Source organism: Aedes albopictus, chromosome 1, assembly GCF_035046485.1.
Source record: "Aedes albopictus strain Foshan chromosome 1, AalbF5, whole genome shotgun sequence".
In the NCBI taxonomy this organism is placed as follows: domain Eukaryota; kingdom Metazoa; phylum Arthropoda; class Insecta; order Diptera; family Culicidae; genus Aedes; species Aedes albopictus.
Window position 1 is genome coordinate 85,364,334 of NC_085136.1, and position 72,089 is coordinate 85,436,422.

The 72,089-nt window shown below is 43.2% G+C and overlaps 2 protein-coding genes and 3 long non-coding RNA genes across 6 annotated transcripts in view; 1 reads left to right on the forward strand and 4 right to left on the reverse strand.

Annotated features, from left to right (window-relative positions):
- Window positions 1–37,440: 37,440 nt before the first annotated feature.
- Window positions 37,441–47,878, reverse strand: LOC109427461 (mitochondrial-processing peptidase subunit beta). Of its 2 annotated transcripts, XM_062844921.1 has the most exons (5): window positions 47,737–47,878; window positions 47,540–47,644; window positions 46,405–47,271; window positions 37,918–38,265; window positions 37,441–37,850 (listed from the first exon to the last, which is right to left on the reverse strand). In XM_062844921.1, the coding sequence occupies exons 2-5, from the start codon at window positions 47,603–47,605 to the stop codon at window positions 37,710–37,712; spliced, it is 1,422 nt and encodes a 473-aa protein (XP_062700905.1). In that variant the 5' UTR covers window positions 47,606–47,644; window positions 47,737–47,878; the 3' UTR covers window positions 37,441–37,709. The 2 variants fall into 2 exon arrangements, with proteins under 2 accessions (XP_062700905.1, XP_029729550.2); XM_029873690.2 differs by lacking the exon at window positions 47,737–47,878 and having other exon boundaries at window positions 47,540–47,730.
- Window positions 47,879–55,094: 7,216 nt separating this feature from the next.
- Window positions 55,095–56,312, reverse strand: LOC115257028 (uncharacterized). Its single transcript, XR_003892913.2, has 2 exons — window positions 55,464–56,312; window positions 55,095–55,393 (listed from the first exon to the last, which is right to left on the reverse strand). It is a non-coding gene; the product is annotated as an uncharacterized LOC115257028 (long non-coding RNA).
- A 4,919-nt stretch (window positions 56,313–61,231) lies between these two features.
- On the reverse strand, window positions 61,232–63,002 carry LOC109427460 (2-(3-amino-3-carboxypropyl)histidine synthase subunit 2-like). The gene is made up of 3 exons (XM_019703013.4): window positions 62,688–63,002; window positions 62,271–62,628; window positions 61,232–62,168 (listed from the first exon to the last, which is right to left on the reverse strand). Exons 1-3 carry the CDS (start codon window positions 62,850–62,852, stop codon window positions 61,267–61,269), a joined length of 1,425 nt encoding a protein of 474 aa, XP_019558558.3. The 5' UTR covers window positions 62,853–63,002; the 3' UTR covers window positions 61,232–61,266.
- Window positions 63,003–65,915: 2,913 nt separating this feature from the next.
- On the forward strand, window positions 65,916–66,912 carry LOC134285032 (uncharacterized). Its single transcript, XR_009996094.1, has 2 exons — window positions 65,916–66,230; window positions 66,324–66,912. It is a non-coding gene; the product is annotated as an uncharacterized LOC134285032 (long non-coding RNA).
- LOC134285033 (uncharacterized) overlaps window positions 66,676–72,089 on the reverse strand; it is an 11,498-nt gene continuing 6,084 nt past the window's right edge. The window contains exon 2 of the long non-coding RNA XR_009996095.1: window positions 66,676–70,872. This is a non-coding gene — a long non-coding RNA (uncharacterized LOC134285033). The remainder of the gene's footprint in view (window positions 70,873–72,089) is intronic.

Sequence of the window (72,089 nt, forward strand, 5' to 3'; positions counted from 1 at the left end):
GTGGCGGTCCTTGGCATCGACTGTTAGTGTTCGTACTTCATTAAACTTGTTAGGACCAGAGCTATGATGGACACTCTTTCCACGTTGTCAACTCATCATTTTGTTGCAAAACACTATTCAAGTAAAAAACCCTAATTAATCCACCTAGCGGTGACGGCGCCTTTCTCGTGCCTTCGAAACCCCATTTCAATAAAACTCAAGCGAAATGTTGATGTATATCGCACTTTCATACAATTAACAGAAATCCATTTCATGATACCAGAAATCATATCCTTTATCTGGCTTTTAATGTTTGAGCCTCAAACTCTTAAGAAAAAGACGCTATCTTGAATTTGAAGCTGCCATTTAGGATTTAAGATTGCCATCTTGGATGTTCTGGTCGCCATTTTTGGCGTCCAGGCATCTTCCCTATGAAAAATATACTTCATCAAACAGCCGCCATCTTGATTTTGGACCAACATCTTGGATATTCAAGTCGCCATTTTTGGAATCCAGACATCATCCTCATACCAAATATACCAAAAATGCATTGTTTCAGGCCCTAAAACTCCATTAAAGAACCGCGATTTTAAATTCGGAGCCGCCATCTTAAATTTAAGATCGCCATCTTGGTTATCCTGATCGCCATTTTGGGCTCTGGTAGTCTTCCCCATACCAAATATACCAATATTGCATGGTTTTAGAGCCTTAAACTTTAAACAGAAGCCATCTTGAATTTGAAGCCACCATCTTGGATTTCAGACCGACATCTTGGATATTCTAGTTGCCATTTTAGGAGTCCAGACATCTTCCACATATCAAATATTCCCATATAGCATGCTTTAAGAACCTAAATCTTTATTAAACAGCCGCCATATTGAATTTTGAGCCGCCACATTGAACATTTTGCTGCCATCTTGAATTTTGGGCCGACATCGTGGAGCTTCTGGTCTCCAGTGTTGATTTCCGCATAAAACTAGCCAATCATGCTAAAGGTTACAAAAATCGCCGCAGTTTGATGTATCGCATGATGGGGCTAGTTCAGTTTTATATACGGCCAGTTCTACTGGTGCTGGTCCGGATCACTGAAATGGCCGTAACTCTGGAACGCCTTGGCCGATCTGGACCATTTTTGATAGCAAACAATTCCGGTTAGATTTAAGCTATAATCCGAAAAATCGGCCAATGGGAAGTGCCTTAAAAACGAGTGAACTTATTTTGCACACATACATACATACATACATACATACAGACATAATCCTAATTCGTTTAACTGAGTTGATTGGTATATGCAACTTGATCCTCCGAGCCTTTTTTTCTAAAAATCGTTTTTTGAGTGAACATATAGTTTTTTAGTACACTAAGTGTACGAGAAAGGGAAAACACTACTTTCGAGCTTTTTAGCTTTATTTATCTAACTAAACCAATAGATTTGAAGATCTTTTTGGTAGCAATTTTATTAATCTTTCAAATGCGATAAGTTTGACCATTTTCAAGTTATAGCCAGTTTGAGACAAGCAAAGTCAAAAACATGTTCAATTACTACGTAACGGTTGAGATTTGACCATATGCGCAAAACATTTTTTTCGCCGGTCTGAACCTGTTTGCTTGCTAACGTTCATTAGGTTATCAAAAATCCTAGCTTTGCTGTGTCGCATACATAGGTTCAGTTAAATTTTATATTTAACCGCTTTCGGAGGGACATCCGGAACTGGTTACGGCACTACCGGCTGTCCCTAATGTGGCCCAACTCTATTTCTTTGATAACCAGTCATCAGGTTATCAGAAAAGCCGGTATTTGTTGTATCGCATGCATGGATTTGGTACTCTTTTATATTTGGAGACATCCGTCGGGACCCCCGGAACCGGTTCCGGACAACTACCGGTTCAGACATTGTCTGATACTGTTTTCCTGCTAACCGTTCATAAGATTATCGAAAATGCCGTTGTTTGATGTGTCGATGCATCGGTTTGGTACTCATTTTGTATTTGGCCACTTCCGGTGGAACATCCGGAACCGGTTCCGGAGCACTACCGGTTCAGATATGGTCTGATACTGTTTTCCTGCTTACCGTTTCTCAGGTTATCGAAAATGCCGCTGTTTGATGTGTCGCATGCATGGGTTTGGTTCACTTTTATATTTGGCCATTTCCGGCGCGACACTCGGAACTGGTTCCGGAATACAACCGGCTGTCTCTAATGTGGTCCTAACCTATTTATTTGATAACCAGTCGTCAAGTTATCAGAAAAGCCGTTATTTGCTGTATCGCATGCATGGGTTAGGTACTCTTTTATATTTGGCCACTTCCGGCAGGACACCCAGAACCGGTTCCAGAACGCTACCGGTTCAGATATAGTTTGAGACTATTTTCCTGCTCAGCGTTCATCAGATAATCGTAAATGCCGTGGTTTGATGGGTCGCATGCATGGGTTTGGTGCATGTTCATGTTTGGCCTTTTCCAGGGGTACCGATCCGGAACACCCAAATGGCCATAACTCCGGAACGGCTGGACCGATCCGAACCATTTTCAATAGGAAACAATGGGACCAGATTCTGCGTCGAATGAGCCGTTGATCGTTAAAATCGGTTGATATTTACTATCTAAAAGTGAGGTGACCTTTTTTTGTACACATACACACACACATACATACACACACACACACATGCGCACACACAGACATCATCTCAACTCGTCGAGCTGAGTCGATTGGTATATGAAACTTGCCCCTCCGGGGGCTCTATCTAAATTTCATTTTTGGAGTGAACATATAGCTTTCCGGTACACCTTGGTGTACGAGAAAGGCAAAAACACACACTGTCCACGTCGGACGAGTTGTTCAACCAAAAATCAAAAGAGATTATGTATGTTCCTAGATGACCAACCTCTCTCCCCACTTTCCACAGCCTCCTCCACATCATCTCTCTACTCCACCACGCACCGGCGCGAGGGTTGGAGTTTTCCGCGGACTCGGCTCAGTCAGGTCTCATTAAATTATTCAATGCTTTTATTGAATTTAAATTTACACGCGCGTCGAAATTTATTGCGTGACATAAAACAGATTCACCATCCATTTCCCGGCCCATCGTGGTCCACTACTGTGCCCCCAATCATGATATGGTGAAAAATGTCCAAACAGACGCTGGCCGAGAGGATGGCCAATAATTGCTTTACCACTCAATCACGTGACAAAAGCAGCAGGCCCTCTCTCGCACATGGCCATCGACGACAATATGTGCGTGTTCGTGTAATTATTACCCTAGGCGATGCCCACCGACCGACCGACCGACCGACCGACCGATATTGCAACCACACCACAGTCTTCAGCCACCACCGATTCACAGAATTTCGCCATGCTGGCTGGCAACTACAGAGCAACAATGCAATACCGCGTCGCCGCCACCACTTTCGGTGACTCCTCAGTCAGCACGCATGGTGGTGGGTGGCGACAATCAGTTCAGAAATTTGACATCGTGGTCAAAACAAAAGGATATGGGAATAAAAATTGCATCCCCTAACCACGGGTTCCCAACCGGTGGTCCGCGGCCCCCTGGGGGGCCGTGAAGCCAGTCCAAGGGGGCCGCGATGCTACCAAAAACTAATCAAGATCTTTTTATTCTTTTTTGTGCAAATTATACCAATTTTTAATTTTGTATACCGCCACCCCCAAAAGCAACAATATTAGGAACAAAGTTTCAGTATAAAACGCCTTCCGAAGAAAAAAATTTCGGCTGCGCCGCTATTTTTCAGCTATAACTCAAATTGAATGTACATGACTACGAAATGTGAGTGTCGAATAAAAAAAACGTATCATTGATCGTCGAAAACCCCTCCCACAGTAAATTTCTGGCTACGTCACTGTACCTAAAAAAACTCGGTTTTGTTCATTTAATTCATTTTTTTTTTCAAAAAAATTCATTGGGCCCCAGATGTTTCAACAATTCTTGAAGGGGGCCGCCACCTCAAAAAGGTTGGGAACCCCTGCCCTAAACCATGCAATCGATCGGCAAGCTTACCTATCTGGAGCTGAAGCAGTTGATTGCAGCTGAAAGCGGTTGGCATTGTTACCATGGGAAAGAGACCTACATTACCCCTGTACTTCACTGGATTCTGAATTTCGAACTCCCATTTGGCAACTTCCTTGTTTGTTGGCAGGTTTACAGAGCTATAATTAAGTTTTGACTGTAGGGCACGGCACGGGTAATCAGCTGAAACACCATGCTGAGGATAACGGGTCGGTCCAGGAACATTTCGTAATGGAAAACTCCTTGATTTGCTTTGACTTCTTCGTGTCTGCCAGACGATGTATGCAAATGGTCATCGGCAAAAAAGCTCTCGGGTGATAACTGTGCCAGTGCTCATCGAACACTAACCTGAGAAATAGGCTTCGTCCCAGTTGGGGCGTTACTTATACTTGATGGGCTACAACTCGTAGCGGTTAGTCTACGCCCAATGAAGCATTCGCCTCCACTAGTCTCGGTCCTGGGCCAACCGCTTTCAGTCATCCTGAACGTTCAGAGCCCTTAGGTTCTCCTCAACCGCAAAAAGCCACCGTGTACGCGGCCTACCACGAAGCCGACGGCCCCTTCCTGGTTCTCTGCTGAATATGGTTTTAGCTTGTTGTTCCTCCGGCATACGAGCTACGTGCCCGGCCCGCCGCAGCCTGCCGTGTTTTATTCGCTTCGCTATATTCATTAGAGGGGGTGGAAGCATTGGCGGAGCCAGCATTTTCTTTTTTCTTACTCACTCTCCTAAACATACACGAGAAAGAAACAGATGGAAGAGGGGGCAGCTTGCCTCCTCTTTCATCTCGCTCACTCTCCTGCATGTTTAGGAGAGTGATTAAGAAAAAAGAAAAAGCTGGCTCCTCTAGTGGGTGGAAGCACAGGTAAAATATTATCTCCTGGGCGCCCATTAAAAACACCACCCCCGGCGAAGACTGGCGCTTGAGCCTAGCTATTTAGCACTGTAGTTGGAGGAAATGCCAATGCAGAACCCGTAGCTTTCGGGAAGGTAAGCCCAGCTCCCTGGGTTAGTGGGTTGGTGTCAGGCCCTGCGAGCCAGCCGTAAAAAAGCCTAGCACCGGAAAATCAACAAGAGAAGAATGCGAACCGATACCAATGGCGACGATCACAGCGACGAAAAGGGACTTGCGATTTGAAGCTCGGTACGTGGAACTGCAGATCTCTCAACTTCATCGGGAGCACTCGCATACTCGCCGATATACTGAAGGACCGCGGGTTCGGAATCGTAGCGCTGCAGGAGGTGTGTTGGACAGGATCTATGGTGCGAACGTTTAGAGGTAATCATACCACCTTCCAGAGTTGCGGCAACACACGTGAGCTGGGAACAGCTTCTATAGTGATGGGCGACATGTAGAGGCGCGTGATCGGTTGGTGGCCGATCGACGAAAGAAAATGCAGGTTGAGGATGAAGGGCCGATTCTTCAACATCAGCATAATAAACGTGCACAGCCCTCACTCCGGACAGGGCCCTACATTTTCAATTTCAATTGAAATTTTCAGGTGAAGTTTGTAAACAATGTTTTCAATCGTCAATGGAAGCAAGGCGCCGTCGTCGTCGCCCAGTCCTACTATCATCGTCACCGATGAACCGACGGTGCTGCGTCGTCGCAGATGCCGGTTTGTTTCACACTCACAAGCTCATGCACGCTCGTTCGACATCGAATGAATTTCTCTGTTATAACTCAATTAATGAGTGTAAAAACCGACAAATCCGTGTAATGTTGAGGTATTCTATGCACATTTTACTGAAATAGTCTATTACCCATAAAAAAATTAAGCAAACATACATTTTAGATAATTTGAAAATTTCAATTGAAGCCCAGTCGGTGTGAAAATGAGCCGCCGCCCGTCGTTGCGTCGAAGAAAGCGACAAGAAGGACGGATGAAGCGAAGCGCATGGATGTTGTTGTGAATGTTCCCGTCGTCGGTGTCCGTCCGATGCTGATGGGCGCTCGCTTTCAGCGTCATGTTTTGGTTTCGACGATGTAGGCCCGGAGGCACTGATGATGACAAAGACGCATTTTACGCGCAGCTCGAACGCGAGTACGACCGCTGCCCAAACCACGACGTCAAGATCAAGATCTAAACGCTCAGGTAGGCCAGGAGAAGGAATTCAGAGCGGCGTCGGTGGTGTAGTGGTAAGCGTGGTTGCCACTCACCCCAGTCGGTCTAGGTTCAATCCTAGTCGACGCCGTCGGTATTTCTGAGACAAAAATATCTGATCACGCCTTCCCTCGGATAGGAAGTAAAGCCGTAGGTCCCGGCCCTTGTGTTGATGGGTTCGATATGTAGGGTGTCAGGTGTGTGTGGATGTCTCCCTGACCGTCCGTGTTTAGGCTTAGTACCAGAAATAGGCGGACGTTAAACTAGAGCTGATGCCGAACGGTGTCGGCTCGCCAGAAATAAGAAGAAGAAGAAGAGGAATTCAGACCGACAATTGGAAAGTTCAGCGCCCACCAGCTGACGATCGAAAACGGCCTACGACTCATTGATTTCACCGCCTCCAAGAACATGGCCATTCGTAGCACCTTCTTCCAGCACAGCCTCCCGTATCGTTACACCTGGAGATCACCACAACAAACGAAATCGCAAATCGACCACATTCTGATTGATGGACGGCACTTCTCCGACATTATCGACGTCAGGACCTATCGTGGCGCTAATATCGACTCTGATCACTACTTGGTGATGGTTAAACTGCGCCCAAAACTCTCCGTTATTAACAATGTACAGTACCGGCGGCCGCACCGGTACGATTTAGAGCGACTGAAGCAACCGGATGTCGCCACCGCATACGCGCAGAATCTCGAGGCAGCGTTGCCGGACGAGGGTGTGCTCGATGTGGCCCCTCTAGAGGACTGCTGGAGTACAGTCTATCGGGTACGTAGAACGGAGTCGACGAAACGATTGGTTCGACGAGGAGTGCAGAGCGGTTCTGGAGGAGAAGGATGCAGCGCGGGCGGCAATGCTGCCGCATGGAACCCGACAGAATGTGGAGCGATACAGACAGAAGCGGAAGCAGCCGACCCGTCTCTTCCGGGAGATAAAGCGCCGCCTGGAAGAAGCAGTGTGTGAGGAAATGGAACTGCTGTGCCGTTCACAAGAATCACGTAAGTTCTACCAGAAGCTCAATGCATCCCGCAAAGGCTACGTGCCGCAAGCCAAAATCTGCAGGGATAAGGACGGGAGCCTCCTGACGGACAAACGTGAGGTGATCGAAAGGTGGAAGCAGCACCTGAATGGCGAAGAGAATGTAGGCACGGAGGACCAAGGCAGCGGAGGAAATGACTATGTTGGTGCAGCAGAGGACGGGAACGAACCAACTCCCACGCTGAGGGAAGTTAAGGATGCCATCCACCAGCTCAAAAACAACAAAGCGGCTGGTAAGGACGGTATCGCAGCAGAACTCATCAAGATGGGCCCGGAAAAGTTGGCCACCTGTCTGCACCAGTTAGTTGTCAAGATCTGGGAAACCGAACAGCTACCGGAGGAGTGGAAGGAAGGGATAATCTGTCCCATCCACAAGAAAGGCGACAAGTTAATGTGTGAGAACTTTCGAGCGATCACCATTTTCAATGCCGCCTACAAAGTGCTATCCTAGATCATCTTCCGTCGTCTTTCACCTAAAGTAAATGAGTTCGTGGGGATGTTACCAAGCCGGTTTCATCGACGGCCGGTCGACAACGAACCAGATCTTCACCGTACGGCAAATCCTCCAGAAATACCGTGAATACCAGGTCCCAACGCATCACCTGTTCATCGACTTAAAGACGGCATACGACAGTATCGACCGCACAGAGCTATGGAAAATCATGGACGAGAACAGCTTTCCCGGGAAGCTTACCAGACTGATAAGAGCAACGATGGACGGTGTGCAGAACAGCGTAAGGATTTCGGGTGAACTATCCAGTTCATTCGAATTTCGACGGGGACTACGACAAGGTGATGGACTTTCCTGCCTACCATTCAACATCGCCCTGGAAGGTGTTATGCGACGAGCCGGGCTCAACAGCCGGGGTACGATCTTCACGAAATCCGGCCAATTTGTCTTGAGCCGACGGGACCCCTCGTCGCAGCAACGCTGTCGAACGTGACGCTCCATCTGACAGCAACGCTCGATGATTCTGACGTTTGTGACGAATTGTCATGCCAATTGTCATCGGGGATTCGTAAAAACAACTTCGTCATCGTGAACATCGTTAGACTTTGAAGTGTTGTAAATCCAGCAAAATTATACTTATTTCTAATCCTTATTCCTAAAACCGTACGGTGAATTATTGAAATAATACGGTGAATTTCATATGTGCTTAGTAGTAAGTTGTATTGGCCCATAATTGTTTGAAACTTACATAAAGTTATTCTGTAGGCATACGTTTATCAGCGTGTTACCTGTGCGACCAACACCTTCCTTATTATATCGGTCAACCAAAAATGTAAGTCCTCATATGTCTGTTTTGCGGATGACGTGGATATTATTGCTAGAACATTAGGAACAGTGGAAGAACTGTACATCCGCCTGAAACGCGAAGCAGCAAAGGTCGGACTGGTGGTGAATGCGGCTAAGACAAAGTACATGCTGGTAGGTGGGACTGAGCGAGACAGGGCAAGCCTTGTTACGATAGACGGGGATACTTTCGAGGTGGTAGAAAAATTCGTCTACCTCGGTTCCTTGCTAACGGCTGACAATAACGTGAGCCGTGAAATACGAAGGCGCATCATCAGTGGAAGTCGTGCATACTATGGGCTCCAGAAGAAACTGCGGACAAAAAAGATTCACCCCGCACCAAATGTACCATGTTCATGTACAAGACGTTAATAAGACCGGTGTTTCTCTACGGACATGAGACATGGACCATGCTCGAGGAGGACCTGCAAGCACTCGGAGTTTTCGAGCGACGCGTGCTAAGGACGATCTTAGGCGGTGTTTGGGAGAACGGTGTGTGGTGGAGAAGGATGAACCACGAGCTCGCTGCACTTTACGGCGAACCCAGCATCCAGAAAGTGGCCAAAGCCGGAAGGATACGGTGGGCAGGGCATGTTGCAAGAATGCCGGACAACAACCCTGCAAAGCTGGTGTTTGCAACTGACCCGGTTGGCACAAGAAGGCGTGGAGCGCAGAGAGCACGATGGGCGGACCAGGTGGAGCGTGACCTGGCGAGCATTGTGGCGTACTATTGTTGATTATGTCTTGTCTTAAATGTAATGTTGAACAAATAAATGTATGTATGTAAGAAAAACTACTTGAAAGTTCATGATTTTCTGAACATCACTAGCTGTCCAGAAAATCGCGGCTTTTTTTAATTTTACAACTTGCTTGTTTAAACATTTGTAAGGTTTCGGTTGCATTTCCCCCACATTGATTGTACGAGTTGTGAGACTGAGCAGTGAGCATACATCGTATAAAAGGTTCATTTTGTCATGCTCGCCTAATTTATCTTATGACCATTCCAAGTGCAAAAAAACCGCATCATCGCCATAAACTGTTAGCTAAAATAAACCTAATCAGTGCGCCTCGGAAGAGAGCCACTTTTCGTGGCACCTACCTAGACCTCACAACCACACATCATCGCTTCGCGACAAGCGGTGAGGAGCGAGCAAGTCAGCTACCCAGCTATCCTTTCGTTAGCGGATGCATTTGCATAAAACTCATCAACGCGTTGTGAGTGGAGAAAAATGAGCTTCATTTATCTGCATCAAGAGAGCGCCACCACCCCACGTCCGTTGACTCCGTTGTTGGTGCCTGCGATCGATGAAAATCCGTATGCAAAACCACATAGTTGTTGACCTACTCAAGCATATGCGTTTTTGTTGGTGTTTTTAGAATTAGGATGTGATTTTACATGTCAATGAAATGAGTCAATTTACCCTTTACTCATCATTTTTTTAAGGAACAAATGAAAAAAAAACTATTGAGAAATTAAAAATTATACTCACTATTGAAAAAATATTTTTTGACTATTGAAAAATTGATACTTGAAAACATTTTATCTATTAAAAATGGAGTCATGGGCCGCCATGTTTTTTTTTTCGCCCCTTCAATATTTTGGGAATTTTGAAGGGGGGTGACATAAAACAAATTAAATATTGGCATCGGCCTTATTTAGTTCAATATCACATTTATGATAAACACTGAATCAACTGCAAAACGGTGAGTTGATAAGGAGAGCGTTCAACATAGCTCTGGTCCTCACAAGTTCCTATACCTCGTGTTTCCACGGGTCAAGCGATGACAATGACCGCCAGCTAAGAGTTGTGTGCTTAGCTGGTAGTACAGCCTGGGCACTGTTGTCCTTCTGACTTCAGCTAGATTGAAGAGGTACGTCTCGAGCGTCTGTTCACCAAGAAGGTGCTGCTCAAACAGCGTCTGTTCTGGCATCCAGCGGCTGAGTATGAAATGCTCCTCCACCGGAAGCTATACCTAAGGTGGCAGCCTCACCACGGTGGATAGGGGACCTTGGGCCAACAACCTACTGTTTCCGAAACCCAAAAAACCGGCAACGACTTTTAGCGCGAAACAACGAACAAGAATTGGAACATGGAATGTATTAACCCTAGCCCAGTAGGGTAAACTGGCACAACTAGCCAATGAGGCATGCCGTATGAAGCTTGAGATCCTAGGACTGAGCGAAGTCCGTTGACCGTATACTCTGGCCAACGCGATGAACACCACCGTGGAGTTGGTTTCCTGCTCAGCGCTGTAACCAGTGGTGTGTCTGTCTGTCCGAGATTTGTGAGATTTTCGCGGTGTAGTGTTTCGTTTCAATGTTAAAAATACCAAAAAGATGTTTGAATGTCCTCTGAGCATCCCCAAATACCACCCACCGCCCACCGGACAGCTAGCAGCCGCACCACATAGTTCCGCTACTCGCCACCAGACATCGCAGGCTCAAGGATAAGGCGGCCATGAGGGGTGGCGTATAAGGAGCCATGATGGGGCGAATTTCGTCATAGCGGGAAACCTTCGGTCGGGGAGTCTGGATTGGGAAAGCGCCATTGCTCTACATCATTGGCAAGCCAAAACTCGAAGAGTATAGACGAGATTAAGGAAACTATTCGCAAACTAAAAGTGAATATAAACGAAAGTTGAAGAAATTAGCAGAAGCCGGAAGGAGTTTAAAAGAGCAAGTTTTGTGTGAAAGATTGTGGAAGAAGCAGAGCAATAGAAATATCCAGGTAAGAACCCCCGACCAGAGTCCCAATCGTTCCCAACAGTAATGCGCCACCTACTCGTTTTCAAAACGCCCGCAGGACCTCTTGTGTTTTACCTTGGCGTAGTCGACCGAGACCCTTGCGTGGTCCTACCGCCTCTCAGTCAACCGCAGTTCTCGAATCCTACACCCGAGACTGCAGTAGTAGGCCGCCTATCCTGCTGGATAGAACCGCCCCACATTGGTCGGGCTCCATACAAAGGGGCGGCCAAAACTCTCAAAAAACGAAATTGATATTTTTAAACTTTATTTCACCTTATAACAAAGTTAATGTATTGTACTTTTATGATTCTTAATTAAAATCATACCAGCTTTTGTATTTCAATGACATTTTCACTGCCAAAGTGGCCTAAGTCATAAAATTGAAAAATGAATTATTCGAAAAAAGTAAAATAATAATATTTTGAGAATGGATTATATGTTTTAAGTTATCCAGCATATGAAAGCTTGTTATTGAACTGTTTGAATGTACGTATGGTGCAAAATTAATATGTCACAAAACTTTTCAAATTTTGATATATTGTACCTTAGAAATTTTGGTAATTTTTAAGTTAAAAAACGGTTCGTGTCGTCACGTGTCGCCGCAATTTCGAATAGTACATCTTAAACATCATGCTTAGAGCTGCCTAAAAACGTTTAAATATTTTGCAGAAATTTGCAGTTTTTCAAATTAGAGCTATTTAAAAAAGTCATGTTTTTTCATATATTTTACGTTATTTTTCCATTTTTTACTGAAATAAAATTTATCTTTCCACATTTTTCACACGTTTTGAACAAACTTGATTGGATTTGATCGAAAGATGGTCATTTATTTAAATTCGAATTGATTTTCTAACAAAAAACGCAAAAAATATGGGGTTTACTGATTTTCACCGTATTTGAAATTATTGAAATTACGTAATTTTTTAATATCCCTTTTTAAACACTAAAAATACTATATAACATATCTAGGCAACCTATAACTTCGATTAAACACATAAAAAGAGTTTTGGCCGAACTTTATTTTTTTCCGACCATTGTGCGCCCATCACCGTGCCGTTACCCGACGGTGAGTGAGTGCCGCCATTTTGCCTGGAGCTTCGCGGCATCGTCAAGTTAAGACCGCGAACGCTCGGCAGTTGAAGCCAACGGAAGGGAAGCAAACGAGGAAGAGGAAGGAAGCCGTCGTAGTGTCGAGGGACGAGAGGAACGAGCCAGCGACGAGGAAGGAAAGTGGTGAAAGTAGTTGCGGAAAGGAAGAAGGGGCCCCGCCGACCGTAAAGGGAAGAAAGTAGACAGTAAGGTAGGAGATAGGCTGTAAGGAAGTGGGGGAAGGACGAATAAAGGTACCTGTGTGCAAAAGTTTTGAATAAAGTGGGAAAAGTGTATTGCAATCCGGAGTTCAAGTGTTTTCTTGGTCGCGGTGAGTCAAGCGCGTATGCCGACCCTGAGGCAGTTGTAGAAGGGGGTCTCATTGATGCCGGATAGGGGGAGGCCCCATTAGTTACAGCGCTCACGCCCATGCTGCGCTCATGAAGTCGGAACCTATGAAGAAAAGCATGAGAGGATAATTTTAGCCAGGTTCCGAACTAGCGTTGGGCAATTTTGAATCGATGTTCACAACATCGATATTTTTGTTCCGATTTATCGATTTTTTGAATCGATGTTGAAGCCCCACGAAATCGACCGAAGCGATTTTTCTTTCGATTCAAAAATATAAAATTTCTTTTTTTTTTACCATCAAAAAAAGGTACATAAAATCGAGGTAAAATGTACATGAAATCGAAGTACATAAAATCGAGGCTCCACTAAATCGAAGTATACCGAAGTATATATATATATATCTCTCGGGTTTCTTGGGCAATCCCTCCCAGGAGTCTGAGTGAATCTTTCTCAGGTTTCTGAGGGAATCCTTCTTATGGTCTAGAGAGTCCCTTTCAGGGTTCTAGCGCATCCTTCTCAGCATCCTGAACATTTTTTTTTTGAGAATCCCTCTCTGGATTTTTGATGAATTTCTCTAAATAATGTGGAAGATCCCCTCTTAGGATGCCTTTCAATACTGCAGGAGAATTTCTCTCGGGATTCTGGAAGAATCCGCCAGAAAGTTTTACACTGAAAATATATTTTGTTTCATTGTACGAAATCGCTCGTCATGTTTACAAATGCCATTCGTTGTTTTCTGCAACGAAAAGCTTCGTAATGTGCATGAGTTCTTTTCGTACAAAATTGCTCCGACACATTTTTCTGTCTCTTTTTTTTGTCGGAATGACATTAAACATGCTTAAAAAAATACCACGCGTTCGTCCACTTGGATACAACAGGCTTCGAATCACGTATCTTCTGTTTGATACCTACCAGTGCTAACCACCCATCTGTGGGCGCTTGTTGAAGCCATCCGAAAACAACCAGAACCAGTGTACGCAGAATATGGCACCGCAAGCGAAAAATAGGCAACAAAGAAGGCACGGCAACAACGCTTTGTTTTTTCGTTAGCAGATAATGACAAAATCGCTCCCGACTTTGTTCACAACAAAAACGGTAGGAATATTTGTCTCGTTCTATTCACATCGTGATTTTCGCATTGTTTTACAACTGAAACTCGACTCTGAGGATGGCAAGAGTTTTAATTCGTCCAAATGCTCATGAATTCGATGATGTGGGTCGAAAATTTCAGCAGAAAAGCCGAAATATCGGCATACGCACGGCAAGCGATATTTGTTTTATTGCTCTCATCGCTTGACATGCGTTTGTTGCGGAGCGCCTTTGTTACCGACATGCACCGCTTAGGACAAAGCGTTTGTTTTTCGGCGTGATCCGTTTTTCGTACCCTGACCAGAACGCTTTCCACTTTGGTTCTGTTTATAAATAACCTTCACTTCCAACCGAGAGCATGTTTCCTTTCCTCTTCTCGCACACGCACCGTCATATGCTCATGAAAACAGGTTGCTTTGTTTTCTCTGCGATCCAATCAAGCGTCAGAGATGACTGCAAAACTTTGTTGCATTCTACGAAGCAAAATTTTCTTTTTACGCATGGTTAGTAAAAAACGTATGACATTTGTATGTTATGTTTTATTCTACACAGCTGGAGCTAAAATCTACGAATGAGCAAGTTGACCGCGTTTCGGATTCGTGATTTCGTACATGATACTACTCCATTTGTATTGTTTCAGCATGGTGGTACGAATGGACCGTACATTATACGCAAATTGCTTTCAATTTACGAAAACTAGTTTTACGAAACATATTCGTTGAGGTTTTACAAAAGAATATTCTGAGTGTACTCTTCCCAAGATTCTCTGAAAATTCGGCTTTCTGGGGTAATGCCACCAGAATTCTGGACAAATTTCTCTTAAGATTCTGGGGAATTTGTCTCAAGATTCTGAAGAAATGCTTCGGATTCTGGGGCTACATTTTTCAAGATTCGAGGGCACTTTCTTTCAGAATTATGAATCTTTGAAGAATCTCTCACGAGATTCTGGGCAGAGTTGTCTAGAGAAATTGGAATTTTGAAGAATCCCTCGCATGGATTTTGTGATTCTTGATTATAGGAAGAGTAGTATCCTGCTGAGATACTGGTGTAATAATTTAAAGGTTTCGTAATCCCTTCCAGGGAGTAGCCCCATTGGATTTTCGGAAAAATCCCTCTTAGGTTTCTAGATATATTTCTTTCACAATTCTAGATGAATTTATCTCAAGAATGTGAAATTCCTCTCATTATTTCGGGATGATTCTTCTAAGGATTCTAGGATAGTCCTATTTACGAATCTGTAAATCCGTGTCATAGATATGGAGTTATCTTCCAAGATACAGGAAGAGTCTTATTTTCTTTTCTAGATAATGCCGCTCAGGATTCTGGTGTAATCATTTGCAGCATTCTGAAGAAATTTCTCTAATAATTCTAGAGGAACTCCTTTCAGAATCTTGGAGAAGTCTCTTTAAATATTATGGGGGAATTTCACTCAGCAGTCTGCGGGAATTTATTTCAGTACTAGGGTATCGCGCCACTTGGGCGGTGGCTTCTATATTCGTCTGTTTGCCACTATAACTCAGTCAATTTTGAACCAATTGACTTGAAATGTTGTACCGTGACCGGCCCTTATTCTGCGCAGTCCCTTATTCGGCGCACTTTCTCGAATGTACCACAAAATCACGGACGCTAGTTCAATATTAGCTTCAAATATATTTTTTGAATATTGTTTCAATAGTAACGAAAAAGTTTGTGAAGAATTTTTTTTTCAAATCAACGACCATTATTTTGTAAAAAAATAAAATGATGTTGCATGTACTGGAAATTGCCTGAAATCTGTGACCGTTAGCGAAACTGCTAAAAAGTTGCCTAATGAGCTGAAGCATTTTACGACATAAATAATGAAGAGAATGTCTGCTTTTCCAAGCGCATCCTGTACTGCTGTCTTCGAGGAATCAGAATCGGCAAAAACAATTGAGTTTTCTTCTTCTTTTCTTAATCTTCTTGTTCTTCTTAGGTGCGCAGAATTAGGAACCGATATTAAATGGTGGTCCTAATTCTGCGCAGACATTTCAATACTAAGTTTTGAACATATAATTAATAAACAAACATCATATAAATGCCGCCATTATTATAACCAGGATATTCTATGTTTCTAGCAATCCGGTGAATGTAATTACGCCTCAACAAGTTAGTTTATAAACTTTGAAGGCTAATTTACGATTCTTGCATTTTTAATCTTATAGTTCGACTAGACTAACCACTTGTTTTAAACATTTTCTATCAACCTAGGGGGAAAATTTATGTATTCATGCAAACATTCGTCAAATGCGATATATGATGTGAGTTTACATGGAATTTTCTTAGACAGTAGAAACCCTGAAGTTAGACAAGAAAGAAGTCTCAGTTTGCAAACAAATATTGTGCCACCTTGTCATGGCGAAAAAGTTTAAAACCTTCAGAAATGAAAGTAGATTTTACTAAAAATTTGCATATGCGGATAACTAAAAAGCTTTACGTAGTAGTATTTGATAATGCTACAAAATCATTTTGTGTATTATGATTAAAATTCCCTTTGCTTAGTAATCAAAGTAGGTAGTATCAATGTTGGGGACATGCAAAGTTCCAATATGGTCGTAATGTCGTATAAAAGTTTAAAATGAAGAATTCAATTGAATTTCGTCTATGAATCATGTTCTTATTACAATATGGGTAATTCTCGCTGAGACCGGCCCACTATTTATACCTTGTCTTCAAAAATGTTTAAGGTGCCGATTTTCTGAAAGCCCTCGCCTAAAAAGTAAGAAAAATGCATTTGGTTACTCAAATTGATGGACCCCCCGTTAGTTAGAGCCACAACAATTTTTGCAGACCCCTCGATTTTGGTCAAATGGTGGCTCACTAAAATCGTTATAACTCAAAAGTTTCACCGAAAACCACCTCAAAACGAAATGTTGTTGAAAAGAGGAGAGATAGAGCTACTATTTACAATAATAAAAAGTTTTGTCGGCCATATTGATTTTGGCCGCCATCTTGGATTTTTATACCAAAACATTTTTTTCACCATGAGGGCAACCACCGATTTTCAAAATTTTTGCTTCAATTGAAAGTTGGGACATTTATACATAACATATCAAAAAATTAGAGATGTCTTTTTCTTCTTTCAAAACTTATCTACAGTTTTGTAAATTAAGCCACGTTTTCTCCATACATTTCCATGCGCACCGGCAGAGACATACAACAGCATCTGAGTTTACGCCTGCATGTATACACAAAGGCGCGTGCCGCAAAATTTGGCCAAATCGGAGGTGCGTTTCCGTTTTTGACTGTTTCTCAATGATGCGGGTATTGTTTTTATTACTTTTTTAGTGTTTTGAAAAGCTTAAACCTTCAACTTTCCATTAGTGGTTTCAGAATTTTAATTCGTGTTCGTAAACACTGCAAAATAACGCTGCATTTATGTAAACGGTCGGCACCGGGCCCAGTGGTATGGTTTACAAAACGGCAGATAACTTTTGAAAGAAGAAAAAGACATCTCTAATTTTTTGATATGTTTTGTATAAATGTCCCAGCTTTCAATTGATGCAAAAATTTTGAAAATCGGTGGTTGCCCTCATGGTGAAAAAAATGTTTTGGTATAAAAATCCAAGATGGCGGCCAAAATCAATATGGCCGACCCAATTTTTTTTATTGTAAATAGTAGCTCTATCTTTCCTCTTTTCAACAACAATTCGTTTTGAGGTGGTTGTTGGAGAAACTTTCGAGTTATAACGGTTTAAGTGAGCCACCATTTGACCAAAATCGAGGGGTCTGCAAAAATTGTTGTGGCTCTAACTAACGGGGGGTCCATCAATTTGAGTAACCAAATGCATTTTTCTTACTTTTTAGGCGAAGGCTTTCAGAAAATCGGCACCTTACACGTTTTTGAAGACAAGGTGTAAATAGTGGGCCGGTCTCAGCGAGAATTACCCATATGTTATCTTTTTAGAGTTTTTCCCATGTGCGCAGGATTAGGAACATTAGTGCGCAGAATAAGGAACATTCCAGAAAAGGGTGCGCAGAATTAGGAACAGAGACACACTTTAGAATTTTCATGATTTTACATATAAATTGAGTGTTTTGTATGAGAATTATATTTTTCCCTCATTAACAAAGCTAATAACTATGTGCGGTAAAAAATTCAGCCAAATCGGTTCGATTTGGAATTTGTTACAGCTGATTGAAATTGAAAAAGTCTTAGGTGCGCAGAATATGGGCCCTCCACGGTACACGGGTAGATACTATACCTATCTCACTGCATTCTAAAAATTGTGTCAATTGGTTCAAATTTGACTGAGTTATAGCGGGAAACAGACGAAAATAGAAGCCACCGCCCAAGTGGCGCGATTCCCTATATGACAAAACTTCTCAGAGTTCTGGGGATTTTTCTTTCGATTTAAAAATATGCGGGCATTCCCTAATCGAACACGACGGTTCGGAACGTTCATGCTTCGAACAGTCCCAAAAATAGTCCGTTTTTGCCTTCACACTTCACACTCTCTTAAATTTTATGCCTCCTATCACCGATTTCAAGAGAGTTCGTGGGACAATATCAGGCTGGATTCATGGGTGAACGCGCTACAACGGATCAGATGTTCGTCATCCACCAGGTGTTGCAGAAATGCCGCAAATATAACGTGCCCACGCATCGCTTGTTTATCGATTTCAAATCGGCGTTTGATATTATAATAAGGTACACCGGGGCAAGTTGAAACGGGTGGGGCAAGATGAAACACGAAGATTTGAAATAAATTTCAATACAATTTGGAAATTTTTCCTTCGCTAAACGATTGTATTGAAGACGGGGAACCGGATGGCAAACAAAACACGCCGAATAAACTCAAACAAATCTTTATTGGTTGTCTTCGCGTTAACAATTTTTCTCGAACTGCTCATCTCGCAGTTGGAGGGGCCGCTCTCCAAATCTCTACACCCAACTCTCCCAACTACAATTACACTCTAAAGCAAAACATCGCATTTCTTCATTAATTCAAGAAGTTTACAGTATCAAAAACATTGTGTCATGGCGATCAAACTGTTTATCATCATTAGAAAACATCATGTAAACCCACTGTTTCATCTTGCCCCACCCGTTTCAACTTGCCACGGTGTACCTTACAATAAGTAAAACAATCGGTGGAGAACAGCTATGGTAGATTATGCACGAATAAGGCTTCCCGGATAAACTGATACGATTGATCAAGGCGACGATGGATTGAGTTATGTGCGTAGTTCGAGTATCAGGGACCCTCTCGAGTCCCTTCGAATCTCACAGAGGGTAACAGCGAGGTGATGGTCTTTCGTGCTTGCTGTTCAACATTGCTTTAGAGGGTGTAATAAGGAGAGCGGGGATAAACACAAGTGGAACGATTTTCATGAAATCCGTTCAGCTGCTTGGATTTGCTAATGATATTGATATTATAGCTAGTAAATTTGAGACGATGGCGGAAACGTACATCCAACTAAAGATTGAAGCCAGGCGAACCGGATTAGTCATTAATGTGTCAAAGTACATGATGGCAGATGGTTCCAGGGAGGAATAACGGTACCGCCACCACCAGCAGAGAAATTCAGAGGCGCATTGCGGCAGGAAATACTTTGGACTCCACAGAACTCTACGATCGAATGAAGTTCGCCGTAACACGAAGTTAACTATCTACAAAACGCTGATTAGACCGGTCGTCCTCTATGGGCACGAAACATGGACCCTACGTGCAGAGGACCAACGCGCCCTTGGAGTTTTCGAACGGAAGGTGTTGCGTACCATCTACGGCGGAGTGCAGATGGAAGACGGGACTTGGAGAAGGCGAATGAACCACGAGCTGCATCAGCTGCTGAGAGAACCAACCATCGTCCATACCGCGAAAATCGGGAGGCTACGGTGGGCGGGTCACGTCATCAGGATGTCGGATAGCAACCCAACTAAAATGGTTCTCGAGAGCCATCCGACCTGTACAAGAAGACGTGGAGCGCAGCGAGCTAGGTGGGTCGACCAAGTGGAGAACGATCTTCGGACCCTACGCAGAGTGCGAAACTGGAGACAAACAGCCATGGACCGAGTGGAATGGAGACGGCTACTATGTACAGCAGAGACCATCCCCACCTTAGCCTGATCGGTAAGGTAAGTATCAAAGAAGTAAACTGGATGTTCCAATGAATACTAAAAACTTGATGTGTTTAAGATTATTTAAAAAATTCCTATGGGCTTCCAAGTATGTGATATCAAATGTTCATTCAACCAAGTCCTTCCGCAAAATAAGCAAACCCCACCCCCACCGACTGCAATTAAAACACAGAAATTCAATTTCAGCCTTGGCTCTGATTTATAGTTGCCCCAGTGAACAATTGATGACATTGGCAGATATCGTCACTTATTTGCCCATTAAATCAATTAAGTGCGAAACGTAATCACCACTTCCTGTGCATGTGCTGGGAGTCCGTTGACACGTATGCTGCCTATGATCGCATATCAGTCCCATATTTGCTGGGTTTCATATTCATATGGAACAGTTATGCGATCATGGGCAGTATGGGTGTGCCGTGCGCACGCAAGCGATCTGCTGATGGGGGTGTCAAAATTCCGTCCGCACTTCCGGAACCGGTCTCGCTCCGTTGTTGGTCGGTCGACCGACGACACCCAACAGATCACCGCGACTCTCTGATGGGGTCGAGCAATCATCACTATGTAGGCATGAGAAATAAATCATGCACGACGGTACCTGGGCCCTATCCGGGGCCCTTCACGGATAGGTATCACTTCGCCCCGATTGTGAACGTGAGCGGAATAATATTTGAATGCTCGCTCGTCCATCGGGCACCGGACAGATTGCCCTCCCCCATCCGGCGTCGGTCACACACAAAATGTAATAATATTTACAATCAATTAAGTTTTCGTCTTTCATTTTTTGATACAAAGTGGACAAATTAATTAACTCCCGTGCACACGCGGTGGTGTTCGATTCCCAGTCCGAATGGTTGACCATGACCTGGTGTAGTGGTTCGTCCCGTCCATCGGATGTGAATCCCGGGAACTCAATCACGGTATGTTTGATTTCAATCGGTGCTTTTTTGGTTGACTGCAAATTACTCTTTTTCTGGTTTATGCATGATTCAGCAAACTACTAATTGAATGATGGATGTGTTTTTTTTATTTTCTCTTTCAAATACCATTATTTTTTTTATGCAATTCAGTATCATAATTTACATTTTATATAACTCATTTTGGTATCATAATGGCCAATTTTTCCGAACTGGCTCATTATGCAACTGAAATTAGTTGCATAATGAAAAATAGTTCTATAATGTTCATAATGCAACCCATTTGAGTTGCATTATGAACATTATGTAACTTAAATGGGTTGCATTATGAAAAAATCATTGCATAAAATTTTGTATGGAACTCGTTGCAAAACTCGATTTTTTCAGCACTCTCCGTATTTATCCAACTCGGCAAGCCTCGTTGGATAAATGTACGACTCGTGCTGAAAAAAATCAACTTTTTGCAACTCGTTACATAAATAACTATTATTTTACTGCGACTAGCAAGTTGCGAGATTATAATACTTAAAAAAAAAACACGGACACGTTTAATGCTTCCAGTGAGCTATTCGCTCTTTGAAGGAAGTACAACACTAGACAACGGACTAGCATGCAAAGCCCAGTGGCACAGCCGAAAACTTTTTCCCGACAGCTGCGGTGGAAATCGAACCCACACCCCTCAACACGATGCGACTAAATGCTTGCGGTGACACTTTTTGCGTTTAGCGGGCCTGGTATTTACGACATTTCTGGAAGATCTGTCGTACGGTGAAGAAATGGCCCGTTGACGACCGGCCGTCATAAGAGCCAGTCCATAAATTCCCACGATATGAGGGAAGATAACCTGGGATAGGATAGCAATTTGTTCGCGGCATTCAAAATAGTGATCGCTTAGAATTTCTCACATTCCAAATGGTCGCCTTTCTTGTAGAAGTTCACCCACCGACGAAGTTCATCTACGGTCTGGCAGAATTTCACCTCATTGAACAAATCCAAGTGGGCATACCGGCATACCAAGACCAAGTCTCAGACAAACAGACGTTTCACTCTATTCACTCCACATCGTTCCTCTTTTTACCGCTTATTTCAAATATTCTGTAGTTCGCGAATTAGTCGATCACGGCGCTCGCATTGTTTTCGCTCCTGTTTGATGTTTGTTTACTATCGCGATCTATTTCGCGATTTGCGAAACACAGCATAAATAGCGTTGGACGATAATGTTCTAGTGACGATGATTAGCTGTTAGTTCAAAGTAATACATCTGTTTGACTGTGATTAAATATTGGGTCGTGTTTATGATTCCCGATAAGTATCTGTGATCAGAGCTTTTGAAAATCATGGACAACAACGGCTTCTCCGAGAAGCTCGGCAACTTAGAAAACTCAGCATCACGTGCAGCCCACGGGTCTAGTGATATTTTAATTGCTGAAATTTGTCATATGGAGTTATTAAAGATGAATGAATTAAATTCTAAAGATGCTAATTAGTAAACTGCAATAACGCAATTTAAAGCAACATGAACCTATTGAATTGTATCGACAGAACAACACATTATTTCTACGGAGCGAAGTAAAAAATAAAAGATCTCCTTCGCATAGAGCCTTTAGTCAGCCCGAGTTGTGGCACGTTATTAAATGAAACTTATCCCAAAGTGGTTTCTTTCCGTTACTTTTGCGGCCCGGCGGAAATCCCCGTTGAGCGGGGAAGATGCCTCTATCACTTTTCCAGCCTGTGCTGCAGCTGTTTATCTGGGAAAAGAGGGTCCCGTTGTTGGTTGGTTGGCAGTTAGTTGAAGACGGGAGAGGTCGTGGTCGTGATCTCTGCTTCCTAGATGTGCCATAGAGTAAGAGTAGGTCCAGTTTGAACACTGTTCATCTTCGTTTCGGGTTGAGTATGGTATACTGTAGGTATAGGTACGTAGAGGGGAACATGGACGTTTGTTCACCAATTCGGTCACGTTTTCGATATGTTTCAATATATTGACCCAAAAGCCGGAGGAAACAGCAGTCAGAACCGAAGACGCCGCCGTCGTCGTTTTGCGGAAAAGTAGATTTCCTCATATGAGAACCTAACGTCACGTGTGTGATTCTTCTTGCTTCTGTGTTTTGGCTTGCGGACTGAAACGTTCGACAGGAGATTAATTTCAGGAATAATGATTCAATTTGGAAAGATTTCTCAATTGGACGTGATAAAGGCAAACTAGTTCTTAATATAGTATCAAAACATGTCAGCTCTTAAAATTGGGGAATCTATATCCTAATTCAATGAACTAGAAAATTCAAATTTGACAAATATTTATAATAAAGTTCGTGAAACGTATCAAACTCAGTCATCCTGAATTCATGGTCAGTACCTCTCAAATGAGTATACAAATGTGATATGACACCGTGTGTCCCAGCGTGTTTCACAGGTCACCAAGAATATCCCTCGATGCGCGCGTGGCGTGGTTGCGCTAGCATCACCACCCCGGCCGGCCCCGGTGGAATCAGTCATGAATTTTCATTTCAAACCTGACATCCATTGCTTGTCTCGTAATTTCCGCTGCTACTGAACTCGCTGATGGAGAATAATTTACCCTCTCTTGCTTGGTATGGCTGACTGGCCTGCCTTGCCGACGGCTGCTGCTGCTGCTGCTAGAGCTGTGATTGGCTGTGGAATGGAAATAATGCGATGTCACACGGGTGGTCGTGTCTCGCGATGAACACATCAGAGCTTCTGACGAATGACTCGGTCGGAATCCTTCTGCCGGTGGTGGCCGGAGGTTCTGATGGTGGAGGAAGGCGACGGAGAGCAACATTTTTACGCTTCTTTCAGGTTTAATATATTGTCCTATTTATGTATGATGACGTAGTAGAATGGGGGTGCTGAGAGATTGTGTTTTGTCGTCCGTCACATTCCCACGTTGCTGGTAAGAGTAGTTCCTATGGCTTGGTATACGTGGTGTAGGTAAGATGAACTTTTTAGTCAACTTATTGTATCAGACATATCGCACACCAGACCTTCCCGTATACCGTACCGTACCACGGAAATCCTTCCATTTGAGACCACGTTGTTTCACCTGGATGAAAAGCGGACATCTGTGAACACCATGTTCGCATGAACTTATTTGTTTCTGCTAGCCTGCTGATCTTCAGGAGGAGTGGCTCACAAGTTGTGAGTCACAACAACATCTGTTCCCTATGCTAGGCGGCTGATCGACGTTACAGTACCAGAGAAGGACTCGAAGTTTAGCTATGCACTATGGTCCTCCGGAAAGTAGGGAGTTGGTGTCCGGCCTCGCGAGCCAGCCGTGAAAAAGCATTGCTAAGAACAATCAGCAACAGAATAATACGAACCGAGACTAACGAAAACGACCACAGTAAACAGAAAGGACTTGCGATTAGAAACTCGGCACGTGAAATTGCCGATCTCTCAACTTCATTGGGAGCACCCGCATACTCGCCGATCTACTGAAGGACCACTTGACCTCATAGCGCTGCTGGAGATGTGATATACATGATTCATAGTGCGACCCAAGAAACAAGAGCAGCTGACACTGATCCTCTTCTGAGCCCATGGCTCAGATGGACCCCGCGAACGGCAACTTATAATGGACCCCCCATAGGACTGGAAAAGGAACAACCAACAGCCAATCGTAAACAACCACGAGCTCATCATTCTACCTTGATAGGGTAGAAAGTCAAAGTAGCGCAATGGCAACCAGTTGAATATACTAGAATAAGAATAGAATACAGAGGCGCGTGATCGTTTGGTGGCCGATCAACGAAAAAATGTGCAGGTTCAGGATCAAGGGCCGATTCTTCAACTTCAGCATAATAATCGTGCACAGCCCACACTCCGGAAGCACTGATGATGACAAAGACGCATTTTACGTGCAGCTCAAACGCGAGCACGACCGCTGCCCAAACCACGACGTCAAGATCATCAAAGGGTATCTAAACGCTCAGGTAGGCCAGGAGGAGGAATCCAGACCGACGATTGGAAAGTTCAGCGCCCACCAGTATACAAACGAAAACGGCCTACGGCTCATTGATTTCACCACCACCAAAAATATGGCCATACGTAGCACCTTTTTCCAACACAACCTCCCTTATCGTTACACCTGGAGATCACCACAGCACACGGAATCACAAATAGACCACGTTCTGATTGATGAACAGCACTTCTTCGACATTACCGGTGTAAGGACCTGTCGTGGCGCCAACATCGACTCCGACCACTACTCAGTGATGGTCAAACTGCGCCCAAAACTCTCATCATCATCAATGTATGCTCATCAACAATGTAGGCTACCGGCGACCGCCACGGTACAGCCTAGAGCGACTAAAACAACCGGATGTCGCCTCAGCATACGCGCAGATTCTCGATCTCGCGTTGCCGGATGAGGGCGAGCTCGACGAGGCCCCTCCAGAGGACTGCTGGAGTGCAGTGAAAGCAGCCATCAACGACGCAGCCGAGAGCACCATCGGGTACGTGGAACGGAATTGACGGAACGAATGGTTCGACGAAGAGTGCAGAACGGTTTTGGCACGGGGCCCGACAAAACGTGGAACGTTACGAACAGAAGCGGAAACAGCAAACCCGCCTCTTTCTGGAGAAAAAGCGCCGCCTGGAAGAAGCGGAGTGCGAAGAAATGAAACTGCTATGCCGTTCCCAAGAAACACAGAAGTTCTATCAGCAAGCTCAATGCATCCCGCAACGGCTTCGTGTCGCGAGCCGAAATATGCCGGGATAAGGACGGAGGCCTCTTGACGGACGGATGTGAAGTGATCGAAAAGTGGAAGCAGCACTTAGATCAGCACCTGAATGGCGTGGAAAACGTAGGCACGGGAGACCATGGCAGCGGAGGAAACGGGGACGCCAGTGCAACGGAGGACGAAATTAAACCAACTCCCACGCTAAGGGAAGTTAAGGATGCCATTCATCAGCTCAAAACTAACAAAGCAGCTGGTAAGGATGGTCTCGCAGCTGAACTCATCAAGATGGGCCCAGAAAAGTTGGCCACTTGTCTGCACCGGCTGATAGTCAGGATCTGGGAAACCGAACAGCTACTGGAGGAGTCGAAGGAATGTGAGAACTTCAGAGCGATCACTATTTTGAATGCTACCTACAAAGTGCTATCCCAGATCATCTTCCGTCGCCTGTCACCTAAAACCAATGAGTTCGTGGGAAGTTATCAAGTTGGCTTCATCGACGGCTGGTCGACAACGGACTAGATCTTCACCGTACAAGAAATCCTCCAGAAATGCCGTGAATACAGATCCCAAAGCATCATCTGTTCATCGACTTCAAAGCGACATACGACAGTATCGTCCGCGCAGAGCTATGGAGAATCATGGACGAAAACGGCTTTCCTGGGAAGCTGACTAGACTGATTAAAGCAACGATGGACGGTGTGCAAAACTGCGTAAGCGTTTCAGGTCTATCCAGTCCAATCTCGCTGGGGACTGCGACAAGGTGATGGGCTCTCATGCCTACTCTTCAACATTGTTCTGGAAGGTGTAATGCGAAAAGCCGGGCTCAACAGCCGGGGGAAGATTTTCACAAAATCCGATCAATTTGTGTGCTTTGCGGACGTCATGGACATTATCGCCGGAACATTTGGACGATGGCAGAGCTGTACTCCCGCCTAAAACGCAAAGCAGCAAAGGTCGGACTGGTGGTGAATGCGTCCAGTAGTAATGTTACGATAGACGGGGATACCCAAGGGGATACTTTCGAGGTGGTGAAGGAATTCGTCTACCTCGGATCCTTACTGACGGCTGACTACAACGGTTGTACAAAGTAAGTTGTGAAATTCGAAGGCGCATCATCAGCGGAAGTCGGGCGTACTACAGGCTCCAGAAGATGCTGATTATGTCTTGTCTTAAATGTGATGTTGAACAAATAAATGTATGTATGTATGATTCTTGTCCTTGGCCTTTTTTCGTAGGACAGCCGGGGACTGGGGTTGGCAATGAGGAGAGGGTCACAGATGAGGAACTTGCGGGGATAGCAACGTTCCTTAGCGTAAATAAAGCCCCAGGTCCGGATGGAGTTCCGAACTTGGCCTTAAAAGTAACTACTATTGCAGCGGCTATGCAGAAATGCCTGGACGAGGGAGTTTTCCCAGAAGTATGGAATAGGCAGAGTATGGGTCTATTGCAAAAGGCGGGGAAACCAACCGGTGACCCAACGGCTTATAGACCAATATGCTTGATCGACACGCGGGGAAGGTGCTCGAAAAGATCATCCGTAGACGCTATCCTGTCGGTTAAAAAAAAACGCTGGGATAGCGCTCCAGCGGTAGCCACGTTGATTATGCCTGCAAAAGAGCCTTCACAGCTATTGTGGCACTGTCCGGGATGGTGTCCAATAGCTCTGCCTTGTACACCAGTAAGTATAATCTTCTGGCTAGTGTCGCTACGTACATACTAAGGTATGCCCGGCGTGGAACACAACACTAAGTACCGAAAGCTACCGTGGTAAGCTGGAAAGTACTTATAGGCTAATGTGCTTGAGGGTTGCGAGCATGTACCGTACTGGTATGGTGCCTATCGGAATCCTTATCGGGGAGGACACAGAGTGCTTCGAAATGCGCGGCACAAGAGGCATACGCGCAACATGATCAAATGGTATCGCCCACTTCGTTTTGGAGCTATAAAAGAGGTGACTCGTTGACTCGGAGTAGTTCAGACGCTATGCAAGAGGTGGTCCAAGGGTTCGTAGTATATACCGGTGCCCTGCGGTCGAAAACGATCCTCATAGCGATTATGTGCCCGCGGGAAGAACATCTTGGTAGCGTTGGTTGCTGTCGGGGCGTCGTTGGTCTACTGGGTTGTATCCTGGGTGACTTGGATTCCGAGTCCGCGGTTGGAAAGGGGTCCCCGGTAAGAACCGGGCCGGATGGAGGCCCCACTGTCAGCAGCTCCTTCTGGCGCTAACTGATAGGGCCTGAGCCTTCAGTAGGTCAAACCGCGTTGCACGCAAACATCAGTGCTTGGTGCTTGCAGTTGCAGAACAGATGGGCACAGGCATGGTGGTTGACCCTGCACGCCGTCCATGGGCAAAGGGAGTGGTGAAGACCATTTCGGAAACTGGCTAAGCTTCAGCATGCTACCTTGGTGGACTCCCCAAAGCGAGTCATCGATGTTCGTTGCTGCAGGCCACGCAACTAACCTTGAGGGTGTGATGTGCAACAGCCCCTTTCTGAAGCAATTGCCTTCTTGGTGGTTCCGGTGGTTCCAACAGTTTAACGGCCATGGGAATGTTGTTTAGGGGCCATCCATTAAGTACGTCACGGTCCTAGGGGGGAGGGGGGGTTTGTGAAAATGTGACAAGCAATGCATTAAGTATAGGAAAAACCCGTACGAAGGGGGGAGGGGGGGGGGGGGGTTGAAAATTCCCAATTTTAGCGTGACGTACTTAATGGATGCTTCCAGTGGGTTGGAGAAATGGTAGTTCTGGCTTCTACTTTTGTTGCAGAAGACGGTCCCTAACCCCACTCTACCTCATACAACAGCCACGAGTTTTGGACGTTGAAGGATGTCGAACGGAAAACAGACTGCATTGGGCATAGATCATATGACCGGCCCCAGAGGCACATTATCGTACATTAGAGACATCTGTACCATTAGACCTGACGACCTAGGAGCGAAGAGGGCCTAAAAGCATTTAACGTCCAGGGTGACTGGAAGCGGTTTGCCCAGGACCGGATCCAGTGCACTGCAGTGGCGACCAATTCTTCATTCGGCGTAGATTCAACGGAGTAAATTGATAGTAAGTATGTTTCATATAAAATAAGTGCTTCTTAACATGATTTCCCATTTTTCTTTAACTACGTGTTCAACATCCTCACCCAGATTGAATTTTGAATACCAGGATTCCCTCATAGCTCATTGACATTAAAATTACGACCATCAGTGGCTCAATAAAATTTACTCCCAAGGCATAATAAAATCACGCGCTTTAAACTCACCCGAATCAAAAAGGGGGATGAATGTTTATTCATTTCCTACAACGTCAACGAGGCCCTATAGACAGCTCACCATCGCTAAGGCGGAAATGCATAAATACCGGAATCCCAAATCCCCAATGGGCTCAGTTCGCCATATATTTTCCATAGGCGCGACACGGAGGCACGATCGTAAAGCGCGAAGTCAACTTTTATGACACCCCAACCAGACAATTGCCCGCGTGGTGCAATTAAATTCAAACAATCTGGTCGCATTTATATTCGCTCTTGATTCCTGGGGCTCGATGGCGGCGACATCGTCAGTCAACGCAAAGATGGATGCTGTTGGAGCGGGAGTATGGGAGCCCCCCGGTCATAATCCATGATCCTGAGATTTGGAAACACAAAGGTCTCCTTATTGGGTACGATGTAATGACTAAAAACACAGATAACAGTGAAACAGCATTAGATTGTGAAGTATAAAAGGAATGTGTGAAGAACGCAAACATAATTGTTGTCTTCGACTCAGGTTTTAAGTTTTTCACGAATGACCCATTCCCGGAATCAATTCATTATCAATATGCTAAGAGGGTATCGTGAAAAATCTACAATATTGCTGATCATTAATTGAACCACATCGATTAATAAATCATCTCAAATGAGAGCCTTTCCAACCATTCAAAATACCCTACAATTTCCGGCATAGCAAGTGCGTAAATTACGCTAAACCAGTTCTCGGATGGACCGCAGTGTAAACATAATTTAGTATGATATCCCCGTCCCAGTCAAAAGCTTAAACTGACAAACATTCCCTAATCAAGATATATCCCGCTTAATTGGTTCCCCTCCCATCGGTTCCATGCTCGTTCCTTCAGGCGACCGCCGCTGCCATGCATGGCTGACACTAAAAAACGAGAATGGAACAGCGTCACCTTTTGAGAACAACGACCCAAATGAAGCTGTTGTTGTTAGAATGTTTAGCTACGCCGTAAAAGTGCTGCAGGCATTCCCGCCGCCCGTAATCCCCCTAAGGACAGGGCTCTCTGAGAGAATGTTGGCTCCTTCTGTTTAATTGATATTTATTTACCCAAAAAGTCCCAAGTGTGGGAGGTCACAATGCTAACGTTTTTCCTCTCCATTCCGCAATGCCGAACTACATAGACAGACACCCACTCAAACCTGGAACACAGGGCAAGGACAGCTATCACTCTAACAACCGCACGTAAAGGGGTTTGACGATGTAAAAGTGTTTGCGGTTATAACTTGCCTGGTTGGGTCGTAAAACTTACCCAGACAACCAGTAATCGTATAAGATGTTGCATAAGATGATAAAGTTAAGGCCATATGCGTGCATGCCTCCATTTAGGCGCATGTAAAATGTACGCATATCGCCTCCACTTTGGCATCCTTTACAACATCTTATACGATCACTGGTTGACTGGGTACCCAGTCCTCCCTCAGTAGCACTATAATCTATTGTTCTATCTATGCCATTCATGGAGGATATGCCGCCTCTCTCACGTGTGGTGTTGACCGCAGTAACTGCTGGGCCATAACAATGGTATTTAGGGTGGGGCGGGGCAAGATGGGTCGCGGGGCAAGATGGGTCAGTGCCATTTTCGGGCGCATTACTCATGTTTTGATTATGTTAATAATTTTGTTAGATGACCAGCATGAATATACAAAAGTTTGGGACATTGATTGAAAAATTATTCACTCTCAATGGAAATAAAAAATAAAATGGTTTTTTGCCATTTTTCTTATGCGATACATTCCATATATTCTCCATATAAACGGCCGCGGGGCAAGATGGGTCACCTTCAATTTTGAACGTATTTTTGGAGCATTCAAAAGTTATTTATTTTTTATTAAAAGACTATCTCATAAATGACTTCAATCAAGCGGAATGAACGCTCAAAATTATAACATAAAATTATGATAATTTTTTAGTAAAAACATCGATTTTCAAGCCGCCTCAGAACCACTCAAATCGTAGTTTTTTTATATTCCAAATAAATTTATAAAATGTTTACTAGTAGCTCTTGTTTACTCAGTATGGATATGGAGCATATTTGAATGCGGAACAAATCTTATATTTTGACGTTTTTCGTTGAGAAAATGTTAATTACTTAAAAGGTGACCCATCTTGCCCCGCACTTTTTTCACGGCACAAAATCGATCACTTTTTAAAACTGCTTGTTTAACATCATTATTTGTGTTTAATGATCTTTTTATCGACTTTTAGCATAGCTAACTAGTGTATTGAAGAGTAGCGGACGAATACAAACCAATCCGATTTGTATTTACGAAGTTATGGTGATCCATCCTTATGCGACCCATCTTGCCCCGCCCCACCCTACCACTTTAATCTCATTAAAGGGCTTCTTCAATGATTTGATGGTTTTTATTTTACCACTCTTCGCAGGATTCTCTTATTTCTGTGTTGAATGGTTCAGAATCAAATAAACCTTCCGCTTCACCAACGCTAGATCCTTGTACTTCGTAGTCTTGCTGGAGAACGTTGATTGGACATTGTGGTGTACGCAAAGGGATTTTGCAATCTCCGCAAGTTCCTCATCACCAGCCCCAGTCCTCGGTTGTTCAGCGAAAATAGGCCAAGCACTTGAGATCATGACCCGGAAAATGTTGGTAGGGTGTAATGAAAGAACAACCGTCTAGTACAAGCACAGAGAGAGAACTAAATTTTATTGATTACAATATAATTACAGGCTACTATGATCGAAATATTCTTCCGAGATTGCTTCGCTATCACTCCTCCTCAAGCTCGGAAGACAAAATGCAGAACAATTCGAGCTTGATTTCGTCACTTCATGAAACTTGGTGCGTTTTCTTCCCTTTCTTCCATCGACCAGAGTAATCCGACTTGAGTATGATCGCACCAACAGGCACACCATTCGACGTCTGGCTCCTCCTGCTTGTCGGTTGACCCTCCTGCCAGAAAACCTCCATGGAGCGATGTTGATCCAGTGCCGCCACCGCTGGGGTCCTTGCCATGCTGGTACTCATCGCCGCCGGCCCCCGTGTTGATGAGAATATCCCGGTCCATGTTCAGCGAATACAGTCCTCCAGTCATGGTGGCTGCCCCGATTGCCTTGCCGTGTTTGAGAATGCGGCAACCGTTAGTGTCGAAACAAATAACAGCTTCTTTGGATACCAATTTCTTCACTGATATAAGGTTTGATTTCAATTCCGGCACGTACAGCACTTCCGCAAGAGTGATTCGGTTGAGGCTGCCATCAGGAGACCAGGGCACAATGCGACATGACCCCATGCCGGCGCAGCTAGTCGTTCTCCCATCCGCGAGACTTACCTCCTGCTTTACGATATTGTCCAAAGTGTAGAACAAATCCCACATTTGCGCACATGTGGGATGATGCGCCTGAGTCGATCAGCCACCCATTGAAGAAGTTTGGCTTTCGCCAGAAAGGAATATTCTTCGAGAATTTCTTGACGGGCTGATGGTGCCCTGGGAACGTTCCGTCTCATTGGTTGATCTTCCGATTTTTCGTCGATGATCCGTTGTTCCGCCAACGCCTTGCAATGCTTCTCTTTATGACCGGGTTTCAGGCAGTACTTACAAACCAGTTTCCTCCTGTTCACGCCAGCCATCAGCAAAGCGTTGGGCACCTTTTCGCAGCGTTTTGCTACTTCATCTACGAGTTTGGACTTGATTAGTTCCAACGTTAGCTCGTCGTCGGATCTACTCTCCAGAGCAGTGGTGAGTGTATTGAACGACTCCGGAAGGCTTCGAAGCTCCATTGCAACTTGTAGATTTTCATCCAAATCTTGGCCTGCCAAAGTCAATCGCTCGAAGAGGTCCTCCATCTCAAAGATATGTCGTTCTATATCCTCACCATCGCTGTACCGCTTCTTACACATTTGCTTCAGGAGGGATGCCTTTGATGTCAAGGTTGCTTTTTCGTAGTGACGGCGGAGGCTCTCCCAGGTGTCCCGAACCGTTTTTGTGCCTTTGATGAGGTTCAGTAGGCTATCCTCAAGCAACAGGCCAATCGTCGCTCTCGCCTTCTGGTCTCCGTTGTCCCACAATCGAACTCTTGCTCCATCAGCTGCTCCAGGTCCAGCACCCAGTTCTGGTCGGTTCTCGTCACGAACTGTCACAATTCCTCGCGAACTAGCAGAAACTCCACCTTTTGCTTCCAGATATGTACTGTAATTGCTTCCATTCAGCTTGGCAATTCCCAAACGATCCATTTTTACTTGCAGTGTGAAAAAAATTCGGCTTGTTTATTGGTTGCTCTTGGTTACGGCAGGACCCACAACCTGTTGGTAGGGTGTAATGAAAGAACAACCGTCTAGTACAAGCACAGAGAGAGAACTAAATTTTATTGATTACAATATAATTACAGGCTACTATGATCGAAATATTCTTCCGAGATTGCTTCGCTATCAGAAATCACCTCGATAATCTCTTCCAACATCTGTGTAGTAGCCATTACAGGCATCATCCAACGGATTCGCATTGGCACCCTGACAGAGACTCTCAAAGTAGGTCTTTTTGCTTGTCCTTATGTCGGTCTTTAGCGCGACTTTGACAGCGGCGAACAGCGCCCGCCGTTCGTTTCGCTCATCCCACATCAGGCGCCGGGAAGGTTCGAAATCGCTTGAGTCCACCAGTACGCCCGGTGATCTCCTATTCCTAGAGTGGACTTGCCTAGACATGGTCGCATCGTATGTACGCAAGAGCACCGCTACCAGCTCGTCCTCGCTTATATCGAGTAGGTTTCGCTCACTGCGGAGCGCCTCCTTAAGTACCTCGTCATCAAAGTATGAAGTCTTCCACCCGCGAGGGCTTAACCTTAGCCTAGCCGCCTCTTCTTCTATCTGTTGCCTGCTGTTGTAGTTGTCGATACTTTAGCGAACAGTCAATCGCCGTGAGTGTAGACATCGTCAACCCTCCAGTTTGAACTACTTGTTAGGCCAGGACTATAAAAAGTAACGTCGATAATCGACTCCGTAGCAGGATCTGGCCACGCTGGATCGTGAAACGGCTTCCCCATGATGAGCAGAGGTGTTACTACATCAAAGGTTGATTGGCAAAAGAGCACGATACATGGATTGGGAGGGTATTTATAGTCTAGTAACAATTATCAAAGCCTACTAACTAATTAACCTAAAGTTTGCTTCTCAACACCCCCTCTGAAACCTAGCGCCTGGCGATGCTTCTTGAAAACATCCGTCGGTAGGCCTTTGGGGAGTAGATCAGCAGCTTAATTTCCGATTGGGATATACTGCACTTCGATTTCGTGTTATTTGACGCGTTCTCGTACAAATTTATATCGAATTTCGATGTGATTGAGCCGTTTTTGATCCCTTGGTTCCTTGGCTATTTGGATACAGGACTGGTTGTGCTCGAAAATGACTACTGGTGAATCAGAATCCACTCCGAATTCCGTAGCAAGATTACGAAGCCAAATTGCTTCACATGCCGCTTGGCTCAGTGACACGTATTCCGCCTCGGTTGAGGATAAAGATACCGTTGACTGCTTGCACGTAACCCAGGTTACAGTGTTGTCGACTATCTTGAAACAGAAACCCGATGTGGATCTCCTATCGTTTACATCGCTGCCCCAATCTGCATCCGCGTAGCCGATCAATGGATCGTTCTTGCTGCGACTGTAGACGAGTGAGAAGTCCTTCGTCCCATGAAAATACCGCACGAATCGTTTCAGGGCCTTCCAGTGTTCTTCGGTTGGTGCATTCTGGAAGCGGCTGAGGAGATTTACTGCCGCACTTATATCCGGACGAGATGACAGTATAAGGTACGTGAGACAACCCGTTAGCTCACGGTAGGGACACTTCCATGGTTCCAGGCCATCTTGTAGTTGGACCAGCTTGGTACTTGGCTCCAGTGGGATCGAAACCGGTTTGCATTCCATTCCGAAACGCTTCTAGAGATCAAGCACATATTTAGTTTGATGCTTAACGTACCTTTTCTTTCTATTGTGTTTAATCCGCAGGTCCAGAAAATGGTTTAGCTCTTGAAGGTCAACCATACCGAATTCTGTAGCCAACATCCTCTTGATTCGTTCCAGTTCTTCCAACGAGTCCGACGCCAGAATAATATCGTCCACATAGAGGACGACGTAGACTTGAACCTTTTTCCCCGTGGACGTGTAGAGACAGCTATCATATTTTGATCGTTGGAAACCAAACTTCACCATAAACTTGTGGAACCTCTCATTCCAGCTCCGAGGGGCCTGCTTCACTACGTATAGCGATTTGTTGAGTATGCAGACTTTCTTCCCCCTCTCAAATTTTGGCGGTAGCTTCATAAAAACCGTTTCCTGCAGGTCCCCGTTCAAGAACGCCGTTCGTGCATCCATTTGGTGTAGATGCAGTTTCCGCTGGACAGCAACAGACAGTAACGTTCGAACTGTGCTCATCCGAACCACCGGAGCGTAGGATTCTTGGTAGTCCAGTCCGTATCGTTGAGAGCACGTCTTTGCAACTAGCCGCGCCTTGTATCTGCTAACCGTATCATCGTCGTTGTATTTGATCTTGGAGACCCACTTACATGGCATCGCCCACGGCAGCCATCCGGCAGGTCTACCAAGTCCCAGGTCCTCCAGAGATTTCAGTTCGTCATTGATCGCCAGCTGTCATTCTGGCCAGTCGTCTCGTTTCTTCGCTTCGTCGATGGTCTCAGGGAGATTCTGGATGAAGCTTTCGGCATTCAACGCAAACGCTCCTTACAGATAGTCGGAAAACTTTTCCGGCTGCTTCCGCTTCATGTCGGTTCGTCGTACTGCTTTGGCTTCTTCCGCTTCCGCGATTCCATCCTCTGACAGCGATTGGAAAACTTCAATTTCTTCTTCGGACGCCCTTGCTTCTTCTTTAACTTCATTTTCGGCTGGTTCCTGTTCCATATCCGAAACAAGATGGTCCTCCGTGTAGACGGGAGCTAACGTGGGCTTCGATTTTTCCACCAAGACGTCTCGAGAAACGACAACTTTCCGCTTTTTTGTAGCCGTTCACAGCATTACCGACGAAATAACACACCTTGCTTTTATCGTCCGGCTTGCTTCTCTTCTCCTTCGGGATGTGAGTGAACGCCTTACCGTTGTCACAGCGTATCCGTGCGATACTGCGCTCGAAATGTGCTTCTGCCATCACCGAGTATCTCTTGAACATCTCCAGAACGTCACTCTTCGCCTTTATCACGTACACCGCCGTGAAGTGGGTGAAATCGTCAATGAAGCTCACGAACATTTACCCGCCATCTCAAGCGGCTGGCTTGAATGGCCCACAAACGTCGGTGTGTACCAACTCCATCGGACGGCTGGATCTGGCTCGTGGTGTGTCAGAAAATGGCAATCACACCTGTTTCGCTTTCATGCAGTATTCAGAAATTTCGTTTGCTTCCAGATTCTTCCCGACGTCCAAGCCTTCCGCCATGTTGCAACGAACCAGTTTTGCCAGGCCGGAATTGCCTATATGGCTGTATCACCGATGCCACTGAACCCGCCGGGCTCCAGAATCAGCAGCTAGAGCCGACTCGCTTGATGGAATCAACTCAACATTCAGATCATACAGCTTGGTCCTCCTCATAGCTGTGCAGACTCGTGAACCATCTTCTTTCGCGATGCTTGCTTCGTCGCGTGTGAATGTGGTGCGCATACCTCGTTCGCCGATTTTCCTGACAGAGAACAGATTCAGGGACGACGCACCGCAGTTGCTTGTCATCCACTTTTGCGAACATTCTCATCTCTTCAGCATATGCACTCACCAGCTGTTGTTTTGACTTTGCTACTGTGATGACCATGCATGGCCGCTCCAAACGATGGACGTTGAACAGGTACTCACTATTTCCAACCATGTGTTGTAGGATCATTTTACCCGAATGAGTACGTCTAATGCTGCGCACGTCGCCCAGATCCACGAGCTTGGCGTCGCATCCCAACGTCCTCAAGATGTCCGGGTACTTAGACTGTTCGGTCTTGATGACGAGCGCGTCGCCTTTCACGCGCTTGGCACTTGCTCTTGTACGCCTTCTTGGTGCGGCGTCCCTGATCTCCTCGACTTGCGATTTTTTTTCTTCCTCTTCCGCTCGACTTCCGTCCAAGGGGGTCATCCCCTTGGTTCGCCCTACTCTGTAATTGCTGAGGGCATAACAACGGTCGCAACCCCCTGTTCCCTTCCATCCGGGACGGGCCAGCCTTTTTGGGCACACCCTTCCCAGCTTCCGGGACACCTGGCTGGGATCCGAGTTACCGGCATTGCCGTCCGTTAATATCCGCCTAGCCTTGCGAGCCCCGCCAGACAGATCCTCACCTGACGGCTGCCTTCAAAAGCAGTCGCATCCGCCACACCTTTTGGGATACCTGCGAAAGTGAAGGTCTCCGTCTGGGTAGACGTCGTAACTTTTGCTTTCACCGGTTCTGCCCTTGCCGCAGTCTTCATGAGTGTCACGTGATCTTGCTTGGCACCGTCCATCGACTAACGAAGTCACAACACGGCCATTTTAAGATTCTTGCTTATGTTCGACTTAGTGGACGCAAAGTCGATGGTCTTGCGAAAGGGTTAGCCTCACCACTACCACTTGATTAATTTGTTTGAACTTACCTTGAAAACGAGAGTATGTGGTATTGAACCTCCTGGTTGTGGATGGTTGCCATGCTCAGATGACATGACTAATGATAATATCTATGATAACCGAATCTTTGCAGCCTTCCGGAAGCTCCTATGGCATTTCTCAAATCCTCTATCCATAGAAGCGAGCCCGAACTATCTGTGTTTTACCGATTTTTTTTAATTGTGGATTACAGTAAAATGTTCCAACACTATTGAATTCATGTTTTCGCTTCCTTTGGAAATACTTTCCTTTGTTTTATCGATTTACTATCCTCGGTAGTTTCTCACGGCAGGTGGCTTACGGTAAGGATTTGCACCATTTTTTCCAATTTCGCTTCTATTGTTTCCAACATCAAACGCATCGTTAGGGATATCTTATAGGGATGATTACTGTTACTGATCGCCTTCCCAGCGTGGCGCATCCGCCTTAAACTCGGAGCCAGTACATCGAAGCACGGATACGCATGTAGTCGGGCAGATTCTCGATCGGTCCAACGGCCGCTATCGCCGGGCAACGGTCGAAGATGTACTTCATGGCGACGTCACGGACATTCTGGGCGTTGACGTTCTGCGGATGGGAAAACCGGGTTATGAAGATTAAACAGATTTTGACCAATACAACTTCAGAAACTTACGTCAATCCTCTTCTCCAGCTCGTGCAGTGGGATACGGCGGTTGTAGCACAGCATCTGGCGACCGATGTCCTCGCAGATCGGGGTGGTTCCATCGAGCTGCAGCAGCATGTTGGTCTTCAGCAGGTTCTTGGCGCGGTCGACCTCGCTGTCGGTGACCATGGTGCACAGGCGCATCCACTCGTTCTGCAGGTTGAAGACCATGTCTTCGCACTTCAGCGGATCGCACACGAAGTAGATGCCCCACAGGCCGGTGTCCTTGTAGCAGGTGTTGAACGACTGGAAGCTGTGGCACAGGTTGTCCTCGGCGGCAGCGGCGGCCAGCTTGGAGGCGTTGTTGGTGCCACCTCCCTACGGAAGCGAAATGAAAAATAAATTGGTTTAGCAGATTATACACACTCTAAGGTTTCATGTTGATTTATAGTTCAACGTATTTTTTTCGATCCAGTTCAACACGTAAAGGGAAACACCACCCGAGCAGAGAATGAGAACAAACCTATAACAAATTGATAATTCATTTTGTTATTGATAACAAAATGAAATCAAAACAAGTTTTCGTTCCGAATTGTTTTTATTTAATATCAAATTGAGATATCATTTTGTTATCATTTCAAGAACTCAATGATAACAAGATTTGATTTCAAAAATCCAAAATAGGTTTAATATGCTTTATTAACATTAAATATATGTTTTCTCAAAATATTTGTTAAATCTACCTGAGTACAGTAGACGTTCGCTCGGTGCAAACGGTTTAACTGCAATGCTTTTTAACTGCAAGTCCGCTAAGTGCAACAATTTTGCAGTTATCGCACCGCTATCCTTCAAAACGAAATGTCAACAGCGATGCGATGTTTTTCGTATGCAGTTTTGCTGCAGTGCGATGTTTTTCTAATGCACTTTGGCTGCATTATGCAGCAATTGACAGTTCTTTGACGTCTGTCAGTTGTTGCAGTTATTGAATTTCATTCGCTAATGTTGAATTCGTTTTTGATTCATTTCCAACCTGGGTTGGAACTGGATGAGATCACAGTTTCAACCCCAACCCGACTTCGGTTTTGCTTGTACTAAAGTTTGTTTGACGTTTGTTTGTTTACACATTTTCCGCCAATCCAGTTCCAACCCAGGTTCAAAAACGAATTCGAAATAAGTGAAACGTAAACATGTTGCAGTTACCGAACGTCTACTGTATTGTACTTACATGTTGACACAAAATTTATAATTTGCTGATTCTGGGTAATGGTCATGGTATTGATTTAAATAGGCTTGAACTTTGATATAGTTACTTATGCAACAAGTTGCAAAATGATGATTTTTTCAGCACGAGTTGTACATTTATCCAACGAGGCTTGCCGAGTTGAATAAATACAACGAGTGCTGAAAAAATCATCATTTTGCAACGAGTTGCGTTTCAGTAGGCCGGTAGATCAGGACAGACCGAGATGACTGTCACAAATTTTCAAGCTCCTGCCCAGTTCGGTCTGGCACTTTTAGCCTTCAAATTCGACAAGAAATAATACTGGAAATGAGCTGCAGGACGTGCCTGAACATAAAAGAAATACACTTCCGGCAAATACACTTAGTTTGTAGTGCAAAAGAGTGTAAAAGAATAATCAAATTGGCCAAACAAATAACAGTGCCGAAAAGTACTACTTTTCGGCACAATTAAGAGTGCCGAAAAGTAGTACTTTTCGACACTGTTGTTCAAGTGTGGAAAAGTAGGCCTTTTCACGGCATTTTCTCTGATGGAAAAGTGAGACTTTTCGCAACGTAATTACAAAAAGTTCTTTTTAGTTTGACTGGTTATTATCTGTAGGGTTGTTCTCTTCGTTATGAGGGGTTTTTCATCGGCCAAATTGCCTGAAACTTGGCCGTATAGCTCCGCTTAGTTGGGAAAGATTTGAGACCAACGTTGAATTCAACAGGTTTCAAAAAGCCTTCCATGACGAAGAGAACGAAACTGCCCAGAATACAATAGTTCCCCTATAGCAGTTATTTCAATATAAACTTAATGCCAAATATTTTGAAATTTGAAATACCGGGTGATTATTTCTCCTGTTCTATATTTTAAAACTGCACCATTCGCACTTTCGTAAGGAAATAACGTTCCACAGTACTCAAAATTTTCTCACAATTTAGGCCATTTGACATAGTCATTTGGCATAATATTTGTTTGGCATAACAGTCGTTTGGCATTATTGTCGATTGGCATATATGTCGAATGATCATAATTCTAAACTAAAGCAAATGATGTTGGATATGGCCAACCGAAGTAATTCTCGGTTATTCTACTGTTGAAGGTCACATATTTTACCTTTATAAAGTTTTCTCGCGTGAAAAAGGATTCATTGTATGTAGCTCCGTACTAAAATGTTGAATTCCGTGATGTTGATACAGTTTTGAAAATAACACAGATATTTATCATACATGAAAATGATGAATGTCATTTCACTTATTGTTATGCCAAAAGGGCATTTTACCAAACGACTATTATGCCAGATTATACCATTTTGACCATTATGCCAAACCCGATAGAATTAATGTAGTAAAATATTTTTCCAATCGGATGCCTTATTTTAAATGTTTATCCCCGGTTAACGTGGGGAAGAGCTGAGTAGACGAATGCGACTCTATTCGTTGCTCGATGTTATTCAATTTGAGTCCCGATGCTCGTGGCTCTGAGATGTCGTGAACATCTCCCACATTTATTTTACTGCAGTGCATAACATCAGAAGGAAAAGCTGAAATATAATTATACAAAAATATTACGTGCAGTTGTTCTTTGACTCCAAATTCACTTTTCTTTGTCACTTCAATGAATGTCCATCATTAATCTTTTAAATGAATCGTGGTATAGTTATGCTGCATATCTATGAGGATATCATATCCGATTTCCATACAACTTTTCTTCGTGTAGGCTCCAAGTTAGAAATGACTGTTGATGAAATGTTAATGTCACAACCGATAATACTACGCCATAAATAGGGGGGCCATATTCTGATGATATCGTATCAAACAAAACATGTTTCCAATCACGAGATTCTTCTGAATTTAAAATAAAATCTCATTTAATTTTTTACTTATTGATGTAAATTAATGCCTAATAAAATATCAAAATGAATACTTAATTTGTTATTAATTTTAAGTTATTCCCCTATAGATTTGATAACTCCCTGAGAACTGCGTACGATATCAAGTCGTAAAATGTAGAAAACAAAATGTGATATCAATTTGTTATCAATGAGAACTCATTCTGTTCTCAATTAGATATTACAGTACATTATTTTGTTATCGTTTTTTGGGTTGTGCTACTTTTCCCCGAATGTCGGTTCCCCGAATGTCGTTTCCCCGAACGCCGATTCCCCGAATGCCGTTTCCCCGAATGGTACTTTTCCCCGAATGGCCCATTTCCCCGAATCACACCCTTCTTTATTTTATAGGCATAACGTCTCCACTGGGACAAAGTTTGCTTTTCAGCTTCTACGAATGTTCTATGAGCACTTCCGCAGCTGTTAGCTGAGAGCTTCATGGAGAGCTTCCTCTGCTAATGTCCATTTTGCATGTGCATATCGTGTGTTAGGTACGTAGATATTATTTGCCCATGTAAGCCAAGAAAATTTCCAAAACAAATTGTTCCTGGAGTGACCGGGAATCGAACCTGTCACCCTCATCAAGGTCATGCTGAATACCCTCGCATTTACAGCTAATACGAAAAAATTAATTATGAAAACTAAACAGGTAAAAGTTGGTTTTAAATATTAGTACAGTTCGGAAACTATCATCTGACGAAACATACTCGATTATCCGAATATATTCCAGTCTCCTCGGATAGTTCGAGACTATCCGTGTAGTCACCTCGAACTGATCAGAACGCTATCCAATCGCTCAGCGCAGCTCTGATTCCGTATTGCGATGGACAATATCGCAGATTGATAATCTGTTTTCCACATAACATTCCACTAGCTTGAACAGCTCTGATTATCCTCGAACACTGTCAGAGTCAGGGCTTTAACAATTCCGTCGAGTAATCAGTAATCTTTTGGTCCAGCACTTTATCAATGGCAAAAATCCGATTCGGTGCAACTCAGAGACACGTAAATCTTCTTTCATCATGATCCCCACGCAATGGTTCTGCAGCCAAAAGCCTGCAGTTGGCCGGAGTTCGATTGCCCATCGCAGTAGTTTATTGCTCAGTCTAGGTACTCGCTTTAATTTTGCTGATTTAAGCCCAGTTTCGTATTTAAAAGGAATCGCTCATGAAATTTATTGACCGATTCCTGGCAGAAACTTTCTACAGTGAGTGCCATTTGAATTGCCATTTCTTCTGAACTGCGTACTGCGATCGAAGAAAAATGGTTTCTTGGGCGATTCAGGCAAGGGATTTCCCATGCATCAAGATAGGCCGACAAATTCCTTCTGATCTGCAAACAGTTCTCGCGTTTAGTATCATACAGGCGTAACTGCAATGATCGATTTCTCTGCATCGATTTTCTCTTTGGTTAATAAATTAGCAGGCAAAACAGTTTCGGTTGTTTTTATTGTTCTAGATGCTAGTCCTAGTTGTCCTTCACCAAAACGTACCAAGAGATCATCCGATTTTTTTTTTTTTTTTCATAGTGAATACGGCGGTAGCACACTGTGCTTATGTTCTAACACCGCACCCTTTCCCTACGTTTGCTTCTATGAGCCTCTGTTTTTGTTTCGACACACAGAAGTACGTAGGCATATCGTGGCCCAAGTCGACACGGTTTTGGCCTGCGTTGAACAAAAATAGTTTTAATAAAAGTTTCCCCTTTTTTCTTTTTGTATATTGGTTTTTTGTAGTATGGTCCATGTAATTAGTTAGGTTCTTGTCAATTTTTAGTTATTCGAAGTAGATCTCCAAGGTAATAGTGAATTAAGTCATTCTGATCTGTTCTATCATAGCAGCTTTAGTCTTTGCTTTATTGAAGTGTAGTTTTATTGGAAATATGCTGAATGTCGTTATTGAAAAGAGACGTCTAGAACTGTATCCTGCTAGTTGTTCCGTCATGCACATACGTCATGTCTTAATAATGCCTAGGAGATTAACAAAAACACGTGTGTTCGGTCAGCTGTCCATTGCGTAGAAAGTCAAGGAAAATAGGTTTCTTTAATGTCAGTTGTTATGTAAGCCTCGCTTGAAGCACTGCCCGTGAGAACCCTATCATCTGTACACCAACTAATCCGTATCTTCGTACACAGCTAAATACTCTACTGTCAACCGGCGAAAAGCCTACGGGTAAATATTAAAAAATGAATAATAATGCTGTCTAGCGAATTGTTTCCTATCGGCCATTATTGTAGTCTAGCCCCAACTGCAAGCTTTTTTCCAATCAATTGTCAGTCAATTGTCTCCTAGATACTTCTAGATAGATTCATCGAATCAGTCGAACCCGTATGTTAAAATATAGTCGATTCTGTGTCAAATTATTTTATTGATTTCTACTTCTCTGTGTTCATTTCTTGTGTCCTTAAATTATCATCGGTCCAAAATCTACAGAAACATGTAACTGAACTTCTGATATTTTTTCTGTTGGTGTCATAACACCATCTACAAGATAAACAAAAATACGCCAAGTTGGTCAGTTAATTGTAATAAAACAAAAATTGCTTGTCAACTATTATGTATTCATCCCCCTACAAATACTATGAAAAATATTCAAATTCGTTCTGTCCTATCGGTCCTACCTCGATAAACCATGTCATTTTCTCATGCGTGGCCTAGAAATGTTAACCAAGTCATACACAAGTAACGTTGTTCAGTTAATAAAAAGCAGTCAGTTTTTTGTCCAGTCCAAACTGTCACGTCAAACGCAATGCGTTTAAGTGTTCGCACGTTAGCTTCGAATCTATCAGCACAATGAAGTGCTGCGAATCTCCTTCCCACTATTATTTTTTCGGTTGATTTTAATTGCTTTATTTAAAAAAATATAATCAAGTACCAAACATTGTAAAAATTCGAAAAAGCGACTATGACAGTAATAAATTACTAATCAAAATCAACCGAGAAACGTGGGAAATAGAGCCCAAACAACATTTTGAAGTCAGCTGGCTGTAAAAGGTTTCAAAACCAGTCACCAATCCTATAAAACTTTTATTAGGATTTGTAACGATCATCAAAACCTTCTCAAATCCAACCGACTTGGAACTATTGGTTGGGAATAGACTCTACTGAGCCCTGGCGGTTCCTCCGTGTTTATCGAGCATGTCTGATGCATATGATCAGCCATACTCCATCTGCAGCAGCCGGTTCGTGATGAACCGTTGGAGGCGCATTAAAGTGTTAAAAAGGTGATATGTTTCACTAAAGAACACTACATTTGCAATAATCAAAATGAAACTCCTTCACTTTAATACCGTCAAACCCTGCGAACTTGGCCAGGGGTATTGAGTATTCCAGGTTTATCTCTGTTAAATAAAACTCCCTAAGGATTCCCAGTTTTCCATGTAGTAGTCACCGCGTAGCCAATGCGTTATCCCTGAGGAATCCATGAGAAATGTTTGTTTGGATGTCTAAAAAAACCTGATCCCTGGGATTTCTCCAGGAGTTTTTCCTGGTAGTTTTAGAATTCTCCTTCTATATTTTTTAGAAATCTATCAACAAGTTTCCTCTGAGCCTCATCCATATGTACCTTCTGAAATTTCTGAAGGAATTCTTCAGAAGTTCTTACCTACGGGAATTCTGCAAGAATTTTCTTCTGAGATTTCTTCAAGAATTCCTTTTTGGGTTCTCTCACAAGTATTGCTGTGTGCGTTCAAGATGCAAACGGTGCCCAAATGCGCTTAAAACGCGGTTACACATGTTACCAAAGGTAACGTAGCAACCATAGCCAATATAACCAATATATGCACACAGCAATATTTATTGACAATCTCCGAAAAGTAACTCAGGAATATGGGATTCCATCAAAAGTTTTATGATTTTCCAGAGTCAGAATTCCATCTGGCATTACTTCAGAAAATCACAAACCGAAGACTGCGAGATTGAAAACCCCTAAAGTGCTTCTAAGATTCGCCAAGAAATTCTTCCAGGATACCAGCAGGAGTTCTTTTTGGTATTTTTGCAATTTTTGTTTTCCTTCTGCTATTAGGGGTAGTCGGGGTAATTTGGCCAATGGGGCACTTTGAGCATCACTGGAAAATCACCAAAAATCTAGTATTTTTTAAAAATCTACCTAGGAGCTCCAATACTGGCCTGATATTGAAGCGATTGAAACATTAGAACGAAGTAATTTAGTCTAATAGTAAATTAGAAAAACAAAATTTAAAATTGTTGGCCAAATTACCCCGACGAGGGCTGAACAAAAACATCTCATAAGACTTCTCTTGTTTAAATACCTTAAATAACTTTCACATTAGTTTGTTTTCTGTACACTTTAAGTTGATACTATATGATTCAACATCAAGCGAAGCATTTTAAGTTTGTATTGCATTAGGCGTTATAAATTCTTTATTGAAAATAGGGTGCTCATATTACCCCGACGGTTAAAAATCGACCCAAAAATAACACTTTTTTCAAAAATCATGTTTTGGCATTTAAACACGATTAGACCATGATATTTTTATGCAACTAGTATAGTATTATTAGAAACATTCTGACCATACGATGTACGAGAAATTAAACGTTGTTTTCTGCATCTTCAATCGACTTTTGCTTAAGGTGGCCAAATTACCCCGATTTACCCTAAATATGTTCAAGAGCTTCTCTGCTGAATTCCCTCCAGAATCGATATCAGAAATTCTCCAGGATTTGCTACTGGGTATTTGGGGCAGGGCTTCCTTCAGGAAATCGTCCAGGAATTTATTCTGGGATTCCTCCAAAAGTTGCTTCTGGGAATTTTACAGAAGGTGCTTCTTAAAATCTTTAAGGAGTCCTTCTGAAAATCCCCCTTCCTTGTGTGAATCCGTCAGAAGTTCCTTTTTGGAAATCTGCCAGGACTTCTTTGTGGAAATCCTTTAGTAGCCATTTTTGGGATTTATGATTTCTTATGTAATCTTTCAGAAGTAAAAAAAAAGAATTTACCCCGCCTTCAGCCATGGGCTGCACAGACTGAACATTGCTAATAACAACAGACAGAACGCATCACACCTAGTGGAAATCTTTCCGTTAACGTAAAGTTTTCCCCGATTAGAGCGAGAATCGAACCCACATTCCCACTAGTTTCCACATTGCCGAGATTTACAAAACGTCAACACGACTGACACCACTAATCGCACGACCACGAAGAATCCTCTAGGATTTTTTGGAGAAATTACTAGTTCAAATTCCTGCAAATTCTTGTAGAAATCCCTAATAAAGAATTCCTGAATAAACCCCATGAAGGATATACGGTAACTTTTATGCATGTTAATGTTATTAAAGTTTATACGTATTTTGTTGAAACTGTTTTACGAAAAATGGAAAAATAATGCAGAAAAATGAAAGTCTCTTAAATAAAGACAAATCAATCAATCAATGGGCAAAAGACTCACCTGCGAGCGATCCCAAGCACCGATCAGCGTGTTGGCGACCATCAGTGGAACGTTGTCCTGATCGGTCCATCCGCAGCCCTCCACGGCAATGGCAACATGGGCCAACGGGAGCGAATCGTCACGAACGCGCACTTCCGATCCGGTGAAACGGCACGCCGACAGTTGCGGCGCCTTACCGTCGAAGGTGCTTCCGACCTTGCCCAGGCTGGACTGCGCCAGCTTGACCAGGTCGTTGTGCTTGACGCCACCGGCCGCGGCCAGCACGATCCTCGGGGCCTTGTAGTGCGAATCGATGTAAGCCTGCAGATCCGATTTGCCGATCGACTGGATGTTCTTGGTCGGGCCCAGGATGGTGTTGCCCAGGGGAGTTCCCTGGTAGGCGGTGGCATGCAGATGGTCAAAGACCACCTCCTGCAGGTTGCTCTCCACTTCCTGCATCTCACGCAGAATCACGCCACGCTCGCGTTCGATTTCAGCCTCTCCCAGCTTGGAGTTCTGAATGATGTCGGAGAGGATTTCGACGGCCTTCGGCACATCCCGGGACAGACACTTGGCGTAGAACACGGTCTGTTCGCGAGAAGTGTAAGCGTTCAGGTGGGCACCCATGTTCTCGACCTCCAGTTCCAGATCGGTTTGGGAACGCTTGGCCGTACCCTTGAAGGCCATATGTTCCAGGAAGTGGGCCACTCCGTTGTTGCGGGCATCCTCGTACCGCGATCCGGCATCGATCCACAGACCAACGGTGGCCGTCTGGGATCCGGAATCCTCACTGGCCACTCGCAGACCACTGTCCAGCTGGGTCACCTCCGTCGGGGGAACGTTGACCAAGGCGGCACGGAAGTCAGCGGCATTCGAAGACTTCAGACGCTGCAAAAGAAAATAAAAAGTCCAATCTCAGTACACATAACCTCACTCTTGTGCAAAACAAAATAATCCGTCGAATCCCGTCAAAAACTTCACCTCTGGTCCAAATTACATCACTAACACATGAAATTCAAATCCCTCCGGCAGAAATCAATCACAACCTCACGGAAATCCCATCCGTAGCTCCATAAATCCGCCCCACAAAATTACGTAATGGAACTGAAATTTTTCTCCATCTTCCCCATTGCACAAAACCCAGCAGCACCCGTACCTGGATCAGTTTGGTTCCGTTGCCACACACCCGCAGGGTGCTGGACAGCTTCAGGAGCGATGCCATGGCTGGTTGTCGTTGGTATAAAGCCTAGCTGAACCGGATCTGCAATTCACACGGGGAAAAATTAGCCAAGAAAAAAAACGGTTCTCGGACAAACACCGAAGAAACGAATCAGACACTCGCAGCTCACTCACTTTTTTCGATTCGATCCTGTCTCGTCGTCGTTTTCTCGCTTTGCGAACGAGCGACAGTCCGCAGAGTTTTGACAGAACGAAAAAGGGAAAATCGATTATTTTGAGGGAAACGAGCCGTCAGTGATGACAGTTTATTCGATCATGGGAGGTGATGATCAAGTAGCACGGAAAAAAAGCGAAAACGAAAAATATAAAAAATAGAGGTTTTCTGATTAAATGAAATAACAGAGTGTAGGGAATGAGAGTGGGTGTATATTGAAATTAAAATAGAATTGATGCATATCAATTTAGAGTGTGTTGGAGAAGCCCTGTGAGTGAAACGAAAGACTAATTTAAAGAAAGGGGCTAACATGGATCTTTGAATTGGGAGAAAAATGTGGCAAGAGAAGGAGAGGAATAAAATAGAAAAACAAGTCAGTCTTATAACGAACTTTGTGGAAAGATGTATGGTGGTATGAACGCTCTGAGTTTGTGGAAGAAAAGTAGCACCTAGCCGTATGAAACGATCAGCCAAGCGAAAGTGGGAGTGCGGCTTCCGCGAAACACGACAATGGCGCAGTTGGGTAAGCAAGAACCTCACATTCTGAAGGATTAAAGGATTGTGGTTGCCTTTTTTATGAGTTTTGGTTTGACACTGTTTTGAACACGGTTTAAAAACAATCGAATGCAGTTCATCCCAAGTTTTGATACTGAGAGTGATTATTAGGGTTGCTGACGTATGTGTGCCACCAATTATTTGAACAGCTCGTGAAAAAAAAAATAATAATTGACATGCTTGAATTTTACTTGAATCGTTTTCTGATTACCAATTGAATAACACTTAAGCAACCTATATAATGATAGTTCTGTAATAACTAAAAAAAAAAAAAAACATTAATATGAACGAAACTGTGTAAACCAATGGTGTTCATTTCATTTTGATTTTACGTAACATTCTTAGAGTTAAAAAGAATTCGTGAGACGATAATGCACAATAGTCTATTTTACGAAACGACAACAGTGTTGATATTGATATTAACACTCACGGGCTTGGGCGCAACCTCCTGTCAAATTTTCATTCATGAAATGAGCGATCAGCTGATCCGAAACGTCTCATAAAATGGCTGATTCCCCAGAGAGGGTAGCGAGCAATTCCCCCGAGAGGGTACGTACAATTCCCCCGAGAGGGTAACGCACAATTCCCCCGAGAGGGTAGCGATCAATTCCCCCGAGAGGGTAACGCACAATTCCCCCGAGAGGGTAGCGATCAATTCCCCCGAGAGGGTAACGCACAATTCCCCCGAGAGGGTAGCGATCAATTCCCCCGAGAGGGTAACGCACAATTCCCCCGAGAGGGTAGCGATCAATTCCCCCGAGAGGGTAACGCACAATTCCCCCGAGAGGGTAACGCACAATTCCCCCGAGAGGGTAGCGATCAATTCCCCCGAGAGGGTAACGCACAATTCCCCCGAGAGGGTAGCGATTAATTCCCCCGAGAGGGTAACGCACAATTCCCCCGAGAGGGTAGCGATCAATTCCCCCGAGAGGGTAACGCACAATTCCCCCGAGAGGGTAGCGATCAATTCCCTCGAGAGGGTAACGCACAATTTCGAAACACGACACAGAGAACAGACATCCAAGTCCACACACTAACCCTACGTCTCCACTAGACAGAAATGTCTTGCCATTTTGCTGCCAGAAAGAGAAAACGTAACAGAAATGATCAACACCGCTGCTTTCCATGCAAACAGCGAGAGAACATTTCTGTCATGACACATCTGTCCAGCAAAATGGCAAGACATTTCTGTCTAGTGGAGACGTCGGGTAAGATCAGCTCGGTATTTTTCCCATCTTTTTACTGAGTTCTCAACAGCAGATTTAACTCGGTACGCTCGGTTATTTCTTTTGCGGATATTTTGTAAATGACTTACCGAGCTCAGATAATAAACTGTCAAAAATTACTGATGCGCGGTAAATATCGTTACTGGTGAACGGTAAATACGATAACCGAGTGTACCGAGATAAATCTGCTGTTGAAAACTCAGTAAAAAGATGGAAAAAATACTGAACTCAGCGAAAAAATTACTGAGCTGGAACATCTGAATCTTAGTGTGCAGTAACTGGAACTGTTCCAAAGCTGTGTAAGGAATTTAACGGTCATTTGAAATGGCAACACAAGTGACAACTTCGTAGTGGCGCTGCTGTCGCAAAGTTCTCACGCTGTTGTCGGTGGCGAGGTCGGTGGTGAATATAAAACTTATAAAGATATGCGTGCTCACAACTGACTGTGGCAATTTGCCGCATAGGTGACGCTAGTGTTGTCAACGCTAAAAAAATTTAATCCCTACACAGCATTCGAGAAAAATTTCTATAGGCTTGGATGTCTGTTCTCTGTGATGAAATCTATCAACATTTTTTATTTATGTTTTGCTCAGGCTTGACAGAAACTCCCTCGCGAGAAAATGGGGAAGCTAGAGTGACTGGAAGGAAGAGTGGCGTCAATGTCAAAATTGGAACAGCGATCATCTGTCAACTCCATACAAAGATACAAATTCCCGTTCCAAACGAACAGGAGACCTGTCAAAATTGGAACATGATGCCACTCTTCCTTCCAGTCACTCTAGGGGAAGGGATTTCGGCGATTTTCTGAGGAGAAAAAATAAAACTCAGAAATCACAACGCAAATCCTCAACAGCACCGAGCGTGAGCTTGTCGCGCAGCGAGGAGTTCGTCCAACACTCATAAGGGTTCGTTCAAATATTACGTAACGCTAAGGGGGAGGGAGGGGGTCCAGCGCTGCGTTACGCTTCATACAAAATTTCAAAATTTTCCATACAAAAGCTGTTACATGGTGGAGGGAGGGGGTCTAAAATTGCCAAATTTTGCGTTACGTAATATTTGAATGAACCCTTAATTGCTTGTTGTGTTTCTCACCAGAGAAAAAAAGGAACACGCTCGTTGAAAACTACTCTAAAGTGAGTCGTTTTCGACTCACTTTGGCAAAAAGTGGAACAGCTCAAAAGAGAGTATTCGATAGTTCTAGATTGAGTTTAAATAAGGGCGAAAGTAACATGAGAGAGTTCTCTTCATCGACTCTCTCTTCTTCAAATTAAAGTGACAAGATGCAAGTATTGTTGAACTTTTTGGTCATAAATCGCTAGGTTGCGATGCAATCTAGCGTCTAAGTGTAAACAAGTTCGATTTAATTTGCATCTTGTCACTTTAATTTGCAGAAGAGAGAGTCGATGAAGAGAACTCTCTCATGTTACTTTCGCCCTTATTTAAACTCAATCTAGAGTTACTCACTTTAGAGTAAAGCTGATTTTTTACAAAATTAGAGTAAATCTAACTCCCTTTTATTTTATTCGAAATTAACAAAATGAGTAGATTTCTACTCAGTTTTACAGATTTGTTTTGTTTTTTTTTTCTTTTTGATTTGGATTGAAAAAAATTGCAAAAAAAATGTAACATATCACACACATTTTATTGCTGATTAAAAAGTCTAACAAAATAACAATGTTACAAATACAGTAGACGTTCGATAAGTGCAACATGTTTACGTTTCAGTTACCGAATGAAATTCGCTAACTGCAACGACTGACAGCCGTCAAACAGTTGTCAATTGCTTTTGGACGCAGCCAGAATGCATTCAAAAACATCGCAATGCAGCTGTAGTGCATCTGAAAAACATCGCAACTCTGTTGACGTTTAGTTTTTGACAGATAGCGGTGCGATAACTGCAAAATTGTTGCACTTAGCGGACTTGCAGTTAAAAAGCTTTGCAGTTAAACCGTTTGCACTGAGCGAACGTCTACTGTAATCTTAAACAATATTTTTGATCTTAAATTAAAGGTACAGATCAGCATACAGTTGGGATCAAGGTTGGATTCATTCGAAGGTTCCTGCGGTGCTTCGAGGTGATGCTGCATCTCTTTGGGGGTCTTGCAGAATAATGTTAATTTGATGTTAATCGTGTTTGGTAATCCTTTTGAAACATTATTTTAAGTTGAATATCTTGCAAATAGTATAATATCGTCATAATTCGCGTAGCACCGCGGGGCTCTGGGCAAGTTCCTGGCTCGGTTCCTGGAAAACAATAATCATGAATTAGGAATTATTGAACAATAACTGCATTATTCCGTATGTAGCTAATATAAATAAACTTACCATGCCTTATTAAAACAAACTTCGCAGGAAACAAGTGTTCAAATCATCTATATACTTCAATCACAGAGAACAGACATCCAGGCTAGAATAAATTTCTTTCGGAAGGTTGTGTAAGGAGTGGTAAGGATTTGAATCTTTACTTGAGTATTACCCGTTGCAAGAAAATAGAGAGCGAAAAAGGTGCAAAATCGCTAATAGACCTCCGCTGGTATGTTTAATCGTTATGGTATCTTCTACAATAAGTGCGCGAATTGGCCAAGGAATACTGCGCCGAAAACACCGAAATGATTTTTCTTACAGGCGGAGATGTATGGGCGCTTGCGCGTACAAATTTTCGCGCAACGCATAATAAGGTTGCAAACCAATACACGATGACAACACTAACGCCACCAAACACCATATTGCCACAGTCAGTGGTGAATTGAAACATTTCAAGTGGAGAACTAAATTAGTATGGGAAATTAAGCGATTGCAGCGCCACGCTATTGCCACTTGTGTTGCCGATTTCAAATGGCCGTTAAATTCCTTACACAGTTTCGGAACTGGACTTGGATGTCTGTTCTCTGTGCTTCAATATTCAACGATGAATGAATATTCGGTGAATACTTTCACAGCAGCAACTTAGGATTATTTTCACAAGATTTGACCGTTACATCCCTAATAGAAAAATATGATACAACGTGCTTAACAACCCTTTCGGGCTATCATCTTGATCATACACGGAATTATACAATCATTCACCCAATCGCCAGTGTATAATACATTTTTATTAGGGATGTGAGTAAATTTAAACAGCTAATACTCAAAAGAGAGTAAAGCGCAGTTTTTTGATAACTGAGTAGAAAGCTACTCAGTTCGTCAAAATAATGTTACTCACTTTTGACAGTTATTGCCAAAGTATGGAAGTGAGTCAAAAACTACTCACTTTAGAGTAGTTTTCAACGAGCGTGTAATGAACAAAATCAACAAACCTTGACGATTGCCGCAAAAGTGAAGATAAGTATTGCACTCATTTCAAACAAATTTTCACCAAAGTTTCCAAATATTATAAAAAACAGTGCAAACAACATTGATTTTTTGAATTAATGAAAATTGTTCCATTTTGGAATATCAGTTTGATAATTCCTAGTTAATACAACAGTATAAAAAGTTTTCAAATGCGGTGTGCGAGATAGGCACTACCTTCAATGGGTGGATTAATCTGCTTTGCGACAGTTGCCAGCATCCGAGCAATGAAATCAAAACAGAAAAAGTGTTGCCGTTCAGGTGGCTGTTCACTCTTCGCTTCTCTACCTATTATGTTTCCAGTTCAAAACCGAATTAGCGACATTTTTTCTTTGACTTCCGCTGCTTTTGCCTTGCGTTAAACACAATGTCGGAAGTGGGGCGCTGTATTGTACACCTGGTGCTCTATACAGCGCCCCACTTCCGACATTGTGCTTAACGCAAGGCAAAAGCAGCGGAAGTCAAAGAAAAAATGTCGCTAATTTGGTTTTGAACTGGAATCATAATATTTTCTCTGTTTCTCACGTCCACTCACACTCAAAAAGCTCTCGCGAGTTCCACTCCCATACACTCAAATTAATTGACTGATAGATTGTGCGTTCATTCCTGGTGATCGCCAACGCTAGTTCCGTCATGCCAACACAACCATCCGGCCACCGAGACGGCCCCATAGTGGATCACGAGGCGATTATCCCAACCGCTGAAGGAACTGGCGGAGCGCACGACGAGGCACTTTATGCTCTTCCCCAATAATAGCTTTAGCATTGATTGGTTTAACAAATAAAACCAGCGCGATCACTGATTATTCAAATTTGGCATTTATTTCTATTTTAAAATCAATCCCACGTGTAAATAGCTGTATTATTCTTTCCAATGGAAACTAAGCGCTGAACGATTAAAAACCAAAAGTGACGCACTTAAATTCTATCATGATTGAATCGACAAAAATTTGATAGCGCTGCACACATTTTTCAAGTGCAAAAGCAATTGGTCACAATCTAAGTGCAGAACTTTTAAATTTAATGTGTTATTTATTCTGAGTGTACCTACAAAGAAAGACTCTCGAGGCAAAAATCGCACTCTTTTATCCAAAATCATCATCGGCTCTTTTTTCGTTCCCCTCTTTCTCGCTCATTTTTTTTGTCTCTGTTTTGGGGTTCGTTCGCTCCCTCGCGACGAGGTAGAATCAAAACACCGCTCTACAGCATGTTGCAAAACTCTTTTGATTTTGAAAAGAATTTTTTGCAATTACGTGCCATAAGATTGCACTTTTCAGTCGCCGTAACTGTGCAGAAATGGCCTACTTTTCTTGACTAGCTCAAGAGTGCCGAAAAGTAGTACTTTTCAGCACTTTTAAGAGTGCCGAAAAGTACTACTTTTCGGCACCTTTGCAATGGTACACTTTTCACAAGTTTCCTGAAGCACTAATGTTCTTCCGTATACATTTGTCTATTCGATGGCTTCTCCTATGTCTATTTGGCAGATCGAACCTGAATAGAAGCAATTTTACTTCTGGTTTGATCAACCAAACAGACGTAGAGTCAGCAGCACAAAAAACGCTCTTTGACGACGCGACTCCGAGTAGTTGTGACACTTATTGACATAGCCTACCTGATTGAAAAAAAATGGCCTTGTGCGCATGCATGCTCGCACGTGGTTTTAGCTGAGACCTGTCTGAGCAGTCAGAAATGATCGTACTTAAGGGTATTTTTCATAATTGCAAAAAATGTTGTATGCAACGCGTTGCAAAACTCGATTTTTTCAGCACTTGTCGTATTTATCCAACTCGGCAAGCCTCGTTGGATAAATGTACGACTCGTGCTGAAAAAATCATCATTTTGCAACTTGTTGCATAAATAACTAATTAAGCCTGCACTGAAATAAATTTTGTTGTGGAAACTACACTGAACCAAAACATCATCCTTCAATCGACTGCAAAGTAATTCGCACCCGCCCTTTAACGAACGTCATTCGTTTGCCGAATGGTGTACAACCGACTGCTACAAATTCGGATGACAAAAGCCCGAATGATGATCATCGCAAAATCGAATGATTGCTCAGGTGGAAACCGAATGATGTGTCTTACGTTATGCAGAGGAGATTGATATGATAATTAGATGAAGAACGTTTGGATATAGTATGAAAACCGAATGATATATTTTAATAACTTCTCCACTTTTTAGGGAATGCAATAAATAACGCCAAGATTAATCTTTTCATATTTATTAATCAAACTATCGAAACGATGCCAAAATAATTGACATCAAACACAAACATTTTCTTCGAAAAAATAGAGGGAAACCCGTTTACTATCCAACGGCATGCAGCATAACGGATGATCACTGGTGGGCTGGGAAAAGGGAATCGGGAATGGAAGCCTCACGATCCAAGACACTTCACTCCGAAATCGGATGACGGCCACGGAATGAAGTTAGCACATGCAACAACTCGTCATCTCCGCTTTCGCTGCGGCTCCTCTGTCTGCCACAAGTTCAAGTTAATTTTCCTGGAAAGATAAAATACAAGTACATATTTTCTGAAATTCTGTGTTTTAATAAGAAAAATGCGTGTCTTACCTAAAAATTCTAAATTTCTGCCTCAGTGTTCCGTGTTTCATCTTCTATGTGAAAATACAAATGGCGGAAGAAAGATTGCGGGCTCAGCATCGACCTCAACCGCTGCCGAGAACTCGACCGTCAATCACTTCACACGCGGATGACGAATCATCCTGAAAGTGGATGACAGTCGTAATGGGGCGCAACCAAAACACTGTTCATGCTGTTCATCCACTTATGGTAGGGTAGTCAGTTGCACTTTTTCAGGTCACAAATCGAATGAAGGAGCATTCGAAAATTGAAGTAAACATCATCGGCATGAGGAATGATGTTGTGTTGATATTGCTGTGATAAAGCATACGCTCGGTTCTGTCATACGGAAATGAAATTATCAATTTTAAACAGACGGGGAATGATAAAAAATACGAAACAAGGATGATGTTTGGGTTCAGTGTACCGATTCCATAGTAAAATTACTAACCGTACCTATGATTCTCAAACGACTCATGACTTCAAAGATGACTGTGGAGTTTGGTATTTCACTGGGAAGGAATCACCCCTCACGTGCAGCACACACAACTTACCCAGGCTGACGTCGGTTCGCAAGTGGCAAGAGTGAACGCGGTTGGGTGACGCATGGAGTTGTTGCTACGCAAGCAGGGATGCTGACATTGTCTGCTTGACAGTTCGCATCCCATTCAGATGCGCTATATCGCCTGCTGTGATCATTCTCTTTATCACAGCTTTATTCAGTACATCTTATATCTCACATCCTTCTTCTACTCTAAAGAAATTTTACACATTTTTAACATAAAATTGAATTTTCGTATCTCAATTTGGAGTATTTACTTACAAATATTCACCATAATTAACTGTTATATTACATCGTCACATACGTTGCAATTGGTGCCATGAAGCTCAATGAGGTACAGATACAGGTGGCGCAGATAAACATTGCAAACCACTAGTTGTCTCTTTCGTTCTACCGCTGATCAAATGCAACTCAATTAGTGACGTCACTAATTGAGTTGTATTTGATCAGCGGTAGAACAAAAGAGACAACTAGTGGTTTGCAATGTTTATCTGCGCCACCTGTATCTGTACCTCATTGCATGAAGCTGCCGAATATAGTTTTCATTGAGATACCATTCTGCTGCCGCTACTTTGTTTTCACAGACTTGTTAAAATCCCAAAATGGCCACCACAGTGGCCGACTTTGGCACCTACTCACGATTTTGAACGCACAAATCTCTTCGTAAACAAAACCAGCGCACTTGTTCTTCTTATTTTCAGCTTATTACAAGTGAACAAGAACAGAATAATAAAATGCACTGTTGTTCGAAGCTTGCTTCTTGAGATTTGTGCGTTTGAAATTATGATGCACTGTTGAAGCGGGATTTTAAGACGTTTGTCCTTAAATGCAGGAATGACATTTTCCGACGAGAAATGGTAGCTTGCACAGTGACGTCATCATTATCTCTCTCTTTTCCTCTCGTTCGGGGTAGCTCGATACAGCCGTCCTTGCTCTCCAAATAATTTTGAGGATAATGCTTAAAAATCATGTGATTTCGTTGAAGTTTAGTTTGTAATGCAAGCCTCTATACTTGTAATATTTAAGAAAATTCCCGCTTTGGTACTGGGTGGTTCTGAAAAAAAAATCTTGCTCTTTCAGTCTTTATTCAATCTTATACTTGAATTTATCCCATTGCTCCGTCGTTTAAATTCGAGATATCTGATAAAATACATTATATAGATAAAGAGAATAAAGCATTGTCATTCATTGGAACACTAGCCACAGAAAGCAAACTGCATCATCATATGTTATCCTTCTTTTGGCCAGCCAACATTGACGACACCCTTTGATAAACGATTTATTGTAACCATTCGATTCCACATTTGCACGAATCAAAACTACTGGATTTTTCTAATAGTTTTATTTTTGCGTACATTACTAAGATCTATCGGCCACGACAAACAACACGATGCAAACTTCCGGTCCAATATTTGCACGAAGCAAAACGGGATCTTTCCCCTAGCTTTTCGTCAGCGAACATTGTCGGAATTCTTCCTCCATGGCAAACAACACGCTGTAAGCTTCGGATCCGACATTTGTGCGAAGCAAAACAACAGGATCTTTCTAACCTAGCTTTTCGTCAGCGGACATTGCCGGGATTCTCCCTCCACGGCAAACAACATGCTGTAAGCATTCGATCCGACATTTGTACGAAGCAAAACAACAGGATCTTTCTAACCTTGCTTTTCGGCAGCAGACATTGCCGGAGGTTTTCCCCCACGGCAAACAACACGCTGTAAGCATTCGATCCGACATTTGCACGATGCAAAACAACAGGATCTTTCTAACCTTGCTTTTCGGCAGCGGACATTGCCGGAGGTTTTTCCCCACGGCAAACAACACGCTGTAAGCATTCGATCCGACATTTGCACGATGCAAAACAACAGGATCTTTCTAACCTTGCTTTTCGGCAGCGGACATTGCCGGAGGTTTTCCCTCACGGCAAACAACACGCTGTAAGCATTCGATCCGACATTTGCACGATGCAAAACAACAGGATCTTTCTAACCTTGCTTTTCGGCAGCGGACATTGCCGGAGGTTTTCCCCCACGGCAAACAACACGCTGTAAGCATTCGATCCGACATTTGCACGATGCAAAACAACAGGATCTTTCTAACCTTGCTTTTCGGCAGCGGACATTGCCGGAGGTTTTCCCCCACGGCAAACAACACGCTGTAAGCATTCGATCCGACATTTGCACGATGCAAAACAACAGGATCTTTCTAACCTTGCTTTTCGGCAGCGGACATTGCCGGAGGTTTTTCCCCACGGCAAACAACACGCTGTAAGCATTCGATCCGACATTTGCACGATGCAAAACAACAGGATCTTTCTAACCTTGCTTTTCGGCAGCGGACATTGCCGGAGGTTTTCCCCCACGGCAAACAACACGCTGTAAGCATTCGATCCGACATTTGCACGATGCAAAACAACAGGATCTTTCTAACCTTGCTTTTCGGCAGCGGACATTGCCGGAGGTTTTTCCCCACGGCAAACAACACGCTGTAAGCATTCGATCCGACATTTGCACGATGCAAAACAACAGGATCTTTCTAACCTTGCTTTTCGGCAGCGGACATTGCCGGAGGTTTTCCCCCACGGCAAACAACACGCTGTAAGCACAAAACAAAACAATTCGATCACTCTAGCGCTGCTGGATTTTTTTTCTTGTCGCACTTTCACACTCTTTCCCGTCAATAATTTCTCATACACAGTTTTTCGCAGGCATGCTCCAGCGGGAGCTACGTCCTCGTAAAATATTTATCACACCGAACTTCCACTTTTCACATATGGGTTTTGTGTTTCCGTCACTTGTTCACTATTGCATGCACATTGAAGGGTGATTCCTCCCAGCGAAAATGTAGGTTCCTTTTCTTAAATTAAACGAAAAACTGGCAGGAATTCGCCAATGTGGAGTTTGGTATTTCACTGGGAAGGAATCACCCCTCACGTGCAGCACACACAACTTACCCAGGCTGACGTCGGTTCGCAAGTGGCAAGAGTGAACGCGGTTGGGTGACGCATGGAGTTGTTGCTACGCAAGCAGGGATGCTGACATTGTCTGCTTGACAGTTCGCATCCCATTCAGATGCGCTATATCGCCTGCTGTGATCATTCTCTTTATCACAGCTTTATTCAGTACATCTTATATCTCACAATGACCTTCTCTTATCTGCTTTCATTCATCCAGTCGTCCAGATGCAGGTCCATATCTTATGAATCATGAATCGTGGACGTTAAGAGAAGTTGATCGAAGAGCCTTTGGAGTCTTCGAACTTGTGCTGACGAACAATATAGGGTATGTGTGCCATCAGTAATCTCATGCTCCCATATTCATCCTATTCGAAAACAAGCGATTGCGGCACCGATTGATTCCGTTCTTTTTGTTTTCATGGGTGCTCACTTCTAACAAAAAATACAAAAATAAGAAACAAAACAAACAGCGCTTCAATCCTTTGTTTTTCGTAGGATGAAAATGGGAGCCACATGCTTAATAAGGGAACCAATACCCTATGTTTCCTCCAGTTCCAAACTTGTTAATGTGCGAATTAGCGACATTTTTTTTCTTTTACTTCCACTGCTTTTGCCTTGCGTTTAACCAAGAAACCGAGGTCACGTCATTAGGATGTCGGATAGCAACCCGACTAAAATGATTCTCCAGAGTCATCTGACCGGTACAAGAAGACGTGCACACTAAGATTCAGATGTTCCAGCTCAGTAATTTTTTCGCTGAGTTCAGTATTTTTTCCATCTTTTTACTGAGTTTTCAACAGCAGATTTATCTCGGTACACTCGGTTATCGTATTTACCGTTCACCAGTAACGATATTTACCGCGCATCAGTAATTTTTGACAGTTTATTATCTGAGCTCGGTAAGTCATTTACAAAATATCCGCAAAAGAAATAACCGAGCGTACCGAGTTAAATCTGCTGTTGAGAACTCAGTAAAAAGATGGGAAAAATACCGAGCTGATCTTAGTGTGTGTTGCGCAACGAGCTAGTTGGGTCGATCAAGTGGAGGACGATTTGCGGACCCTTCGCAGAGTGCGGAACTGGAGACACACATCCATGGATCGAGCAGACTGGAGACGACTGTACGTAGGAGAGGACCAAGAGAGAACACTCAGGACTTAGTCTGACAGGTAAGGTAAGTACGAGTAACCGAAAAACGAATCCATCGCAAAAATAAAAGAGATCATGAGGAAAATGTGATTCGTCAGGCGCAAGAGATGAGATGCAAGACAGAATGATATGCGGAGGGTGTACCAAATTGTCACATGGCGTGCGGAGAAAATCCGTGATAGAAACTTGCTGACAGATAAAATAATGGTATGGTGGCTACCAGGAGGATAGAGCATCGACAGGAGTGCGCGTAAACTTGTAGACCCATCATCTGTTTATTGATCTCAAGGCGGCGTACGATTCGGTGAAGCGAAACGTGTTATTGAAGATTATGATCGAACATGGTTTTCCAGCGAAGCAGGTTAGACTGATTCGTGTGACGCTTGATGGATCGAAATCAATTGTACGGGTTGTACATGAAATTTCGTCATCGTTCGCAGCCTTAGACGGACTGAAGCAGAGCGATGCTCTTTTAGAACTTACTGTTCAACACATATAGCACTGGAAGGAGCTATAATTAAGGAGAATTGGTGTGCAAACGAGCAGAACCATTATCACACGGTTGCATATGATTCCAGGCTCATTATCGGGAACAACCGCAAGACCGTGGAAGAGGCGTTCATACCTTTTAATAGGGAGCCTACGAGTAGAATTGGGCTTACGATTAACACCACTAATACCAAGTACCGTAAACCGGGGTCAAATTGATCTCCGGGTCGAAATTGATCAGACGTTTTTCCGTTAGATAAAGCATGCTTTAAACAGTATTCTTGCATGTATCGTTTAGTATGTGCTTCCTACATTACGATACTTGGAAGGGAACTATGTTAAGTTTGTTTGATCTAACTGAAAAATGTCTGATCAATTTCGACCCGGAGATCAATTTGACCCCGGTTTACGGTACCAGTGGCCCACTACGAGTTGTAGGCCATTAAGTAAATAAGGTAGATATATTCAAACTGCTTGTTGGTGCTTTGTGCGATTCTGATTTTCGATTAATTACAGCTTATGTTCATGCTCTTACCCAGCCTAAAAGTCCCTATATCCAGCAAACAATCCTAGGATTTCTTTCGAAACTTTAAAATCATGTACTTGTTATATCCAAAACCTATATTTTACCTTCATCTTTACCGTTCACTGGGATCATTCTCATACTTAATGGGGATCCCACTCCTTCCTTCTTCAACAACTGCCGGCGCATCCCGTCCCAAGTTCTGCTCCAAACCTTGCCACGATCGACCCTGCAGAGCATCTCCTGAACTAACCTGAGCAACCTCATTCTTACCTCGCAGCTGAATCTCCCGGCAATCTTGACTTCCATTCGTAGCCGCGTCCATTTCAACCCGATTCACATTCCGAACCTTACCGGTTACCAAACTGACATCCGCCGGAGCATCATCCACCAGCCCGGCATCGAACTCCTTGTACAGCCGTCCATTGGGAAGAACATCGCAAAAGTCGGAACTGTAGCTGTCCGGAAATTGACCGGTCCAGGCCGGATTGAACGCAAGTTCACACTCGTACACCGATACCAGCGGTTTGAAGAAGTCTCTCGAGGTGAACAGGTCGTTCTCCGGGCAACCAATCAGCACGAAGCAATCGATCTCCAAAAAGTTGGCCAACTTGGCAGGGTTGATCTTGCCCACGGAAATAATATACGACCGGATGCCGCGAGCCTTTGCCATCTTCTGAATCCGGTTGACCACGTCCAGATACCCGCTAGCGGTCAAGGTCGCCACCACAATGCCCAGCGAACTGGCATCCTTACATTTCTCGATGTAGTAGAACCGCCGTCGCAGCCATTTCGAATCCAGTGGGTTCGCTCGGGTCAGTTGTTCCGCTTCCGGATCGAAACGGAACCATTGCGACGCCTTGATGCCATTGGTTGTGTTAAAGAAACTCTGATTGTCCCGACCAATGTAGATGCAGGTTGAACCTTCATAAGTGCGACCATGCAGTTTCCAGCACAGCAGATCCGGCTGCTCGCCGGATAGGGCCAACTGACCGACGGTGGCGTTTGGGAAGGAACCTTGTACGAAAGGAAGAAAATTGTTATCAAGATTCTAACAGGAATTCCATTAATAATTGAACCGGGAATTTCTCTCGGATTCATCCCGAATCCAACACCCACCTTTAATTTTCTCTTCCACATCCCGAGCAACGTGAGCAAAACTCACATCGTAGAAGATGCCCAGCTCAATCCCACGATCGGCAAACTCCTGCTCCACGGCTTCCACGAACCGTTCCACAACCAGTCGACCTTTGACGAAAACGTACTTGATGGGCAACCGGGCCGCTCGGCTGAGACAGGCATGCCCGAAGTGTATCATCGCATCGGCCCCAATATGTGAAGCGGCTATCTCATCCACACAGCAGCTCCCGTAGGATGTGTCTCCCAAAATGTGAATACCGGACTGCGAGGACTGCTGCAGCAGCTCGGCAATGGCTGTGCTGAACGGCAGCATCGCATCCGGAAATTGAAGGCACACCTGGAGGCAAAACAAATTTCACGAATTCGTAGATAACCACCATTTAGTCTACTACAAACCTTCTGGAAACCGTGTTCCCGTATCCAGCCGACACATTCCGCCAGTTGAGCGTCGTTCCAGAAGTCGTCCAGCTGAATGTCAACACACTCCGGCTGACTGGAGTCGGTGAGGTCTACCTGCCGCTCGATTGCAGCCGCTTCACTGGAACTGAAGGCCGAGGTCATAACGCGTGCGTTTCGATCGCAGAAAAAGCACTAAACTTCTATGGACTTTTTGAAGATTAGTAATTATTTATTACTAGGTTTTTCCAAAAAAAATGCATGTGCTGTGCAAATGGTTGCTTGTGTTTACTTTCACCAGTGTTGCCACATTTAAATCTGTATATTGCCTTCCAAAAATCTTTATAATCTGTATCACCATGTTTTGCCAAAAATCTGTATGAAATCTATAAGATTTTGCGGAAAATCTGTTCGAAATTCTGTAAGTTTCAGAAAAATCTGTATAATCTGTATAATTTCCAAAAATCTGTAATTATTGGTATACAGAATTCTGTATGAAAAGCTGCGAGAAAATCTGCATGGTTACAGAAAAATCTGTATATGTGGCATCCCTGACTTTCACTGTTTCTTTTGGTCCGTGAGCAGAAAAAAAAATCATCAAAATCATTTTAATGATTGTAATTGTCAAAAAAGGGAATATCAACGAAAATAATAAGGCTGTGCGCTAGGTTGTGCGATTCCTATTTTGAACCGGTAAAGGTTTGCAAAGGTTGTCATCACGCTCGTTGAAAACTACTCTAAAGTGAGTCGTTTTCGACTCACTTTGGTACAAAGTGGAACAGCTCAAAAGAGAGTAAAGTCCCGTTACTCACTTTTGAGTAACGGTGGAATTTGAAAAAATAGAGTAGCTTCAACTCACTTTCTTTATTTGGATAAAAGCAAAAGTGAGTAACTGCTACTCACTTTTGCTAATTATTTTTTTTAGAAAATTTGCTTTTAAGAATAACAATAAAACGAATTAAAATACGCAACTAATGAACTTTATTAATTTAAATTACGTGAACATTAAACACAAACATTTACAATAAATAAATATATAAAAAAATCATGAATCAGCTTCCTTCGGTCTGTTCCTTGCAAGGGCCATGGTCTTTCCTTTTTGGATCGATTGGCATCGTTGACGACCCACGGATGATCCTTCTGCTCTTTTGAGAGCTGGCAGCGATGTGAACGGTAATCCCATAATCCTTTCGAACCGATTTCCCCGTAACGGATCCATGGATGTTTATCGGCTTCGGGTATCCTCTTGTGCAATTCCTGCAAAATATTTTTGTAGCCAATAATGAGACTATTCCATTATATTGGATTTATTTCAAATGGGAGACTTAAGCCTGGAACACATAGCGTCCGTTCCGTCGAGGTTTGCGTTTTTTTGACAGTTTTCCCATGGGAAATGTGTCAAACTACTGTCACGCACACGCAAACGTATGCATTGTGTGGGGCACTTTACCTTGCTGTTCTAATTGGCCTCCTAAAGTGAGGTTAAGTTTTGTGAAATCCCGTTTCGTATTTTAGTGATTGAGTCGTTTCAGATAAAATTTAATGTGGGATCGGGGTAGAAAAAATCGTTTTATCGATAGATTTACCAAAAAAATAATGTTTAAACTGATGGGGAACTGGTATTTCCCTTTCAAACTTCCAAATTTTCACGACATAACCTCAACTTTTAATCGCCAATAGTTTTCACTATAAATAATTACTTAAACTGATGTATAAAATAAACTATTTGGCGAAAAATTCAACTTTGCTCATTTGCATGAGCGGACTTGAAATTTTTACAAGTTTTTGGCCGTTACGGGAGAGTAGGATTGTACAGCCATTACTCAAAAGTGAGTAAACTCAAATTTTCTTCTGGGAGAGTAGAAAGCTACTCAGTTCAGTAAAAAAATGTTACTCACTTTTGACAGTTTTCGCAAAAGTATTGAAGTGAGTCGAAAACGACTCACTTTAGAGTAGTTTTCAACGAGCGTGTGAGAAAACCGCTTCACTGTCAAAATTTTCACGCGTGAAATTTCTCCGCGGAGAAATCAAGCTACCTAACTTTTGGGTCGATTTTACTCAAAGCTGAGTATATCTAATAAACTAGTTACCCAAAATTAGGTTGTTTTCCCAGAGATGCATCTACCCAATGGGGGTCCTTGAGCCCAATAAGCCAATTTTGAGTAAATGTAGGTATACTCAGATTCAGTGTTGCATTTGAACTGAACGCGAGCCAAAAATGAACTGAACGCGTTCAATTTTTTGAACATGAACGCAGTAAACATTGAACTTGCGTGTCAGAGCTTTTCACTGCTCAAGAACGCCCGTTCAGATCCCCATTCGGCTCAATGTTCTAATGCACTATTCTATCAATATGTAAAACTAATGAATCGGTCCAGTCGTCCAGAGTTCCGTAGAAGTAAGACTTTATGGAACATGGCCCTTTACTGTACCACATAATACCATATTAGTAATACGTACATACATTGCATTGTGGGGTTGGGAAGGGAGCGGATCGAATCGTCCGGGGTGACAACGCCTCGGTCCTTATGACGCGTTTTTATGCGAAATAACGTCCAAAAGCTTGGATGCGTCATCATATCCTATATACCTTCTTTCCTAGGACTTTGTGACGCATTTGTATACACTCGTTGTTGCACGGAAAAATGCGCCATACGACCTAGGACATTGTGGCATCGGACATTAAGATTCTGCACCGAAATACGGATTATCTGCAATCCACGGTGACCGGACCGGTTCCTCCTCACAATAGAAGGTCAGATTCTGAATCCAATGAGCCCAAGATTGCTAGAACTGGCGAAAAAATGGCAGAAATATGACCATTTCAGTTTAGCGGGTACCAGGGTATCATGTTAGCATGTTGGCATTATAGGTACTAGTGCAGTTCTTGCTCATTGTTCAAGGTGCGTTCAATTTCGGGCTCGCTCGCGTTCCAAATTTTGAACTGAACAATGTTCAAATCGTTTTGATCGCAGCGTGCCGAATTTGAACATGAACGCAAATTGATCGCGTTCAAATGCAACACTGCTCAGATTTGGGTTGAATGAGGGGGGGTCTTGGGTTGAATAGGCTCCTAAAGGCCTATCTCAATTTCTGCATAATTCGATCAGGCATTGATTGAAACGACATGTTTACTCATTTTTTAAGTATTCCTATTAGGTAAAGCCCATAAAATATATTTTCAAGAATTTTAATAATTTTTGCAACACTCCTTGTTTAGCACGAGAGGGTGACACTCTGATCTTTTGAGTATTAATCTTTTTCTGGATCTTTTCGAATCATTCGGAATCTTCTGAATCTCGCCAAATCATGCACATAAAAAGTGAAGGAGCTTTCGCTTCAGTGTATCGGCAACTCCTGTCAAATCGCGATAAAACAAAAATAAAAATTCGCTGCTGGCGCCTGAAACAGGAACCAAAGAAAATTAAATTAAAGAAATTTTCTTCCAACCGCGGAAATTGCACAAACGGCCTCGGTGCCGAATCTTTCTGGAAAATCACCCTCATTCTTTTATGTGCGAACAAGAAGGTTCTGTTCCTTGCTGTAAGTATCGAAGAATCCATGAATAAATCAATTATTCAATAATTATTACTGTTAAATAATCTAACATCGATGATTTTACTGTTGCTTTTGCAGGACTTGGAATACAGCCTAAACCGGAAAAAATCTCAGGAAGCCTCAGCTGGAAGCACTACCCTGGCACCGGATTACGTTTACTTTTCCGAACGAATGGAAGCGGAAAGCGAATTCCTGATGCGAAATGGTTTCATCGGACGGTAGTGACGGAATGTGATATCAACATGGATCTGGATGAACGGAACAACTAATGTTCCTTCCGACCCTGGTTGAGATACCACGAACAGTAGTGACCAATGTCAAGCCGGAGAGTTCATGGACGGAGTCATCCTCAACATTTCCATGACGACATATCTGGAGCTATGGAAGCTTCGTGAGTGCACGGAGAGGCTGTACCCTTTTGACTCCACTGTAACAGGTAGAAACCGAGGACGATCAGTTGACGTCGGTGGTGAACCGGAGTATCCAGATCTGATAGATATCGTACGCAGAATTCCGAGAGAAGAGGTGATCATGAACGTGAATTGCAATTGTAATATTACGTGAACGTGAATTGCAATTATGTAGTTTTTGCGATGATGAGGAGAAAGAGGCGAGGATGAAGATCCTGAAATGTTTTATCAATAAACGTAAACTATTCAACAATTTGTGAATACCTGTTTACAACTATTTGAAGCAAACGGAACCCGAATGACTTGAAGACTGAGAACATACCACTAAATATTTATTTTTTTTATTTATCAGAAATCATGGCTTTTACAATTTTGTTAGGCTTGGTAGAGATTTGTAACACTTTCACTGCGAATGAATAGTAGGTAAGTCCCTATGGAGAAATTATGGTTGAACAGTAAATTTGTACAATGGAAGGGAAAAATTATTCAGCAAAAACCTTCGAATAAAACATACCACTAAATATATTCAAAGCAGAAGAAAGCTGTTACAAAGTGGACGTGTCGTGCGTCTCCTATAGGACTTGGTGAACCGTCTTTCAGACAAAATTTGAGTTAATACATGATTCAAAGTAAAAAGAAAGCTGTTTTAAAGTAGAAGTATTTTGTGTCACCTTGCTATTTAAGAGGACTTGGTAAACCTTCTTAGACAAATTTTAAGTACTTACGGTTATTGCGTCACCTGGCGATTCAAGGAGACTTAGTGGACCGTCATAGACAAATTTTGGGTAAAAAAAAATCTTAAGGACTCCTTTATCATTTTAATCAAGGAAGAAAACGGTTATTGCGTCACCTGGCGATTCAAGGGGACTTGGTGAACCTTCTTAGACGAATTTTGAGTACTTGATGCAAAGGAAAAAGGAAGCTTTTTCAAATTAGACGTGTTGTGCGTCACCTAGCGATTTGAGAGAACTTGGTAAACCTTCTTAGACAAATTTTAAGTACTTTAGATAATATCTCATGGACTACTTAATTATTCTAAGCAAGGAAGAAAATGGTTATTACGTCACCTAGCGATATAAGAGGACTTGGTGGACCTTCATAGACAAGTTTAAAGTATTTCAAAAATATTTTAAAGACTCCTTTATTATCCTAATCAAGGAAGAAAATGGTTATTGCGTCACCTGGCAATTCAAGGAGACTTGGTGGTCCTTCATAGACAAGTTAAAAGTATTTCAAAAATATATTTAGGACTCCTTTATAATTCTAAACAAGGAGGAAAACGGTTATTGCGTCACCTGGCGATTCAAGGAGACTTGGTGGACCTTCATAGACAAATTTTGGGTAAAATAAAAAATATCTTAAGGACTCCTTTATCATTCTAATCAAGGAAGAAAACGGTTATTGCGTCACCTGGCGATTCAAGGGGACTTGGTGAACCTTCTTAGACGAATTTTGAGTACTTGATGCAAAGGAAAAAGGAAGCTTTCTCAAAGTAGACGTGTTGTGCGTCACCTAGCGATTTGAGAGAACTTGATAAACCTTCTTAGACAAATTTTAAGTACTTTAGAGAATATCTCATGGACTACTTAATTATTCTAAGCAAAGAAGAAAATGGTTATTACGTCACCTAGCGATATAAGAGGACTTGGTGGACCTTCATAGACAAGTTTAAAGTATTTCAAAAATACTTTAAGGACTCCTTTATTATCCTAATCAAGGAAGAAAATTGTTATTGCGTCACCTGGCAATTCAAGGAGACTTGGTGGACCTTCATAGACAAGTTTAAAGTATTTCAAAAATATATTTAGGACTCCTTTATCATTCTAAACAAGGAGGAAAACGGTTATTGCGTCACCTGGCGATTCAAGGAGACTTGGTGGACCTTCATAGACAAGTTTAAAGTATTTCAAAAATATATTTAGGACTCCTTCATCATTCTAAACAAGGAGGAAAACGGTTATTGCGTCACCTGGCGATTCAAGGAGACTTGGTGGACCTTCATAGACAAATTTTGGGTAAAATAAAAAATATCTTAAGGACTCCTTTATCATTCTAATCAAGGAAGAAAACGGTTATTGCGTCACCTGGCGATTCAAGGGGACTTGGTGAACCTTCTTAGACGAATTTTGAGTACTTGATGCAAAGGAAAAAGGAAGCTTTCTCAAAGTAGACGTGTTGTGCGTCACCTAGCGATTTGAGAGAACTTGATAAACCTTCTTAGACAAATTTTAAGTACTTTAGAGAATATCTCATGGACTACTTAATTATTCTAAGCAAAGAAGAAAATGGTTATTACGTCACCTAGCGATATAAGAGGACTTGGTGGACCTTCATAGACAAGTTTAAAGTATTTCAAAAATATTTTAAGGACTCCTTTATTATCCTAATCAAGGAAGAAAATTGTTATTGCGTCACCTGGCAATTCAAGGAGACTTGGTGGACCTTCATAGACAAGTTTAAAGTATTTCAAAAATATATTTAGGACTCCTTTATCATTCTAAACAAGGAGGAAAACGGTTATTGCGTCACCTGGCGATTCAAGGAGACTTGGTGGACCTTCATAGACAAGTTTAAAGTATTTCAAAAATATATTTAGGACTCCTTCATCATTCTAAACAAGGAGGAAAACGGTTATTGCGTCACCTGGCGATTCAAGGAGACTTGGTGGACCTTCATAGACAAATTTTGGGTAAAATAAAAAATATCTTAAGGACTCCTTTATCATTCTAATCAAGGAAGAAAACGGTTATTGCGTCACCTGGCGATTCAAGGGGACGTGGTGAACCTTCTTAGACGAATTTTGAGTACTTGATGCAAAGGAAAAATAAAGCTTTTTCAAAGTAGACGTGTTGTGCGTCACCTAGCGATTTGAGAGGACTTGGTAAACCTTCTTAGACAAATTTTAAGTACTTTAGAGAATATCTCATGGACTACTTAATTATTCTAAGCAAGGAAGAAAATGGTTATTGCGTCACCTAGCGATATAAGAGGACTTGGTGGACCTTCATAGACAAGTTTAAAGTATTTCAAAAATATATTTAGGGCTCCTTTATCATTCTAAACAAGGAGGAAAACGGTTATTGCGTCACCTGGCGATTCAAGGAGACTTGGTGAACCTTCTTAGACGAATTTTGAGTACTTGATGCAAAGGAAAAAGGAAGCTTTTTCAAAGTAGACGTGTTGTGCGTCTCCTAGCGATATAAGAGGACTTAGTGAACCTTCATAGACAAGTTTAAAGTATTTCAAAAATATATTAAGGACTCCTTTATCATTCTATGCAAGGAAGAAAACGATTATTACGTCACCTGGCAATTCAAGGGGCTTGGTAAATCTTCTTAGACAAATTTAAAGTACTTAAGAGAATATCTCATGGACTACCTAATTATTCTAAGCAAGGAAGAAAATGGTTATTGCGTCACCCAGCAATTTAAGAGGACTTGGTGAACCTTCTCAAGGACACATTCTGATCTTGAAGAATATCTCAGACTACTGAACGTAATGTGCGTCACCTAGCAATTCAAGAGGACTTGGTGAACCTTCTCAAAGACACATTCCGACTTCAAATGATATCTCGAACGTAATGTACGTCACCTTGCAATTTTAGAGGACTTGGTGAACCTTCTCAAGGACACATTCTGATCTTGAAGGACATCTCGAGCGTAATGATCGTCACCTAGCAATTCAAGAGGACTTGGTGAACCTTCTCAGACACATTTCGACTTTGAAGAATATCTCAGACAATTGAACGTAATGTGCGAGAAATTTAGCTAATTTACAATAATTTTTGGTCAAGCATTCTTTTCGGAAACGCTAGTCGTTCAAAGTCGTGGAAAAGGGTTAAAGACTCTCTTAAAATCATTTAAAGAAAAATTGACTTAGGATTTGCATGATGGATCTACTTACCTTTGACAGTTACAAGCAGCAATCAGCAGTTATAACGGAAAGTGCCCAAAACAGAACACCCTGTCCATGCCCCAAATGGTCTATTTTCGGATAATTTGACAGTGCCAGCCTCCCAACCCAGCAAAACAACCCACCCCCGTATTATTTATTATTAATCAGCAATAGAAACAATACATTTAATAAAATTTAATAATAAGCACATTTCTCTTCATGTGCATAGCCGAATACGATGCAGCGAAAGCATTGATCCTGTGCCGTTTAATCCTGTGTGAGTGCTCTCAAATCTCGTGCTATGGTCGAAGTGATGATATAACCTGGATAATATTTTGTAATAAAAAGAGAGAAGTCCTATTATTATACTGTGTACCTACAGTTGTAGGCATTAGTTCAACCACTTTCATCTCATTTTTGTCCACAAGCTAGTGTTGGTGTTACGTCACAGGCGCTAGCACACTGAACACAAGTGTAGAGAGTAAAATGTCATACCTACCTTTGTAATACTTTGCATTGTTTTTCGATTTGTCATAACCCTTTTGTATACGCCGAGAATAAAACACGTTTCGTTAAGAGTAAACCGATTTCCGTATTTCCTACGCGTTCGAAAGTTCCCTGCGGTCGGAATCTCTGCTCTGGTCATTCCCTGTACCGACAGGTTATTGGCCCAGTTTCGGGAATTGCGGAATCGTTTCGGTTCGGCGGTGAAAATCGCGGATTTCGTGCGGTTGTTGTGTGTCGTCGCTGGCTGGTGCAAAGGCGGTGAGGTGTGGACTTGTCACCCCCGGAAAGTTGCTGGATGTGAGCGGGATGGCGGATCTTGGAAAGTTTTCCATAGTCAAGCTCGGGAACAGCAACTACGGAACATGGAAGTTCCAAATGGAAATGTTCCTCACCAGGGAGGAACTTTGGCACACGGTGGACGAAGTAAAGCCGGAACCGGAGACGGATGCTTGGCGGAAGGCGGACAAAAAGGCCAGAGCTACTATCGGGCTATGTATCGAGCAGAGTCAGTATCCTCTCATCAAAGACTGCACGACGGCGAGAGCGGTATGGGATGCGCTTAAAGCGTATCACGAAAAATCAACAATAACATCCCAGCTGTCATTGTTGATCCGACTTTGCGACTCAAAGCTCGGCGAATCCGGTGATGTGGAGCGGCATCTACTGGAGATGGACACTCTGTTCGACAAGCTCGAAAATGCTGGCCTGGATTTGGAGGAAAAGCTGAAAATCGCCATGGTACTGCGCAGCATGCCAGAGTCGTACCATTTTCTGGCATCGGCTTTGGAGGCTCGGCCGGACGATGATATCACCATGGAGTTGGTTCGATCGAAGCTGATGGATGAGTATCACAAGAGGCTGGAGCGGTGCGGTAAGTCGTCGTCGAAGGAACAGGTGCTGAAGACACAGAAAGCGAGCACCGAAAAAGTCTGCTTTTTCTGTAAGAAACCTGGCCACTTCAAACGTGACTGCAGGAAGTGGCAGGCTCAGGTGAATGCTGACGATTGCGAACCATCTGGGAGCAAACCGGCTG

Bases quoted from the DNA above. Each gene is read 5' to 3' on its own strand.
- LOC109427460 (XM_019703013.4), bottom strand. From the start codon at position 62,852: ATGACCTCGGCCTTCAGTTCCAGTGAAGCGGCTGCAATCGAGCGGCAG. The intron at 62,629-62,687 runs GTTTGTAGTAGA...TTTTGCCTCCAG, and splicing joins GGGAACACGGTTTCCAGAAG to GTGTGCCTTCAATTTCCGGA. The intron at 62,169-62,270 runs GTGGGTGTTGGA...CTTTCGTACAAG, and splicing joins TGTGGAAGAGAAAATTAAAG to GTTCCTTCCCAAACGCCACC.
- LOC109427461 (XM_062844921.1), bottom strand. From the start codon at position 47,605: ATGGCATCGCTCCTGAAGCTGTCCAGCACCCTGCGGGTGTGTGGCAAC. The intron at 47,272-47,539 runs GTACGGGTGCTG...TTTCTTTTGCAG, and splicing joins ACGGAACCAAACTGATCCAG to CGTCTGAAGTCTTCGAATGC. The intron at 38,266-46,404 runs GTGAGTCTTTTG...TCGCTTCCGTAG, and splicing joins GTGCTTGGGATCGCTCGCAG to GGAGGTGGCACCAACAACGC.